Genomic DNA, 68,939 nt, shown 5'->3' on the forward strand with positions numbered 1-68,939 from the left:
AAGAAAGCTGAAGATTAGGCCGTTTTTGAAGGTTCAGTTTGTAGGATTTTATGTAGGAATTAAATTTTGATTTGTGTATAATCACCTGAAACCGAAGAAATGTCGTGTTTGCATTACATTAGAACGAGCCCCTCATAATCTACATAGCGAGAAGGTCCTCTTCCACAGTCCGCCATGTCGCACCACCATGTTATTGGTGGGTATTAGCAAACGTATTAATGTGTTCCACAATGAATGTGCTGTTTGCTTTCTTGATTCACAAGGTCACATCAAGAAAAAACAGAAACAGAAAAATCCATATATAGATATCATTTTGCAGTGAAATATAAATTACATGTAGTCAGAATAGAAAAATAGCTCCGGACGTTGAATAGAACGGGCATTTCCGCGGTGTCTGTGCACTCACGGGACACAAGAGAGTAAGACTGTTAGACTGAGGCTACTGAAGCTGCGTTAAAACTGGAAAACCATAAATGCTGAAATTTGCTGTGGCAGCTTGCAGAAGCTGCGGGGCTCGCCCCACGCTAGACAACTACATGGAGGCAGAAGAGTTTAATCACCTGGCTGCAGTTTTGTCGCATTTTCCTCGGGAAACAAACGTGCACAGAGCACTGTGGATTCGGATGATGACTGCAGAGGTTTCATGCAACCCAACTCTCTGCACATACTCTCTCTCTCTCTCTCTCATGTACTCTGGAGGCTGCGCAGTTTATAATACCAGCTGACAGAGTGTCCAGTAGACTCAGAGAGAGAGACTGAGATACAGAATGTGGCAAGGGATCACATCCCCTATTTTTTGGTTTCAATAAAGAACACACGCTCCTATAGTATATACAATGGATTTTAAAGCAGCACCTCGCCCAGGTGAATAATGTGAAAAGATCCGGAGGAAGGAAAGGGTGTGAGAGGCAGTTGAAATATTTCTCAGGGCACTGAGGGCAGTCAGGTGCATCGGCTTTGTGCCAGCTTTCCTTGTGTGGCTTTTATTGTCCTTTCTAATGCATGATAATATGTTCGATTATTGTTTTATGGGAGGTGTAAAATTTGAAGTAGCTTCCTGAACCAAACGCCTGATATTTGAGGTTTACGTTCAAATCACAAGCAAGTACAGAGTGAAGTCAGAGGAAATGAATCGCAAGACTCAGCGTGACTCTTTGAGCCAACTAACCAGCTGCGGACAGCAAACTAGAAAGTAAGCTGAATGTCACCAAGCAAGTAATGTAATTTCACTGGAAATACAAATATGACCCCGGCGTATAACCGGTTGAGATTATAGCTATCACCAATATGAGCAAGCGGGACAAAACTAATCTCAGCCATTAGGGTCTGTGAAACATAGCAACACTGATGTTACCCATCTGTCAGTCAGACACAGAGCAACCTTTGCATCCACCGGGCCTTCCGACTCTTCGAGGCTTCGCCACCGTCGGCAAACCGGCCACAGGGCAAATCTGAGTGTGCTGGTGAGGCGTCACCACATCCACAAAGTTTTCTATCAGCCACAAACGTGATCATGAGTCACACACACTGCAGCCAGCACACGATCCTTCCACGCGTTTATGCCGGTCCCTCGTCTACAGTCCCAATAAATCCTGTTCAAAATTCCACACAGTCTGGCAGCTACTTAGAGGTGGACTGCTCCTTCTCCTTCCCCTGGCAACCCTCAAATCACTGTATACTATCCATTCGCATGTGCCGGATGTTGCCTTTCCCCTTATCTCCTTCTCCTCTTCTCATCTTTCCATTGTCCTGCGCATGAGCATAAACTCCCCGTTTTCATTTTTGCTGGAATAGTTTTGTGTGGCTTGGTCCCGGCCACTTTGTTCATTTCCAAGTCGGGCCTAACACCATATTCCCCTCCAATGCACACATTCACTGAATTTAGGTGAATGTGATTAGAAACGTTACCTTTAAAGGGTCTGCAATTGGCTTCTAGCTAATGAATAAATATCTATTGACATTAAAATAACAAGATAAAGAATAACAGCCATGCAAAACAGGTCTGTGAGGCTTTATTTACACGTAGTGGTGCATTTGGCTGAATGCTAGTCAGAATGCTGACATGCTCACAATGCTAACATGCTGGTGTCAAAGAGGTATAATTGTATTTAATTTCAGCATTAATTGCTTTATTATATGTGCTTACCAAATGGCCTGGAAAGATGAAATAAAAAAAGAAATCAGCTCACTGTGGCGCTTTTTAATTATATTTTGATTGTATACAATGACTTTGCAAAACAAAAATGACATTTATGTCTGGATAAGAATATGGAGAATAATAACAATAAATCGCTGCATTGAGCCTGAGCTTCTACTATTGTTAAAGTTAAACTTGTTTGATAACGGGCTTGGTGAAATGAGGTGCTTAAAAATTTGGTGCAACAGATTGAAAAATTATTTATTACATGATAAATGTTATTGTTGCAGCCCAGGCGTTGTGTTTTATAGCGGAGCAATTCCACTATAAAGAGCCTTTCACCCTGCGGGGTGACTGACACGTCAGCCCTCGGCTAGATAATGTAACACTGGCACTTTGTACAGCGAGCAACGCCTGGTTGCAGACGCTGGAGAGTCGGCCTGTTCTGACGTCTATACCGACTGGCTCGGGCTATCTGGCACGTCCCGATAGGAACTTGGGACGGCCCTTTGTTGTTTTGTGTGATAGAAAGTGTGGTGTTGTGAAATGACATTTCAACCCCTGTCTCACAACAACTGTAGAGGCTGCTATCCAGAGAGACAAAGAGACGAGAGAGATTTGGATCTGTTGTGGCAGAGCAGCAGGTAAAACGGAAAAAAAAATACCTTAAGTTCCCCCCCCCCCCCCCCCCCCCCCCCACACACACACACACACACACAAGCACACAGGCACACACACACACACACACACACATACACACACACACACACACACACATTGGTCACTCCTTGCTCTGGCATGCAACAGATTGTTAGAGTGGCATTTAATTAATCCTGTCAGAAAAGGTTAGGAAAAAGAAAAAGAAACAAAATTGAAGACATAAACACACAAACACAGAGAGAGAGAGAGAGAGAGAGAGAGAGAGAGAGAGAGAGAGAGGTTATTGCTCTATCTACCAAGTGAAAAACTATTAGTTTCACAGAAGCTATTCAGCCCAGCCTCACTCTGTAGACGCTGAATTCCAAGTAATCGGACAACGATTTGGTCAAATCTTTTGCACCTTTTTTTGCATATCAAAGATTTAAGGCTTGTTGCCTACTGTACATTAATTTGCAACCTTCCTACACCGGGCCTCTGCTTTACGGTGGATAAGTACATTTCTGCTTTTTGAATCCAGGTGGTGGTAAAAGTAAAAGTGAACCCCTTCCCTGTGTAGCTATACTGTCAAGTCCTCCAGCAATGTATTCAACCTCTGCAGAGAGGCACGGGATAGGACTTGTTTTATTTTATAGGTGGGATTGGATATGTAGCAAGATGTTCCAAGAAATAAAATGGTTCCTACCCAGTGAATAAATGAGGCTCAACTCGACATCCTCAATATGCATTCCTTTGCCTAGGATGCATTATCTGTGGGAACCTTTTTAGATGATTTTTTTCTCCACAGAGGCTCAGAAGAGTAATAGAAAAGGATTTTACTGCTCTATACCGCAAGATGACACCATATTTGCGGCGGCTGATATAAGGTTATTGATTACCACATCAGGGTCTGAGCTGTCCTGTCTTCTAAAAGCCATTGTCGGGAGGATCCTCACCTGCTGGAGTAAAACAAATCTCTGCATTTTCATCACACAACTGCTAGCGTGGAGCGGCATCGGAGGATATTTGAAGCTCGTTTGTCAAGACAAAGTTAATGACGTAGCAGCACAAACAGCATTGTTGTGACAGTAGTGTTTGCACGGTGATATATTGCTCCGTCTGATGGATTAGTCACCTCGAATATTCCTGTCTGTTGAGAAAATTAGACGTTTGGGCTGCCGTCATCAAAGGGATAGATGTGCTCGAGACAGCAGCGTTTGATGAGCACGGGATGACACAGGTCACGGCAGCTTAGAGGTGACCTTCACTGTGACTTGTGTTTGTGGCCGTCAGGAATCAGGGGGCAGCGGATGACACATTCGATACTGAGACAACAGTGATGTGTGGTTTCCGGAGGAACAAAGCGTCTCCGCCCTTTCTGACAACTGCTCAGGGCCGCTGGCGCGCGCACACACGCACATACACACACACACACACACACACTGTAGTCCCTATAAAAAAACATTACTACTACCATATTGACATCTCCTGGTCATCACTCTTCATGACCTCTGACCCCAGTGTTTCACATTCACTTACCAGTTTGTGGCTAAAAACTAATACTAGTCTAGTTACAGCAGCCTTGCAATTAACACTATCTCCATGGGAACATCCAGTTTTTTGTTGAAACCGGTTTGAAAGAGGTGTCGATTCAACTGTGTGGCAGCACAACATTATACAAACACATTTACACAATCGGTGAGCTTTTAATTGAACCGCGTGGTGCAGGATTTCACATTCATACTCACTTTCATTCACATTCATGCTCTCACAACGGCAGAAAGTAGACATAGTGTGATTTCATACGCAGCGTCTGTCTCTCTCTAGTGGAGGAACATCAGGAGTGCACTGTGGTGACGCAGACACAACCGATACCAGGATGAAGTCACAGCTTAACAACGGCAATGTGTTCACACCTACAGGGCTCAGCTGAACAGGATTTAAGACACTTACAATACATCAGGAACACCTGTATGCCTGCTTATTCATACAATTATCCAATCAGACAATCATATGGCGGCTGTGCAAGGCATACAAACCTGCAGATATAAGACAGGGGGGCTCATGAGCTCTTGTTTCTGGTCTTTTGTTTGATTCGTATTCCTTGTGTATCTGTTGTTGGTATCTTGGTGCCTTGTTGTTGTTTCCTGTTTTGTTTTGTGGTGACTTTCCTTGTCTAGGTCCCAGTTGAGTTATACCTATGTTATCCCCCGTGTTTGTGTGTGCTTGAGTTTCCTGTTTTATTCTGAAGTTTGCGCCACTTCCTTTCCAGTGTCTTATTTCTGGTGTCTTTCCTCTTCCTGTGTCTCCTGCCCCCTGTGATTGTCTGCACCTGCTCCTCATGTGTCTCACCTGTGTTCAGTTGGCCCCGCCCACCTGGTGTCTGTTTGGTCTCTGTGCTTCCTTTTGTCTCGGTCAGTTCGTCTGTGATTTATTTTTATAAATTTTTTGCCCCAACCTGTTTCCTGTCTCCTGTGCCTTGTTCCCTGGGTTGTTTTGTTTTTATTTCTCTTTAGTGATTTTTGTAATTCCTGAAAGACTGCATGGCTCTTTTGCATTTCTTTAATCAAATATTTTTTCTTTGCATTTTGGGTCCTGCTCCTTTTTCAAACCATAACATAATGTTCACTTCAGACATCAGAATGGGGTTAAAATGTGACCCCGCTGACTTTGAACGTAGCACAAATGTGACTGATGGTGGCAGAATCATAACCTCTATAGCGTGTCAATTCTGCAGATGGAAACACCTTGTGGTGAGCAGAAAACCATCTGCACAACACACTGAGGTGGATGAACTTAAACACCATGTCAGGTCCCCTTCCTGTTTGTCTCGTTGTTAAGGCTGACAGAGCGGTGTTCAGGTCTGTCTACTTGAGGAGTTCACTTGTAGTAAAAGAAACTCTAATATGAGTCTGGGGTCAACTGAAAAACATTTTTTCTTGGCCCATTTTTGCAAGTGTCCCTATCTTTTGTTGTTGTAATCATCATCACACAATCCCTGTGGGGGTTTTTTTTTTGTGTGACTTCAGCGGCTCCATTGCAACTGATCTGATTGAACCACAGAGGAGGAGAGACAAAGAGGAGAGAGAAGGACAAACATGTTTTCTATATGAAGGTATTTATAAAAAAAAAAGAAGAAGTCTACAATGAAATCAAATGAGATGATTAATGCCTGGTGGTCAACAGCCAGTTCAACGAGTGTGAGAAGAACCGTATATGGGTGTTAAACCTTTAAATCGTTTAAACCTCTCTACGAAAAAACTTCACAGATCATACAGAATTATCATAAAGTAGAGAATAGCATATTCTCTCTTTTTTTTTTGCTGTGCACCACCTATCTTGAACAATGGCTAAGGCACTTTCTGGAGAAACGATTCTCCCTCTTTCAACTTACTTCAAAGTGAAACGCTGGAAATATACGTAGCAGACAATTTACAGAGCAGTATTCTTTTCCCCCACTAACACAGACGGTGTAGCACATTCAGTGATACCACACGAATCCCCTGATCTACTGCACCGTATGCCAGTTTGCATCACCACATGACAAAACAATGAATGAAACATTCTCCGCATATCTGTAAATCATGATGTGAGGCTTTTTGATGACAAGAATACAAATAGCACAACACAGTCGTCCCATTCTTAGGGGGTCCCAAGAACATCATTGGCTTCTCACGACGAGGCCTGCACCATTGTAGTTCATTCATTGTTCATGTAAAAAAAAAATGACAATATTGTACAAGACAAATATTAACATTTGTGTCAAGAAGGTTAAGGTTGCTTTTGCATTGAAGCAGCCAGTGGAATACAACAATTCAACAGTATCGTACCACACATTAACTGTAGTGTTACGACGGCCTACACCAAGATGTTGACATGGACTATATTTTGAAACTCTTTTTGTATGCAAGAATTAAGTCAATTGCTCTTATTATCAATTATAACATGCCAGAAATGAAAAGCAGGACAGGGGTGTGGCTGTTTGAAGAGGATGCATTGTTTAATGTCGATGTAATCCAGTTGTTCAACGAGTATAGGGTACGAGGCTGTCCAGCAGAGGGAGCCCTCACTCCAGATGACTGCAACCATGACTGGGCCTTTGCATAGCTTATCTCTGCCCTTACATGATGTTCTTTATGAATTTAACAGTGCACGTGTGCAGCTGCAGGTTCACGAGTGCAGAACAGCATTCTGCATTCGAAGCACCTGGACGACTCCTCTGACGATACAGTGATGGTAGAAGGAACAGCATGTTGCACGTCAGTCACAGATGTGACTGTATCATATACAGTATGTATGTAAATGTCAGAACAAGAACGTAAAGATCAAGTAATATAGGCAAAAAGTCGGCACTGCAGTGAAAATGATAACCCCGATTTGAAAGATGTTGACTCGGGTCAACTTCAAGTACATAGCAGTTTGTGAAGGGACTGTATGAAAAAATTAGTGGGGAGAGACGGGGTCAAGCAGGGGGGATGGCCATGTATTTTTTCCTGGTTGCTGAAAGGCCTATTTGTTTAATTACTTTTTCTAATTGAGTCCATCCTTCATTTGGGGTATTTACTGTAAAGTTAATAAAAGTTATGCATTAAAAAAAAAGATCAACGTTGGCTTTGGTGTCAATATGAGTGCACTTTGCCATGTGCAGTAGACAACAGTCCTCTTTTTTTGATCAATTTTTTTCTCTCAACACATTCAGCCAGTTTTAAGAAGCGCCTATGTACATATGTATCTATGTGCGTAGCGATATATCACTTTATTTGGTTCACTTTTCTTCTTGCATAATGGGTAAAATTTCGACATCGTGAATGTGCATATGGAGTTTTTAAGTCTAAAAAAGGATAGCTGGATGTCTCCTCTACTTGGTTGTCACACGTCGGTGACCGTGCCATAACCGTACGGGATGACCCGCATTTCTTTCAACGTGCATAATGAAAACAGCCTGGTAGTGCAGGCCTTTTATTATTAATGCACAACTGTGTTGCACATGAAGTCCTGAAAAATCCATATCAATCATAAGTTACTCTTTTATTGTTGATTCACTAAGAAAGATTCAAAAATATATATTGTTGATTACCCAGTATAAATTTAACAAATGGGAGTCAAAGGGAAGAAGGAAATATGAATGTTGCTAGGTAAAGTTAACCCCCTAACCATACCCCAATAATTCAAATACTGAGCCTAAAGAAAGCATCTTTCTGTTTGCATTATATGCTTCTTTCAATGGAAGCTAATCACTCGTTTCCTTCAAAAGCTCCAGAAAAAGCAGGAGGAAAAGAATGTGTGCTACCAGTCGTGGACTATATTGCAACAGGGATGACAGTGATGCATTCATCAAAACATTGAAAAGCTTTCAATCAGCATTTCTCTAAAAACCAGCCGGTCAATGTTGTACTTTTAACTTTTAGCACCAGCATTAACATAGAATGATCTCTTATTCTTTTTTTATATATATATTTAAGAATATGGTTAGTTGGCCCGCTCTGTAAGTGGTGAATTTCAGCTGATGCATCACCTGTGGGTGTAACAGCTCTGGTCCATCGTGACCTGAAATAAACTAGTGTATGTGAGAGAGTGTGTGTGTGTGTGTGTGTGTGTGTGTGTGTGTGTGTGTGTGTGTTTGTGTGTGTGTGTGTGTGAGAGAGAGAGAGAGAGAGGAGGGAGAGAGAGAGGGGGGGGGGGGCACTGATAATGCTAACACCTGCACTCTCCTCTGCCCCAGTGCACTAATGCTCGTCACCGACAGCCAGCGAAAAGGCCACACGGTGGAGGAGAACACTTGACTCACATTGATCGCATGCCTCTCAACATGCAATCGCTGAATGACCCCCTGTGTGGAGCCTCGCTCCGTCCACTTCAGTGGGATTCAACCGGTCTAATACGTGTTTGAAACTCACTTAAAGGCTTTCACAGCAATATTTTTTCTCCAACTTTATTTTGCACGCTTTCGCAGATGTAAAGCTTGATATTAAGGACACATTTGGTGCTGATGGCTCATTAACCGAGGGAGGGAGAGAGAGAGAGAGAGTACAATCTTAAGATGGCAAGAGGAGAGGGGATCATATGCACACCAGCAGATCGTGCCCCTCCCCCCCACTAAGTGCTGCAGAGATGCAAGGGAATGAGTGTGTATATGTATGTGAGGATCTGTGCATAAGAGGAGGGGGTGGGGAGAAGAAAGTGTGTGTGTGTGTGTGTGTGTGTGTGTGTGTGTGTGTGTGTGTGTGTGTGTGTGTGTGCGTGTTTGTGTGCGAGTGCAAGCAGTTCCTACAGTTTGATGATGGTTGCAGATCAACCAGGGTAAGAGAGCGGACAGGACAGGAAATGGATCGGGCGTTGGTGGAGGTGTAAGCTCAGCTGGCCAGGTTACCGTCCACACCGGCACTCCATGCATCAGAAGCTGGAGAAAGTTTGCACGGGTGCGCGCGTTGCTAATGCTTAGTATGGCCAGATCTGGTATTTTTTCTTCTTTAACAAATAAAATCTACGCAAAGATTAAAGATATGTCAACATCAAATCCCCAGGGGATTTAGTCCTCCTCAGTAAGAAAGCTCCTCTTTACCAGGCCGAGGGGGAGGTGATGCTGTTAGAGCGCTCGCCCAGGGGGGAGATTTGGCAGCCTGGTGTAGTACAGTGGGGCAAGGGGCGTGGTTTCTCCAGGAGCATCCCAGGACAGGGCAAATGTGCTTCTCTTCACGTGTGTCATGCTTATGAGGTCCGACAGCGGCATGAACAATGCACTCCTCAGCTATGTGCTCCTCCACAAGCTCACATACATACAGAAAGACCTCTCTCTTATGCACACACTCACACACACGCACACACACGCACACACACGCACACACACAATCCCTCTCTCCTTTTCTAAGCTGGGACCAGCCAGCACCAACCATGGCTTTAGCTCTGAATCAAACATTGAGAGCACACGTTGCGTCCGTAGAAAAATAGAAGAATTTCCAGAGGCTGATAAAATGTCTTTGGCACTTCTGAAAACACATCACAAACACAGAGAAATCAACACTGAGTATAAAAAGGCCAAACTAGAAAGCTCTACTACCAGAAAAAAAAAAAGATTAACATAATCCAGGTTTCATCCACATATGAGTCTGGCCAGTCCCGGGTGGATTTGAGCCTGGACTGGCCCGTATTCCACCATCTCTCCGTCCACAGTGATCACGCCTTGCGGAGAGATGGGCTCCAGCCGCAGGGCCTTCACCTTCTCGTGCACCAGGTAGGGGCAGCCGCACGCCAAGTGGGCGCCCTTCTCCATGGCAAGGAAAAGGCGCAGGAGGGCGGGGCGCGAGATTCCCGCTGTCACGTAGAACAGATGAATCAGCCCGTCATCTGCCATCGCACCAGGGACCGTCCAGAGGTCCTCAGCAAGGTGCGACTGGTAAACAGCCAGCACCAAGACAAAGTCCTCCTCCTTGACTACAGTCCAGCTCTCTGGGACCGGCTGGTCCAGGCCAGGGAGAAGCGAGTCCACCAGGGTCATGGACTTGCCACCACCCTGGGTCTCGGGTCTCTTGGTGGTGGTGACGGGGTTGTTGGAAGAGTTAGTGACGGTGTTGTGGTTGCAGTTTGTCGTGATACGGTTGTGAGGAGAGTTCTGATTCGGAGAGGGGTCGGGGATGAGCTGACAGGGGAGGGAGGAGCAGAGCGAGGGGTGCTGAGGCGTGGAGGGAGGTTGGCTAGTCTTTACGCTCCCCTTTGGAGGTCTAGGGGGCTCCTCAACAGGCAGATACGCCAACTTGCCCTGATAGACTCGCAGGGAGGCCAGACGCACCAGGGTGCCCATCAGGAAGCGGATGGCGCCGACATGGCGGTACTTCTCACTCTCGATGTCCACATCCGCCACGAAGCCCCAGGCCAGGGAGAGGAACGAGAAGAGGCGCTGCCGAGAGGCCAAGTGGATCGACACCAGGTCCAAGGAGCCGACCAGACCTTTGCACAACATGAAGCCACAGCTCAACAGCAGCTCTTCGTTCCATGCTGGAGGCGACCTGAGGGATTGTTATAAAAATCAAGAGTCAGAATAAATAATGCTGTGCAACCAAAACAAGATTCAATTCATTTATTTAGTGTATTTGTGTGTGACTATTTAAGCCTATAAATTAGATCTAAACACAATACACTGTTTGGGTTACAAATGACATCACCTGGGGTGACAAATTAATGTTCGTTTTTCCTTTGCTGTTGTGCCATAAACCAAACAGCAGATGGAGATAATATCCTGTATCCCATAAATGTGCTGGCTCGACTGGTTCCACAGCCACGCTCAGGACCATAATCACTCATAATGTGCAAGTTTCTAAACCCATTACATCACTCCTTTGAGAGTTATCAACCTAAAATGACCCCCCTCTTACAGCGAAGCAGTTCCAGTTTGCTCCACTGTCTCTCTGCCCTCCTGAGGAATGATGTGCCCAGTCAGCCGTTGGCATAATTACAGCAGAAAGGAGATAAATCGTTCTATTTTTCAGGCTGAGGGCGGTTCTTCTCTGCTCTTCTTTTGCACTCCTTAGTCCACGCATTTAAATGACTCATTAATGGACCAACTCACTGTGAGTAGTGGTGGACAGAGGCCGCCAGGGCATTGCCCGAGCCACCTGGTAGAATACCCAGAGGGGTCTGGATGGCCTCTTGCCAGTCCTCTCGCTCCATCAGACCATTTATCACCTGAAAGAACAACAACAAATACAAAATCAGATCCGGAGCATGGTCCTTTATATAGGTGTGGTGTGTGTGTGTGTGTGTGTGTGTGTTTCACCCAAAGTTGTGATAAAATGTATTTCAAAGCTGTTCTGTGTCCAATAGGGCAAACCCTGAGAACCGGATACCACCCAGGCTCAAGATTTATATATTCATAACCCAGCAGCATCAACGCGACGGCTTTTTAGGAGCTAGATTTCAGATGCTGGAATCACAGCAACAGAGCTCTTTGTCGTGTGTAAATTCAAATTAAATTTTTACAGGGCCTCTTCTGAAGAGTGCTAACAATAGAAACAGGGGTGTGAGGGGTTTATATAATTTCCATCTGGGCATGGTTTACAATCGTGTCACTATGCGCAACAAAATATAGGTCGGGTAAAGTCAAGGCACCTCAAACAGCAGCCCGTCTCCGGACATGATAACCAGGGCGTCCCACTGTGACAGGTCTGCCTTCCGCACCAGCTCCCGCGCGTGGTTCTGGTGCTCTGAAGGGACACAGAGAATAAAACACAAGACAAGAGTTGAAAATGTGGCGAGTGTAGAGGAAACTGGTAAAGCTAAAAACAAGGGCAAGGGCAGACAAGAGACACGCTCCAGCCTCTGGGGAAGGATCGGGGAGATCAGGCAGAAAAGAGATTCAATTTCCCCCTTATCGGGACAGACATATCACATTAACCCTTCCGGGGGCTACTCAACGGCTCCGAGGCCGCTTAGCTGGCCTGCAAAACATCTGTGACCGACAAATATCTGGATGTGCGTGTGTGTGTGTGTGTGTGTGTGTGTGTGTGTGTATGTGTGTGTGTGCCCTCAGTGTTCAGCATGTGTGTGCGCCAGTGTTGTGTTAATGCGCTGGCTGGCAGAGGACTGAGCGAATTTGTTCAGCCTAGTTTTATTGCTGGCGTATTTCAGAGGGTCCCTCTGCAGGGGCTCTCTGCGGGGGCCTCATCCCGCCAGCGTTAACGTCTACAGTCCTATCAGCCGAGACTCCCCAGTGAGTGTGTGGAAAAGAGACAGCTTTAAAGAGAGGGAGAGAGAGAGAGAGAGAGAGAGAGAGAGAGAGAGAGAGAGAGAGAGAGAGAGAGAGAGAGAGAGAGAAGTTAGTGAGTATTGATGCACTGCCATCACGGAGGAAATATGCTTCCACTCCAGCCAAGGTATTGATCTGGGACAGAAGAGAAATAAAAACAACTCCCCTCCCCTTTTCCTTTTACTCTGCTCAACCTCTACCTCCTCTGCCCCGCGCCACACTCACTGTCCCGGGCCTCTCCCTGTGCTCCCCGTGCTGCTGCTGTTTGTGTGCCGAGGAGGCTGGCGGCGGTGATGCAGCGGCCTGTTGACAGACCGGGGGAGTCACTGCACCGCACACGGCTGACTCAGCACTTTGGACCAGGCTGATGCCATCCAGGCCACTTCCTTATTCAAGGGGTCACTGCCAAACGCAAACACGGACGTGAACCTAAACCCGAAGACAGCGGCAACTCGTGGGTTGTTGCGTTTCCCTCTCTGCGACTGCGAGCGTCTTGGGAAAATTTCCAGGTGTTCCACCAAGCGCATGCATTCTCCTCCTCGTGTCACACTCCACCGCCTCCGTCTGAGGTTAACCAGGGTAAAGATAAAGCTTGGTACACTGGATGCTTCATACAGTATGTAAAAGGTACATGCTGACACAAGAGGTGCCTCCAATTGGTGCTTGTCCTTCCTCTGGCAAAGGCTAATGTGATACATTCATCGTGGAGCTGTGCCCCCGGCCACTGTTGTGCCGGCTAATCCACTCACAGTCACATCTGCCTGGCTACCGTGTCCGAGCACTGAAGGCCCTCAGCGACAACCCCCCCCCCCCCCCCCCCCCCCCCCCCCGCCCCCGCTCCATTCTTCCTTGGCCTGGGTCGACAGCAGTAATTACTCTGTCTTTTTTCATCACCCTCCAGCTGCTGACTTTCCTCTAAGTCCCAGGAGTGGGCACCAGCACTCTTTCTCAAATAAACAGACACACACAAACATATTTTCCCTCCGTTTTTTGTCCTCCTCGCCCTCCCTGCTGTAATTCTCCATCTCACTTTTGGCTGACTCTGAGCTCAGCTGATGTACTATTGTACCAAGCCGTGGCTGAGAGAGACAGTTTGCGATTCCTGCCCGTCAAACCTCGGAGGGTCCATGATGCACTGTGCACCGAACCTTTGGCATTAAAGCCTCTTCCTGTTCCCCGGCAGCTCCCTCGGTATTCATAGATCTCTCTGGGATCTGAGCCTCTGACATTGGTTAAGGTCACAAAATGAATATGTATCAGTGTGCATGTGCTTGGGGGACTGGACCTTTGAATGGATTACAATAAAAAGAAATTTGTGTTGGAAAGTGAACGACTGCAAAGACACAAAAATGGACATCACTGAATCATTTTGTGTGTCTGGGAGTCTGAGAGTTCTTATTCTCCTGCAAACCAACTATAAACATATTGCATCTCTTATCGATCCGAAGGTCCTGGTCCTGTTTAAGAGGGTGGGGGCTCTTTGCATGTTAGTGTTCAGGCCCTGAGTCTCATTATCCATCCATGATCGTGCCATGACGGCGTTTGAAAGTTTAATCCCCTCCCTGCTGTTTCGTGGTCAGGGTGACCTTGAGAAGAGTGTTATCTAACGCACGAACAGCAAAGGACAGCGTGTGTGAGTGTTACCTGTTGTGACGAGTGTGTAGGGGACGGTGGCCTCGGTGAGCATGCCCTGCACGTGGCCGGTGAAGAGCTGCAGAGCCTGCCCGCGCCCGCTGTGAGGGTTCACGAGGATCATGACTCGACACGGCCGACGCACCTCCATGTACGTCACACCTGAGACAGACAGAGAGGGAAGGCGGGGGGGGGGGGGGGGGGGGGGGGGGTGAGAAGGAAACGGATAGAGATGAGGCAGGAACAGTTCCTCTTACGCATGGGCAAATATTCCAAAGAATGTATAAGGACAGTCTTGTCCCTATGGGTCTCTGTGGCACAGAGATGGAAAAAAAAGACAGCGTGACACAGTAAAGTCGTGAAGGCTTGAGACAGCATTCAGACTGACGAGGTTTAATTTTAATGTGATGTGCTAGTTTCTTCCAACAGAGCAGGGCCTTCAGATGCTCCTCATTTGGGATCGTACTGATTATTAATGGCAGCTCTGTGACACTGTATTCATGGCCACGAGGAGGTCCTCCTGTTGCTTGTGTTTGACCAATGAGGTGACTATACTTCATTTGAGCCTGGGAGGAATTCATCGCCATGCTAAAGGGCATTCTTGTTTGTTTACTTACCCCATTTCCAAATGCAGTAATGCAGATTATAAAGCTATACAAAGTAAACAATTAACTATTAGATGATACATTTGAAAGTATTAATTATAAAAATTGAAGGAGAGAAGAATTGAAAAGAGAAAAAAAGAAGTGTAAAACTGACTAATGTGTTCACAGTCCAGCGATTACCTTCAGTGAAACAAAGAAATTTACATCTTTACACTTTGAATTTTGCACTGACGTTACTGTTTGACAAAGCCAGGTTAGTTGTTTTACTTTGTTTCCGTTTTCTAGCTTAACTGAGCTAAGTTAACCAGCTACATGCCTGTGGCTTCATCCCTACTTTACTTTTTAAGAGAATGGTAACAATTTTCTCATCCAACTCTGCAAGAAAATTAATAAAATGTTGGCATTCTTTTGCTTCAAGGGAAAGAGGAAGAATATGAATGAGTGAAAAATTACAAATGGTCTGCAAAGTTCAATTGTAAAGGCGATATGTTGGGGAGATGGCATATGCTTGCGAAGGTGTAACCTGATAAATGGTGGTAATATAATAAGGAATGCTAAATGCTTCATTAGGATTTTAGCCTTTAGTTATTTGTTGTTTCTCGCCATAAAGCCCACATTCTTTTTTGTTCATATTTATGTGAGAGGATCAGGTTTAACTTCTTAACTGAAATATATACTTGCTGGTTGTCATTAAAAGGGGATTTTCATTTTTCTAGCTTTTGGAAGTGAATTCAGAGAAAAGCTGAGGCGGATTTTGCAGCAGATGCCCTTGACCTTTAAAGCAGACACAGACTCGCTCACCCGAGATCAAGTCCAATGAATCAGAATGGCCAAAAAAAGAAAGAACCCAACAACATTCCGTTCCGGGGTGTGGAGCGACAGAACCTATCAATTTCCAACATAACTGTTTGGTTGCAGTTTAAACTGACTTTTGGTACGGACTAAATGATGGTTAAATTCTACCACTTCCTGCTTGTGATGAATAAATCAAGAGGGATAGAGTGAGAGGCCGCGTTGTTTTTGATTCGCTAACTTATGTCGACTTCTGTCTGAGCTGTCTGGGTGATTTTCTCTTTTCTTCTTCTTTAACGTTTGGAGCGTTGTTTTCCAGCGTTGCACTGGTGCCCGTGATGAGCCGCAGCGGAGTTACAGGAATATCTCAGAGAAAGAGGTGTGAGCCCCCCAGGAAGAGTGAGGTGAGAGTGCAGTAACACACAGACGCATGCTCAACTCCGCCTCCATTCACCCACACAGGGTCCCCATTGTTTTCCCCTGGTAGTGGAGCACAATGTGGCTTTCCGACTCAAAGGCTCCTCTCTGCACTTCCAGAATACAGTGGAAAGTGTTTTTTGGACAGTGAAGGCGCTTTTACATTAGGGTTGGCACTCAAGTGTGCTGAGCTGAGAAGCACACCTTCAATAAACCCACAGATGTTTGACCTTGAAAGGGTGAGAAGCTGAAATCCTTCAAGAAATTCTCTGGCCACTTTGATACTGGAAGTCTTGACACCTAGGAGGAGGATGGAACACCAGCGCACTGTCTAAACTCAACTGGATCGCAGAAAAAATGAACAATGAAGCGACTGAGCAGCTCAGTCTGATTACTATGCAGCTAATCCAGAGCCTTGTAAGCTTTACTCTGTAACGTCGCACTGGAATCACACGTCATGCATGGTAGTACTTATTAATTTGACTGCAATAAATAACTTAGATGGTGGGAATTCTGTCAGATCCCATAACTCTTTTTTATGTACTCTAATTGAGAAATATATTAAAGTTTAAGACGTGATTTTAAATACAGTTAGCATTTTAAAAAAATGCAATGTGACCTAAGGAACCCGTCAAACATCATGCAACATCCATTCCAACTACATTTATGCTAATCAGCACTTGAATTATTAGATATATAACTGGACTTGCAAGCATAACTGGGCCCAAGCACCCGACCCAGCAAAGCCGCACAGTCTCGGAACAATCAGGAACGACGAGGTGAAGGAGATCATTAGATCAGACCTTAGGTGGAAAACTGCGTGGCAATCCATCCATCAGTTGTTTAGACGTTTCAATCAAAGCCATGCATTTTAATCCCCAGAGCTGACGTCAGGGGATCACTGGAGTCCTTTAAGATACGTCCTCTGGGAACAATGAATATCGCCACAACATTTCATGGCAATCTGTTTCAGCCTCTCAGAAATGATCAGTATAATCAGCAATAAAATCCCAACAGTGCCACAACTACATCAGCTCTCTAAAATGATAAACTAAAGATCAAAGGTGATTTAATGCAGAGCCATTTTAATTTGAGCTATGTATAACAAATAAATTGGCCAGTGAGTGTAATGATCACCTTCAGAATTAGATTTACCCATTTCACTCAAAGTTGATCATTCTTCAATGACTATTCATTTTGCACAGGACTGTGACTTCAGTCGCCGATGATGTTTCAGCGTCACTGGCATGTTTCACTTACTGTCACGATACTTCATATGGAGGTTATAAACTATCTACTTGTCTTTTCAACTTTCTAACCAAAAGAATTTGATGCGCTAAAATTGTAACTCCTGTTTGTGAAGACAGCTTTTTTCCTGGACATTCCTCATGGGCTGTGTGTCTGTGTGCAAATGTGTGTGTGTGTGTGTGTGTGCATGTGTGTGTCTGTGTGTGCGACAGCAGAACTGGTGTAGGGTGTGAAGGTACATGTGAAATCTGTCTGTGACGTGAAGTCAGATAACCTGCGGGCACAATGTGTCCATCACACCGGCAAGCAAACTTGTCACTGCAGCGTGTATTTCACAGTTGTGGGTAAACACACACACACACACACACACACACACACACACGCACACACACACACACACACTCACACACACACAGGCAGAGAGGCGTCAGGCAGACTGGATGTGACTATGTGTCAGTGCTAACAAGTTGCTGAGCTGACAGAGCAGAGTTATCGTCTCGACGCCACAAGTGTATCACTGTGCAGAAAAATGCCAAATAAAGACGTGCTGTGACTCCAGTATCACATACTGCGGCACAGGTTGGCTTCGCTGAAACAGAAAACCATTCAAGAAAAAACCCCTTGGAGCCGAGACAAATACGTGGGCGATTGTGTGAAAGCTGTCTGAGTGAAATTGACACTGAATCCAGACAGGACTGACGTGTCTGCAAACTAGCTGCTTTCTGGGGTTGGGTGAGTGTTTGCTGGAGGGGGGGGGGGGGGGGGGGGGGGGGGCAACATAGACGCGTGTCCCAAAGCAGGAGACAAAGGCTCCAGAGGGGACGGAGATGCCGGTCAGGGTGAGAGGTCGTCTGGTGACGCATTCAGGCTCTCGTCTCCTGAAACCCTTTGGCACACATTTGCAAAATTTTTGAACGTGTACTGGATCAGAATATAAACTGTGGAAAAATCCAACACAGCATATGGTGCTATCACTGCACGGATAGAATGGAAAGACCGTCAAGTTCCACGGTGTTAAATCTGTAAGTGGCCTCCTACCAGCTGTTTGAATAAGAGAAGGTACAGCCAGCAGCAACAGAAGCAGCCTCTGTCAAGGGAAAAAAAATCCTCTCATCGCTTCACATGCAAGTGTGGAGCTTTCCGAGTAGGGGAGATACAGAGCAGCAACATGAGCAGGACTTCATCACAGTGCAGTCACTTCATTATTCACGGCTCATTCATTCCAATGAACCTGCGGTGAGAACGAACACCTCTTTGTAAACTCACCCTTTAAATTTCATCTTTATTCACTTCAGTGAAAGTCCATCGCAGCGATAACTCCTAAATACCTAATCACCAGTCTTGCAGCGCATCTGCACTCTTAATCCGACCTTTCCATCTGCAGTGCCAGATGAGATGACACGCAATTAACTTAGGGGGTATGAGGGATTAGCAAGTCCCACTGAGTGCCATGCAACCTCGTGGCAGAAAGGCAGCAATTCTGCTGCGTTTTAACAACACAATACTCATTGGAAACACAAATCGTATTTTCTGCTAAATACTGTATCATTGGCTGGCCTGGATCTGGGGTGCTAAAACAAGCTCATGAATTAATGATACGATCGCATCATCTCTGGGTTCCAAAGAATGCGAGGAAGGCCTGAAATGAGAGATTATGAATTTGCGCGATGGCTGAGCTGGTTGATTAGTATGTGTGGTCTGCGTGGAGCTCTTTGATGAGTCCAGTGAGAGGACAAAGATGGGGTTGGGGGGGGGGGGGGGGGGGGCGACTGACCCGTTACCTCTTAGGTTACCATCTGCCTGCCTGCCCGCCTGCCTGGCATACAGAGCTGTCCATGCTGGCTGCGGACCAGGGGGAGGCTATGGATGTTCGTCATCACACGGAGCGTGGTCTGTCTCTGTGTTTGCAGTGTATACACCTGGCGGCTGCTACCAGGAGGAGGAGGAGGAGGAGGGCGACCTCCTCCCTCGTCCCGCGGCTGACACAGCCAACATTCCAAATTAGTCACTGCCCCAAGTCAAATACCCGCTTCCTCTTTGAACTGCTCTGGCTGGAGGTGAAGCTATATGGCCTGGTACGGTGGATAATAGACAGATGTATTTGGAAGCCCAAACAGCTTTGGTCCCACCATCAAAGTGTCTCCACTTCCTCCACAAAATGACTGATGGGTTTAATTTGCTGCATAACACTTCACATATCGTATCCATGTTAATTACTGTCTACCCAGGATGGGGCACAGAGAAGCTAATGAGACTGGAAGACAAAGGAACCTGGGGACAGTCTGCGTTTCAAACAGAGCGAGACATGATGAGACCTAATTAGATGTAGATGCTGCTGAGCATGGATGAGAAACAGCCTTTGTTTTCATACGATTTTTTTCCCGCCCATCAACTCTTCTGACAGGAGGATCAGTCGAAAATTGAACTATTTAGTCAGTTTTGCCCTTGTTCTTGCTCTGGAATCGTCTCTATAGCCTGGGCTGTGTGAATGGACGTGGCAGCGGTAAATTGCTGCTGGCAGGTATACATCACCTCTCGGAGCAGGTGGGGCAGGTAACGGACAGCAGATGGAACATCCTGCCAAACCTGTATTTGGCCAGAGGGACGGGTGTAGCATAGTCCAATTATCATGTGGAGCTTAAGTTAGGTCAGTCTACTATAGCCTACTTTCAATTCACCACTTGAATGGTCACTTTGCAAAACTTTTTTTTTTTGTTTGCATATAAGTGTGTGTGTGTGAATATGTCTACAGGCTGTATGGGATGTGTGTATGCTGAAATCTCTGTAATTTGTTCCTATTGAATTCATCATGTTGTCGTCAATAAAGCTCATGAAATACCCTGTTTTCTTTATTGCACATAGGCATGCTGTACTGTCCAATATAAAGTTGTTGAAGTTCAATTGAATTTCTCCGGCTCCCAGAGCCTGTGGCCCCCAGAGCCTGTGGCCCCCCGCTCACCGTCTCTCCGGGGCGCCTGCATCCCCGAAGCCTCTCTGATGGCACGAGCCCACCTCTCAGCCTCCTGGAGGTTGGCGAGCGGCTCCCGGGCCAGCGCGACCCGAAAGCCCTGCTCCACCCTCTGCCGGGCCACCCCGGCGGCCATCCAGCGCCTCTTGAAGGGGTAGAAGTAGGCTGTGAAGTAGGCGCCGACGTCCGCGCCGTCCGGCCCCCTGTGCGCCCGGCAGCCGACGCAGTCGGTCAAGTCAAAAACCACCTTCGTCCGGCCGGGCGACGAGGAGATCCTCCGGATGGTCAGGGCGCTCTCCGTCAGGCTCACGGAGAACCGGAGACTGTCGTCGAGCGTGTCGGTGAACTCCCCGTACAGCGTGCCCACGAACCCGTTGCGCTGGCGGGACGGGTCCGGCTCCGATGCGTCCTGCTCCATCCCGGGCGGAGAGTGCGACGCGTCCCGCGGGCCGATGTGTGGATGGCGCTGAGGTGTATATAAGACTCCGTTCCGGCCAGCCTGTAGTGGGACCCTGCTGTGTGTGTGTGTGTGTGTGTGTGTGTGTGTGTGTGTGTCAACAGCAGCTTTCCTAGGTCAGAGTCTCTCCCTAGTGAGTGAAAAGGGAATGGCAGTGATGGAGGCGAGCGCACTTGACTGTCTGGAATAAGAGGGAAACTTTTTTGCCCCCGCGCTATGTCCCATGGCCATGAACAATTCCATCTTTGCTTTCTGAATAAAAATGAAGGCGATAGGAACCAGGTGCAGCGTCGCCTCGACAGGATGTCTACTTGAAAATAACTGACATGAAGATTAATGCAATTCTGATCACATTCAGATTCTTATAGTTCTTTGAAAAATTGTTTGAGAAAACAAACCTCCATCAAGGGGCACTGCTCTGAAGTGAACAATATGTAAACTTTAACCAGCTGAAACATTATGCTGACACGGTGATTAATCTGTCATATAAATAACAATTATAAGAATTGAATTCATTAAATAGGCTGCATTTAATTCTAATAATTTATTGTTAAATTGTGAATGCAGGACCTTTACATATAAGGGAGTATTTTCACAGACAGTACAGTATTGCTACCCATATAAAGCTTAAGTAAATAATACTTGTATAAATAAAGAAGATATATTTTTCATTTTAGATACATTTTGTCGCCATTAGTTTTACTGCAAATTTGCACTATATAATAATGTGACTTTTTATTATATCACGTGTTTATCATTATAAGTATTTATTTTTTTACTATCTTAAAAAAAGGGAAGAAAATAAATGTGATTCACGCCACGCCCACTTGTGCATCACGTGGCATGTGACGTACATGACCTATAAAAGCGTTTTCACGCGAGATTTGCAGTCTTGCCGAACTTTTACATGACGGTGCGGGAGCAGGGGCGCTGTAGACTTATATCATGCAGTTTTCATATGTTGCCATACATTCGCGTGTCGGTGTTCAGCCTGTCAAACACGAGCCGCCGTGAGCAGGTAATGGTTTGATACTGGGGTTAGTGAGACTTCAGTGTGTGTGTGTGTGTAGGTCTGGAGCTGAGCTAGCCGGTTAGCTGTTAGCTTCGTCTTAGCCAGGCGAACACGTGCAAGGAGATTTGTGCTGCGGAAGTTATTATGCTATGTTACATAGTTTTTTTTTTAATGTGTGACATTTGCTAAAGCTAGAGTGTGCATTAAAATAACTTGCACGCGGAGTAGTAAGACTTAAATTTAAACTTTAATTTTGTGATCATGGTGCGTTCAAGTGACGGGCCAGGCACGTGCTCCCCCCTCCCAGTCTGATGTCCTGATGCCTGGTGATCGTCAGATATTCTGTGACTGAGCTCGTATTTTAATCCCACAGGTCGTTTTTGGGTGATGTGGAATGGGGCTCATGTTCCTGCCTGAACTAAATGAAAGGTAAAGCAGACCATGACTGGTGTGATGAAGGCTTCTCGTTCCCATCTCTTGCAGTACTTATGATGAGTTTGTTATCCCTGTCTGAAAAAACTAAATGTTGAAACCAATGGTATCTGACCTGCTGCAGGCAGATGTTTAAAAACGGCATACATCCAATGGATTGCCACTAATAAAATGTGTGGTTGCAGATACGTGGCGCCAATGTCCCACTCCGAGGATGATCGACTGGATGCAGGACGAAGCGCGGACAAAAGGTTCGTACTCCACTGATCAAGTGATCCAGGTTGACACTGACTCAGTGATGAAAACTACTGCATAGGAAGTGCCGTCTGATGCGACAACTGACGATGGCAATGAGCTGTTCTGAGAAATGTTGTCAAACCTTGTTTTTTTTTAATCTTTCTGGTGTTAAATGAGCACTTAATGATCCAGATGTTAAATGTCACCATGCAGATGTAGCAGCAGCAAACAGACGAAAAGACAAGTGGGTTCTGATGTGATGATCAGGTAAATGAGACTTTTACCTGATTAAAAGTCAAGCCGGTGATGAAAATAGTTATCCCTGTCTGAAATCATGTGTGGAGTCATGGTAACCTGAGGCTTGACTGGAAATATGGGATGTAAAAGGTGGATTTGTAGGAGTATGGTGCCAAAATTGTAATTCTTCTGCGCCTTTTCTCCTAGGTTGTAATCAATGAAGAAACATCAGCTTGGGGCTGATCCATGTCACCATGCTGATGTAACGGCAGCAAAGCAAACCGACGAGAAGACGAGTGGGTTCCTGAGATGATGTGAACCAGGTAAATGTCGCCAGATTTTACTTTGTTAAGTCAAGTCGGTGATGAAAATAGTTATCCCTGTCTGAAATCATGTGTGGAGTCATGGTAACCTGAGGCTTGACTGGAAATACGGGATGTAAAAGGTGGATTTGTACGAGTATGGTGCCAAAACTGTAATTCTTCTGCGCCTTTTCTCCTAGGTTGTAATCGATGAAGAAACATCAGCTTGGGGCTGATCCATGTCACCATGCTGATATAACGGCAGCAAAGCAAACCGACGAGTGGGTTCCTGAGACAATGTGAACCAGGTAAATGTCGCCAGATTTTACTTGATTAAAAGTCAAGCCGGTGATGAAAATAGTTATCCCTGTCTGAAATCATGTGTGGAGTCATGGTAACCTGAGGCTTGACTGGAGATCATATACAGGATTTAAACGTTTGATTTGTAAGAGTATGGTGCCAATATTGTAATTCCTCCGCGTCTTTTCAGTTTCTTTTTCCTCTAGGTTGTAATCGACGAAGAAACATCAGCTTGGGGCTAATCCAGAAGTGTTGACGCCACAGGAAATTACAAAATACTGTAGGATGGATTGAATGCAAATGTGAAACTGTTTGATTTTAAAAATAAGTTTAATAAATCTAAAACGTGTAAAATTCAAGCATAATGGCACATTCAAGTAACTGTATACTATAAGGAGCTCCCAGCATGCATTGGCCAATCTGTGTTGGGAGACGATCTGTAGGATTTCTTCTTTAGATTTTCTAGAAAGATCTGCTCCTCTTTGAGGTATTCACGGTCCTGTGGGAAGAAAATAAATTTGAAACTGTAAATGTTGGAAGATGGTGTTATAAATGTTCAGCAGTTGAATCCACTGGCTGTAGTGTGAAGTTTGTTAAATGTGTTTAAACAGTTAATCTGTTTATTTCAAAATAAAAGTTTTTGCAGTAACAGCCTGTCGACTTATCTTATATAAGAATCATCTGCTGTGCTCTGGTACACCAGAATAGTTGTCCAGATTATAATGATCATGTATCGATCACCACTTGCAGTTTTATAGCAAAACACTGAAAGTTAACAATCGTTAATTCCTAGATTATTAACCAATCGAACATGTTTGAACAGTTGCAAACCAGCACGGAATTGGTCACTAGGGGCTACAATGTGAGCTCTTACCTTTTCTGCGGTGTACTTCCACAGAGCCAGACTGGCCTGGAGCGCCGTTGACTGAGTGTTGCTAAATGAAGTGGAAGGAAGAACGTTCAGGGTCGACGCTGGCTCAGGGTTCGGCGACACTGTGTCTACAGATAAAATAAATTGCAAAAGCTTGTTACAGTCGCCAAACTAAATGACGCGTGCTCTAACTATGAGACTGAACAATTCAAAGCCACCTGGTATGGCTGGGATCATTTGTGGTAAAGTGGGAATGTGGCGCTCTTCCCTCGGCCTTTCAGTCTCCTGCAGATGATTAAACCGCATTCGCTCCTGTAACACAAACGGCACTTTAGACGGCAACAGTTACAGTATATACAGTCCGTGCTGTTTATTTTACAAAACACACGCACCTGAAGGATGCGTTGTTCCTGTTGCCTCAGCCGCTCTGTTTGGACATGGACATTTCTGAGCCTTGCCTCGTGCTCAGCCTCCAGACGTTGTGCCTCCTGCAGCGCTCGTTCTCCTTCTTCGTACTTGTCTGCGGCGAGCTGCGATGGAGATGGTGTGGTCAAATATAAAATATCTTTTACTCCACTGCTTGCAGAGGACTGGGTTGTTGTGAGTATACCTTGCTGAAGGCCTCCACCTCCTGCGCTCGTGTTTTCAGTCTCAGGCCTGTGCTGCTTATTCTTTCTTTCTCTCTGTCTAGTTCTTCCCTTTGTCTCTCCAAAGTCTCACGCTCCTGTGCCACGGCCATCTCCTTCTGTTTCACATCTGCAGTTCGAAGCTTGAGGTCAGCTTGTTCCTACAATAAAAATACATCAGAAATATATCGTTACACTCAGATAAACAGTTTAAATTAAGTATTTATCCACATTTCCACCTGTGTAATGGTTTTTAAATTATTAGCCTTTTCAAATAATAGAGACACAAGTAACACGTCACTCTCTTCACTGTGAGGCTCACCTGTGCAAGGCCGATGATGGAGCCCTCTCTCTTCTCCAAGAGACTGCCGACCTCTCGCTCGGCCCTCTCGTGCCTCTGCTTCTCCAGGGCGTGGAAGTGTGCCCACTCAGCTGCCAGCTTCCTCCTCTCCTCTGCACAATGCTGCATCACCGACTTCTGCTCCTCCAGCAGCGCGCTCTGGTGGAAAAGAAGCGACAGGGAGAAGAGGTCAGGTGGAGACGCATGGAATCAAGATGGATCCCTATCGATCTGGTATCTGGACTGATGTGAATGTTTGTCGGCCTCGCCTTGGCTCTCTCCAGCTCCTCTCTCTCCATGTTCATCTGCATGCTGAGGGCACGCCGCTCCTCTTCTAGGCCTCTTTGGGTGAACTCTGCCTTGGCCTGCTCTGCCGTCATCTTCCAGCGCTCCTGAGGCATACGAAGGAAAAGCAGCATTTCCAGTCTTTGAGGCGAAAGGCATCTGTATCATGCATTTTACATGCATGCACTTGTGCTACACTGACTGTTCAGTCAGTCTCTCTTAAATCCAACCTTCTCAAGTTGCCTCTGCTGCTCATTGAGCTGAGTGTCCATCCTGGAAATGATTTCTTTGAGGTATGTTCTCTCCTCCGCCATGGTTTTCTGCTGCTGAGCCAGCCGGTCCTGCATTACTGAAAAGTACATTTCGAGAATGACCTTAACCCACTTGTACTTAGATACAAACATGCCCTTAGACAACTTGTGTCTTTACCCATTTTTTTTTACAGTGTGTATGTTTGTGCATGTGTGTGTGTCGGGTACATCTAAGCTGCTCGTCTCTGTGCCGTGCCCCCTGCTCCAGGCCGTGCGCCGTGTGTTCATGTGTGCTCTCCACCCGAGAAGAGAGCTCTCCCAGCCGAGAGGAGAACTGCTCCATCTGCTCAATCACCACAGTGAGAGACCTGGACGAAATCGGCGGAAAATCATGATTAGATTCATTTATTTATTCTGAAATCCTGTCCAAGATTGGCTGGTCAATAGTAAAAAATCGTTTGTGCACGGAAAGTTAGCAATTAGAATAAAGCCAGGCTCACATCAGATCAGCACTGAAACTAGAATTTCAAAGAAAATCATACATGCTAAATACAGAATTGTAATTGGGAGTTGCTTTCACACATGAACTCTGGAATATTGGGCTCAGGCGAGGGGTGGTGCCTAGGTAGAGCGCCCATTGCTCGCCGTGAGTCTTCCAGAGACTTTACATCTGCATTCTCACATGGGCTTGCTCTGACATTTCCCGAAATTTTACTAGGGGGCTGGCTGGAAGAATACCAAAAAAGGTTTGGACTTCAGTGTTTTCATGTTTGAAAGCAGCTTTATTGTCCTTCGCTTTGACTTACCTGGTCTGAGATGTTGCGCTTGTAACTGCATCAATCTCCTCGTCTTTTAACTTCTTCAGTCTCTGGACCTGGTCCTCGTGGTCTTTCTTCATCTCTGAAATAGATTTCCTTGTCGGACACATAGAACAAAGATATATGTATATAAAATATGGCAAAAATTTGGGTCGATTTATTTGATCATTCTGGGAAATCAAATCAGTTTTAGATTTGAGGGGGGATTCTGGGAATTGCTCAGCTAGGATATCCAGATAATTCAGTAACCCCTCTTGAATCAGACCCCTGATGTTTGGAAGCTAACATATTTTGTTTCATCTCATCTTTTATTCCTTTAAATGTATTTAACTTCAATTGTGACAGTAAAGGATTATGCTCTAATGCTTTTGCTATAGAAAAAGTGTCCCAAGTTAACCTCTGGAGGTCTCGGAGTCTCTCCACCTCGCGGTCTCTCTCCTGCTGGGCCTGGGCCAGTTTGCGCTGGTACTGAGCCTGCAGCTCTGAGCGTTCCTGCTCAGCAGACTGTGTCACTGTGGCCAGGCGCTCCATGAGGCCTTCGTAGTCCTGCCGCGCTCGCATCTCCCTCTGGGCAGCTGATTCCTCGAGCAGCTTCACACGAGCCCTGGATGTGCACAGGAATACTTAATGTATATATACTGTATATATATGTATGCGTTTGTATTTGGAAGGTTAGAAATAAACCCACTTGTTTGTGTTCTCCATGAGCTCCATATCCTGTTTATGCTGCTGCTGGATACTCTCTAGCATCATTTGGTTCTGGTCTCGCTCCAGCTGCAGGGTCTTCACCTGGACAATAAAATATGTAAAGCGTTTTTTTAGAAATGACATGTGGAAAAGTTGTTGCCGTCCATAAAAAAGGCAAACGCAGCAGGAGATTGTTTAAGTTAGGCATATTCACACCAACAGGAAAATCTCTAGAACATTCTGTGGCGTCTGGGCAGAGCATGCAGGAGGCAGGACATAGTGATAATTCAGTTTTTGTTTACAGTCATCAACACGCCCACCCACTCGCTGTGAACTTTTTCGGAGAGTTTCCTTCTGAATTCTCACATGGGCTCACTCAGGCATTTTCAGGAAAAGGGGGGGGGGGGTTCAGCTATGTTTGTCCCGTCATCAGCGCATTCACATACCTGTCCCTCCAGCTGGATGACGTGAACCTGCAGAGCTTGATAATCCCCAGGTTGGTGCTCTTTGTCGCTGAGTCTGTGCCTTAGCCCAGCATCCCCAACACCCAGCAACTGAGACTGCATCATCTTTAGGAGGAGAGTAACTAGTCAATAACAATTGTCATACCATTGAATACATTTTCCAAGTATGTAAGGAGCATAGTGGTTTCTTGCCTGCTGTTGTAGCAGCAGCTGCTGCAGACTGTCTGCTGAAAATTTCACCTATTCGGAAGATACAGAAGAAGACACCAAAGTTAAGAGGTCTTAAAAAAATCAAGTCCTGAATAATGACCATCTTATTACAGAAAAGCATCAATACCTGCTGCTGGGCATTAGTAGATGTGTTCTGCATTTTGTTCTGCTGTGGAACTGCTGAAGAGAGGAAAAAAAACAGGAACACGCATGCTAATTCACTCATTGGTTGGTATAGAAAGTGAAAGCGTCTAAAACTGCTTCCTCGAAACTGCTTCCATTAAATTAATTTCCCTAAAATCACCTACACTCATATGTGCCAGGCACAGTAGCAGACGAAGGGAGGAGCAACGGCAGCTGTTGCAGGGTTTCATCTGAAGCCTTGTTGGGCCCTCGCAGCATCTGGGATCCCTTACTGGACTGGGTCTGGATAATGCCAGGAGCAGAGACTGACAGGGGACCAGTCATCTGAGGCTGATACTCTGAGGGATGACAAAAACTAAACTGAGAGTTTGTCCAGAGTCTACTTTAGCGTGGAAATTGGTTGGTGAGGAGGACGTCAATCGCCCAGTCTATATTTAAATAGCACTTTATACAAAAAAATGCACACAAAAAAATTGTAATTTCATACTAAAAAATGTAATTGCGAGGTAGTTCCTTGTGTGAATCGCTGTGCAACTGTGTGACTACCTTGCTCGGTCCTCTCCTCTCTGACAGGCGTGGAGTGAGCAGCAGGGCTGGGTTCTCCAAGAAAAGTGTTACTACACAAAAAAAGGAGAATCAATAAAAAAAGCTATACTGTATAGTCACTTGTGTGGATTCAATTAATCATAAAAACATTACCTGGTTTCTTTGACGGATGCAGTAGGGTCCTCTCTGCCCCTGGGAGCCTGTGAGGTGACTGGTTTCCTAAAAACAAGAACAGGTTGTCGTTCAGTGCCGAGAAACAAGTTTCTTCTGTCTCTGCGTTGTATTGTTTGGCTTCCGCCGTACCTAACAAATGACTCCAGGTCTGGTTCTTCTCCCAGGTCTAAAGAATCTTCCTGTTTAGACTTTTTTGCCTCAGAGTTTGAAGCTGACAGAGCCTTCCTCCTGCTCAGTGCTCCTGCTAACCAGTCATCCTCCTCCTCTTCTTCTTCTTCTTCTTCTTCCTTCTGGATTGCGGAAACCACTGGCTTAGTCTGTTTCGCAGGGGCCAGGGTCTCCGCTGGCATTCTTGCATCAGATGTGACATGACTACCAGTAAGGGAGGGCTTTCTCTCCAATACGGGAGAAGAGGGAGCCTTTGGAGACTCTGCTGTAGTCTCTTTGGTCTCATCCTGTAGAAAAGTATTATCGCCGTTTGTCTTGAGGCCTAACCAGTCGGCTGAGTTGCTGCGTCGAGCCGTGGTGGCAGTGATGGGTTTTGGTTTCTTCTCTGGGGTGGAGACACTGACATCCTCAGTGGAAAATCTGTTGATAAGAAGAAGAAGTTAAAGATGTATAGTGTCGAATCATGTACCTATTTCTTTGGCAGGCAAAAAGCCTACTGTAAAACAACTAGATTGGACACCTCACACACTCACCTGACAGACTGTCTGCGGGACTGACGTCCTTCAGCCGTGGATCCCAAAGTGGGATGATAGGACCCAAATGTGAGATCATCCTCTAAAAGTGGTTCTGATAAATATGAACAAAATCAGCTTGAATTGTTTCATGCTTTTAAAACGGTGCTTGCTCACGGCTCATGGAGCTATACTACCTTTGACACCGGTGGTCTTCTCCTGCTGCTGCTGCTGCTGCTGCTTCTCCTGAGACGGAGGCTGGTCCTTCCTCTCTCCTGTGGGTGGTCGCTCCAGGTGACGAGTTGAAGGAATACTCTCCAGAATCTCGTCCAGTCGAGTGCGAGCTCTCTGAGGGGGCTCACTCCTGACATTAAACACCCAGAAAAAGGAGGAGAGTCATTAGATATGCTGTGTTTAATGATATAAAGCAAGGCATTGGAGCCATCTTTGCAAAACCCAGTAACATGGAGGCCAAGCAAAGATGTTTTGTCAAAAGCATAATCATATCAGAGAGAACAGGACCATTTTTATCCAAGTTATAATTTGAGCAGTATAAGGACAATAAAAAGAGTGAGACAGTAAAAGTGAAAAACAGAGCAATAACCTTTCCTTGTTGGCCCAAAGCGAAGTCTCTTTTTTCTTGGGACTGTTTTTGTCACTGTCAAAACCGAGTGCATCCATCAGGTCATCCTTACTATCATCAAATGTGAGATCACCTGGTGTCTTTGCTGCTTTTGCATGAGATGAATAAGGAACAACACACACAAATTCAGTGTTTAATGATTACACAGACCGATTAAAAGAATAGAATTTTGGAAATTGTAAGGCTCACATGTTCTACTCTTCAAGGGCGGCGTCTGCACAGATTGTTCAGGTTTGGGCGGCTGCGTGCTAGATTTAGATTTTGGCTTTGTTTCATCAGGAAGCAAGTCATCAAGGTCAGCCAGGGGGTCATCTAGATCTGCAAAGGAAATTAGATTCCTTATTGTTTTTAAAGTGTTTATGGATATATAACAATAGAAAGACATGTTAATAAACAGCTGTGAGCTCAACAAGGGCTGTTATACCATTAACTGTGAATAACTCAGTTAATGGTATATGGTCATACATCATAAGGACAGTTATTTTTGGATGTTCTCTTGTTCATACTGAAACTACCCACTGATAAAACTCATTTTAACAGCCTAAACACGTATCTTGTACCTTTAACGTGTGGTGTCTGACCAAGACCTTCATCATCACCACCACTGTCTGAATGAATGCAGCAGTTTCGGAAAAACAAAACAAATCTCTCAGTGAAACAGAACTTTTGCTATCTGAGTTTTCAATGTCACCCGGTCTCCGAGATGGGACGCGAGACAGATGGTCACTCACTCACCGGAGAAGCTGAACTTCCTGTAGTTGCGTGCGGCTCTAGAAGGTGCAGAGTTTGGCTTCTTCCCTCCGGTGCCGGGTTCATCTGAGTGAAGTGGGCGAAACACAGCTCTTCTCTGATTGCTGCTATTGATGTCAAACTCCAAAGCTGGTGATAATGTGAGGCTAATGATGAGAAAATAATGAATACGAGAACACTCTGCTCTGAATTACCTTCTCCTCCTCCTGGTTTTGCATTATGTTTTAATGCAGTAGAGTCTTTCTTTGGCGCCTCAATACCAAGTGGCTTTGTTTGTGCAGGAACTGAGCTTGGCTTTTTCTTTAATGCAAAAAGGTCAGCATCCATATCGTCCATGTCCTTTATGAGGTCAGACAGAGATATAGTGTGGGGTCCTGTGACCATGTGCAGACAAACAAGAAAACTAAAGTTAGTCTCTGCCTCATTTGTAATGACCTACCTTCATGTTCTTCAGTATGTCATTGGGATCTGCTGCTGAGACGTCCGAGTCCTAGGACGAAAATGAAAGTAAGAACAAAGGGCAATATAATAATGCTCAGGTTCTGCTGGAGGTTTCTTACTATGACCTTACTATGTAAAGTGCCTTGAGGTAATATATGTTTTGAGATAGGTAGATAGATAGATTGATAAATAGAGGGGAATATGAATATGGTGGTAAACAAATGAAATTTAATTGAATATAATACCTCAGAGCCCCCACCATCCGTCTTTACCTCTTCCGCCAACATGCTGAAGATATTATCATTGGCAGGGGCGCTGGAGAAGAAAAAGTATTGTAACCTGCCGAATAAACACTTACGATCAGCATTATGTTACTGATTCTGACCCCCACTTACCGATTCATGGCTCCACCACGAGTCGCTCTCCCCCTTACTGAAGGTTCTGTTGTCAAGAGGGAAAATATGATAAAAACTGGGAGCTTTCACAATGATAACATCACTGCGGCAATGTTAACACTGTGCGGTTTATAACTGCAGCACTGTGCTCACTTACTTTGATCCTCAAATAAGCTGTCAAACAGATCGTTGTCTCCAAATGAACCTTGGGGAAACAGTACAGGAATACACTTCGACGTGAGCTTGGAACTTTTAAATGTACCTTGTTTCATGGACAAATAAGTATTTTACTGGTAATGCTAAGAGCTCTGAAGTGTTTTTTCTGTTATTCTGTATTACTTGTACTTTGTGGCATTGCGTTTATCTAGTTATTAGTTGTAGAATGTATTTCTGTTTCTCTGCGGCGACATCTTTCTGCATCCTTGTCGGAGGATCCTCCAGACAGCATGCGATACCCTATGTGACTCAAAGGTGCAATTTGAGGCTACACTAAAAAACAGCAACAACTTGATTTGATCTAAAAGTTAATTCGTGTAGTAGAGGAAACATAATGCAGGAAGTAAAGCTGAGGGTGACTTACTTTTGAATGGCTTGCCTGTCGTCTTTTTAGCCTGCAGATTACAGCGACATATAGTTATTATACATGTGAAAGGGATTAACTTGATGCAACCCCTGTGTGATCAAAACAAACAGCCACTCGACTGTATTGTAATTGAAGACTTTCATACAGCTTTAATAATCACTCAAACTCCTGATGAATCAGGACAACGTGGACACGGACTCACCATGTTGAATCCCCGCTGGTGACAGTAAACGTGAGAGTAGCTAGCTAGCTGACGCTAGCTAAATCTGATTAGGCGTCTCCCGTGTCCATTGGTTACCACTCCGCTCCACCGGCGAGCCTTCACGAGAGGGACGCGACACACGACTGGAGGTAATGTGGCTACAAGTGGCGTCGTTTCATGCTTTCAAGTGGTCGTTGCTTTTTTTCTTCTTCTTTCTTTGCGTTGGCCGCGATGTTTGGCTCTTTTGACCAGCTGACTTAGAGTAAATGACTCACAACGCCACAACGCACCAACATTAATTTAAGGTTTCACGTTCGCCATATTGCATACTATGAGCTAATTCATTTTTTTTTGTAACAAGAACCACACGACTAGCATGAAATTCAGCGACACGTAACAGAAAATAGTAAACCGCTAGTTCCTGAGCGATTTACTGCAGCAACACGATAATCGAATCAGCCGCTGAAACGTTCGCTTCCTGTTTACATTCCGCGGTGCATTGTGGGTAGAGGAGTTTTTGTGCTTGGCCTCGAAATTAACGTTTCAGAAAAAAATAAAGGAGGAAATGCGCGACACATGGTGCGCCCTCGTGTGTTTGTTTGAGTGTATTGCGTTGTGTTGATGTGTGTGTTGTATTGCGAAAGTTATGGGGCTGCAGTACATTGCGGAGGCCTGTTCTACAGAGCAGGATTTGAAGCTGGTTCTCTTCTCACTGGGGTAAATAAATCACTATGGTAACTTTAGCTGCTCTGAGCAGTTGAAGTTCGAGATAAGAGATCAAAGCCAGTCACCAGTCCAACTACACGACCATTCAGATCAAATCCTTATATACAGTTTTAAGCCAGGAACCAAGGAACCACGAGATGATTGTGACCATAGTGTGACCATAGTGTGACCATAGTGTTCCGCTCGGTGTTTAAATGCCAAGAGGCCCGAACATTGTAAGCGCTGAGGGGTCCTCGGGCCCTAGTGGTCAGCTCATTTTTTAAACAGCACGGAGTCCGGCGGCCCTCAAATAGTAAGCGCAGAGGGGTCTGGGGGCCCCTAGTGTTTCGCTCACCACTTATGCACACAGGGACCTGGTGGTCAGCTTGCCCTGTGCACACTAAGGGCCCCGGCGTTCAAAATTCTTGGACCAAGGTCCTTGCACGGTCTGAGGCCCGGAGGCCCCCTTGCAGTCTGAGGCCCCGGGGCACTGGCCCCACTGTCCCACCTTGGTTCTAGACCTATTTGTTTAGAAGCAGGAACATTGTCAAAATCTGTACGCTTTGATTTTAAAAGCTTTAAGTAATGAACCATGTTTCGATACACTTGTGTTAAAAGCTTCGCCGGTTTCGTGAAGCTTTACTTTGCCATCACTAGAAGAAAAAAAAGGTGTTTTGGTGTTTTGGACTATGTGAAAATGATGAGATTGATTTGGACACCCTTTGCTATTATGTCTGTCGTTACTTTGTGAAACCCATCTAACTTTGTTTGCCACCAGGTGGCGTCAGAGCTTAGAAACAATAGTTAAACGAAATCAGTTGCAACAAGCTGAATAATTTATCCACTGTAGGCCATGTTTAATTCAATGAGGTCTTGGCCAGATGTTGCACTGTTAATTAGCATAATGATAACTACGCAAGTCAGCCCCCAGTATGCATAGTGCTCAATTTGAGCAATATAGCACTTTTCCTTAGGTTTCTGCTTTCCTGAGCTCGTCGGCATGGCCACTAAAGAGCTGTACTGTGTTATACACATGCCAGCATCACATGTTTTTTTTTACTCCCCAGTCATCATTGTGTAAAAACAGAGGTTTTGTCCATGTCTTCGGTGAAGTGGGTAACATCCATTTCAAACTTTTGGCCTGAACTTGCAAGAATATTTTGTTTCAGTGTCCTTGAATTGGTGAGAAGCAGGTGAGCTGTTATCCAACCTCTATAATGATGGATTTGTGCAGAAAGCATTTCTTCTGTGTGGTTTTCTTGATTGATTAAAAAAAACCCAGAATAAATGAATGTCTCTGAACTATATCTGATTCTGCTGAGTAAACATTCATGCAAGTGATGAGTCATAGTAATTCACTGAAAAGGAACCTGAGTGTGCATACATGTCTCATCTTGTAATATTTGTCATTGGATTATGTTTTTCCTTTTTTTAGATAGTTGAGGTGCCATATACTTGATTTTAGATGAAAAGGCAGAAAAAAAGCCTTTTGTGTTTTATTTCCTCAGAAATAAAAAAAAATTCTTGTATCAACAGAAATCAGTAGACTAACCAAACGTTCAGAATCCAGGAAAATCTTTACTTTGACAGAGTTCTTCATTTACTGTATTGTGAACTGGCATGTTAAATGCAATTTACATTGAACATTTCAAATATCAGCCATCTGTGGAGGAAAAGGGAAATAAACGGTTGGCTGATGTAATTGTAAGAAGAGTGTTCACCTTTTTCTGTGGATAATCAGGGAATTTATATCACAAATGTGGGACAATATTGAATGGTATCAAGAGGCACGCAAATACATTTCACAGTTTCATTGAGTCCGTGAGTTTTTCTTGTGAGAACAACATACACCTTTACAGGATCCACAGGATAGCCATGGCTGCCGTGTAGAGTGCAATGTCTTCAAACCTTATTTCAGAAGAAATCTGGTCACTTGTAAGATCATAAGACACGCTACTCTTTAAGTTACATCCAGTCAAAGCCCATCCTGTCATCAAGCATACAGTTAAAACAAATTTGTCAAAGCAAGAAAAACATAAGATCAAAGAAACCGCTGTGGTTGCTTTTTTAATGCGGAGGCACAGAACATGTTTTACCACTTTAAACCCCAATCAGGCAGTATATGGAACTTTGAAGTCTCAAAGAGTTTAAAATTTAAGTCATAAAGTAAACTGTCTGTTGTAATGATGATTATACAGCATTTGTCAGGTTCCATCTTCCAAGCTGGAATCTATACCCCAAGTTCAGTTGCTGTTTATTGTCCCAGTCGAGAAATCATCTGCAGGGCCTCTTTGTTTTTTTAGCCCCACATTTTTTGAAAGTCCTGGTTTGGAGACTCATGGCATGTTAAGCTGTTAAGTGCAGATGAATCAGAATCAGATGAATCAGATAAATGAGAACAAGACAACAAAATATGGGGTTTTTTTGTCGAAAACCTCTACATCTTTCAGGATCAGATACAATTTCCATGACAGATGTTTCTCCTGATAGTGCCTGGGAGGAATTCTGTTTCATAACAGCTTTGGCTCTGATACAAAAGAACACATTAGTTTGTGGAAGATAATATCCGTGGTCTTTTTTATCAACAAATCTACAACCAAACAACAATGAAACCTCTGTCACTCAACAATGAATCAGAATCAGATGAATCAGATAAATGAGAACAAGACAACAAAATATTAAGGGAAATATCTCCTATCGTATCCAGGGGAGTCATTCTTGAAAGCAGGGGCCACTGAAAGGAAAAGAAGACATATCAAGTCAGGATTTATTTTTAAAGTAAGCAATGAATACATATTTATTTTCTGGTTCATTCTAGGTAAAATGTAGCAACTGACTAACTTCACCTGATGCTCACGGCCAGACTTGGGACGATGGCATGGTCATAGTTCACATCTACAAGCGGGGGGGTTATGAGAACAAAGTTTATGACGTATATAATAAAACAGTAATTAATTAAATCACCTTCACTCAGCTGAATACACGCAAAGGTGAAGTGACAAATAAGACATCAACGGCCTGTTGTGACCTGAATCAAATCTCCTTGTAGTGCCTGGGAACGACAGTCAGTTCAGTACAAGGAGTACAAAGTTTATGACAGATTTGTTTATGACAAAGTTTATGACAGAAAAATGTCCCCGCGAAAAAAGTAAATAAATAAATAACCTTCATAAATACCCGTGACTCAGCTGAATACACTCCACACCATAAAGGCCATTCAGGTATTCAGGTGATAAGTGACAGATAAGACATCACTGGCCCGTTGTGACCTGCTTGAAATCTCCTTGTAGTGGCTGGGAACGACGGTCGGTCCAGTGCTCGATGTTAAGATCGTTCACAAATGTGCGACACAGTGCGGGTGTAGGGAGGTAATAATGTATTTATATTAACCCCCCAAAGAAATGATGGATTGTTTTTCTGCCTCTGAATCATTTAGTTTTAACAGTGAAGCAGGGAGTACTTAAGAGCTAAATGTGGGGCAGGCATCTTTGCTCTTTTATGCATCTGTGAGTCTGTAACATGCTCCACTGCGCCATTCTCTCCCCTTGTCTGGAGCCCCTTCTGTAACCCCCCCCAACACACACACACACACACACACACACACTGGACTTCCACGCATAACTGTCAATTGTCACTCTGGATGATTTCCCCTCTCCCTTTCACCACTGTGTCTCTGTACTATATATATGCAGTATTTTATTTTGAATTCACAAATTGATGGAAAAGTTCAATTTTGCATGTTGCTTTTCAATAATCTTAAAGAGGCACTCCACAGATTTTGCATATGAACCCCCACGACAAGCTCACTACCCAGCCTGTGGAAACTGTTGCAGAGGACCCTTGTCAATCAAACATACGGGTTATCTCCCCGCAGCCCAGCATCCACATCCATCATTGGCAGGTGTCAGTGTTATCTCAGCTTGGGCTTGGTGATTACAAAACAACGCTTTTTCACTGTGTCTAATTTCCTGATGACTCCCATGGAAGTTTTTGTTGGGGGGTCAGAGAGAAATACAGAGATACAAATACAGAGAAAATACAAATAAAGCCAAAGGTTTGAGTTGAATTAGTTTGAGTTCATAAACAGTTGTTCATTTCCAGAAGGACTTTCTTTGATTACTTAATAATTAAAAACCAGGAGGTCTCTTACAAGACTCCTGTGAAGTTTGTAAGACACTTGTGTTTATCAGGCAGGGTAATAGTATTTGCACCAATAGAATATCACAATTATTGGAGCTCGATATATAGGCACAAAACTTAAAATCTCTGGAATATCCCTTTAAGGCCTCTGTGGTGAATTGCATAATGTATTCTCATTGACTTGATTTGTCTGTGTTTCCTTACCCTGTGATGCAGATTGTTGTCATTTTTAGGTTCCGTTGCCCTTCATGTATGGCACATCTGTCTCAATAGCCTCTTTCTGCCTGTGAGGGGGGATATAGAACATCATACTGAATATTAAATCCTACATATTTATAATCATCGCACCCTTTTGGTTATCGATTGAGGGTCGCGGGGGGGGGGGGGGGTCTGGGGCCAATCCCAGCCGACATTGGCCGAGAGGCGGGGCACACCATGGACAAACGTATCGCAGGGCCAACATACATAGACAAACAATGGTTCACTCTCACATTCACATCTACGGTCACTTTAGAGTCTCCAATTAACCTAACCCCAATCTGCATGTCTTTCGACTGTGGGAGGAAGAGAACCGGGGAAAAAACATGCAAACTCCACACAGAAAGGCCCTGGTTGGTTCGATTTGGGACGCAAACCCAGAACCTTCATGCTGTGAGGGGACAGCCCCGCAGACTACACCGCCCCAATAAAACACAGCCCTCTTGTTGCCATGCTCCGTGGTGCTGTAGCCATGTGGCACTGTTTGCCATTGCTGTGTGAGTGGCAATGCAGGGCTGACAAGATTGCACTTTGAGTCAATTAGCAGCCTTGGAATCTATGGGAGCGCTGATGCTTTCGCCTTCCCTCATCTCTCCATTAAAAACAAAAAAAAGCTGGAATACTCTGTTGTTATGTAGCTCGCCCCTTAATCCGCACACTGTTGCTCAAGGCAAATCTTAAAATAATCACAGGAGTGATTTCAAATCAATGATGCAGATTAGTTTCTCCCTGCCTCCCTCGCTCTCCCACACGTGAAGCCAACATGCAGTGACTGTGTTTGTACAAATGTGTGTGTGTGCCTGTGTTTAGATAGAGTGAAAGTAATATATACGGTAGATGTAATGTTCAAGCATTAGGCTGTTGAATTCTTTGTCGTGCCTTGTAAAATGCAGTCCAAACTTAAACATGCTAAACATCAGAAGACAGTGCACGATCGTACTCACGGTCGGATTTTGTTGGAGAACCTCTGCCGCAGGATGAGAGCGATGGTGGTGAGGACCACCATTGTGGTGCACATGGTGCTGCCCCAGGGAACTCCTGCCTTGGGACTGCTGCCGGTTCAGAGCACGCAGACTTCCCCTCCCATTGGAAGGCTTGAATCGTGAATTGCGGTGTAGCAATCTGACTATTCCCGTCTTTCGTCTTGGCTCTCACTTATGATTGAGGAGATTAGCTCAGAGGATTAGATAGGATCAAGGAGGGGGGGGGCTAGATCTCGCAAGCAGGACCAGGAGGTAAACAAAGCATGCTGTGTGTTTCTCTCCTGAAAATAACCCTTATTTTTCTAACACAACACACCAAATCAACCTGGACATTGTCTTTATTGCTGAGGAAAAGTGGATCATTTTGGATAGAGGGCCCTTTTTTGAGTCATAATTTTGGCATCTTCTCTGCGTGCGTTTACAGTAAGGATAAACACCTACCAATCAAATGACTGTATCTCTGGATAATACTATTTCACTGTTATTGTGCGCTAACTTACCTTAGGAAATGCTGAATTGTTGTCGTAGCTATCACGAGACTGCTTCTAAATATACCGGGCCCTCTAATGACATCCCTGCAGGCCAAGTGCAGTGCTCCGACAATATCATATGAAAAGAGAGAGCATGGTGGGATAAATGGGGGTATAAATACAGACTTTCAGCTGAGCCACTTACACTTATCACTGCTGACTCAAGCAGAGAATAAGGGAGCAATAGGGAAAAGGAAGGTCTAATTTTTTTAACATGTCCGTGAGTAGACATGCAGGGGAATCAGATTAAAGCAGGTACAGGTGTAAAAGGCTTTGCGGTATCGCCGTGACGTCACATGATTTTCTTTGTATAGTTTTATTTTTAAAATGTTGTTGAATACAGATACAAAGTTGAGTCATAATGGTGGGGAAAAGTACAATCGTCACAATTAACTGTTAAAAATGTAAAAATGTCTCGGTCTTATTCATATCTTACAAGGTGGACACAAGTGCAGACTCATGAAAAGGAAACATCAGGGAAAAACAACACGATATTTGAAAATAATGGTATTTACAGCACATGGCAGTTTTCTAGATTGACACATTCAGTAGAAGGCACATCCAAGTCAAATGTGACCTTTGAATCAACCTTTTTTCGTTTGCATTTTCTTCCACTTTGCTCCCTCCTTTAAATGGTTTGGTCCTTTACAAGAGTAAAAAGTAAGGGGTATGTTCCAAAGCCCGTTATTGTCTTAGATTACATCAAACTGCATTCCCAGATTACATTGACTTGACTCCCCTATTTAATTAGGCTCTGGCCAACTTAAAGAAAAAAAATAATAATAGAAGTCTCTCTGTGCGCATGGTCCAATAAAACCAGACTAAATGCTTCACCCGGTTGAAGTTGAGAGCTTATTCCAGCCCACTTCCTCATAGATGGCTGTGATACCACAGCAGATCGTAGCCAAGAGTTTGGTCCACGCCGCAGCAACCTCTGGTGTCATGACCTCTGGGAACGCCTCTCCCAGAACTTCCAGTATCACACCACTCAGGATCTGGACAAGACACAAACAAAATTCACCAGTTAATTACAAGGCCAGGGAAGTTCCATCTGGCAAACATGCTTATTTGTTTTCTTGCCATTCATTTCTTAGATGAGAAGTGTATTGGAAAAATGGATGCAGTTGAATCAGAAAGACGGGGACCGTGGATGTCTTAAGCAGAATTATATATCACAAGAGCTCAATATTGAGGAGATTTCCCAAAAATTGCTCGAGTGCGTGATGTCCCCAAAAACCTCCCTATCTCACTCACTGTGGGCGTATTTTGCTCTCAGAATAATGTCGTCATTAAACAGACAGAATGGCTACATAGTATCTGAGACTATGACGCTCAGAGACAGCAGATCCAGGGCAAAGGGCGACCCGACCTCGCTGAAGACTAAACATTCTAACAGTCAGCACAGATTTTTCCCCGACAAGAAGGCTGACTCGTGTCCGTACCAGTGACTGCATGTCAAGCAGGACTTACGTGTCTACACTTCCTCCTGCCATATTACGCTGACGACATCATTTGGAGTCTGCACAGTAGTTAGTGATCGTGAAGAGTGTTGAGGTCCGAGAGTCAATGTCAGCTGTCGATCATGATGTCTAACCCCTTGTTTTATCATTATCAGCAAATAGAAGACCTGAATGCACAGTACGTCATCAATGATAATATACAGTCTGTAAATATCACAAGGAGTTATTATTATTATTATTATACTTTATCATAGGAAATGGGAATAGATTTTCTTTCCCTCTCATCAAGACCTCTAGGTTATTATACATTCTGCAGTTTTGCAGTTCTGCCTATTCATAAGCCAACGGTCTGAATAGCATATTGTTCCTCGACTATTATGTGTTTTGGCAGCCAATTAGAGAATCATGATTTCTTTAATATGAAATGATGGCTTGAAAAGTGCTATGACTTGCAGCATTAATACTTGTCTGACAGATGTTACAGCTTCGAGGCTGTGGTGCTTCCCTCTCTTCCACCCAAAATTATTATACCAAAATATATCTTGTAATATTAGAGTGTAACCTTTAGAGCTAATGTGCAAGTGGGTGTGTTTGTGTGTGTGTTTGTGTGCGCGCATATGTGTCACTTCTGTCTTTAATTCTCACACTCTTTACCTTGAAGTACACAGGCTCCACCTTGTGTCGGAGTGCGTGGGCCTTGCCCACCAGCTTCAGCACTGAAGCCACCTTGTCGGAGTTGTCCAGACTCTCCACCAGTGTGTTGATGGCATCCATGACTCTGCGAGCGTGCTTCCGGAGCTGGGCGCTCCGCTGCAGCTCCTCCGCCTCCTCGATGTGCTTGAACTGGCTGAAATACTGCTTGGACGAGGGGAAGTTCACAAACAGCCTGTGAAGGAGGACAGTTTCTGTCAAATGAGAGATACGAGTGTGAGCAGCTGCTGTGAAGCTCCGCTAATCTCAACGCCCTTCAGCCTGCCTGCACCAGCTCCATCCTGCGAACCAATGTTCTTCTTTTTTTTTTTTCAGCTGGCAAAATACCATAAGTAAACACCAGCAGCACTAACATGAGAGAGCTGCATTTCCCTATATATATTTGCTTTGTATGGTGTGTATTCTATATATATATATATATATATACATATATATATATATATATATATATATATATATATATATATATATATATATATACACATACACATATATATATATATGTATATATGCATATATATATATATGAACAACTGTTTCAGATTTCTCTCCCACTGTGATATCACAGTTGGACTCTTTTGGGGTCTGAAATCGGACAATCTCCCCTTCTCTGGTGAAGGGGCGTGATATTTCCTACAGACTGGGGTTTATAAAATAAATCCAGGCGTTTTAGACAGAGGGTGAAAAGAGGAGCTGCAGGAATGGGCAGTATGAGAACACTGATGCCTTTTCTGAACATTAGAGCATGTAAACCTTTTCAAGTGGTCACCCAAATTAAAAGTATGAACCTGAATATGAGCATAATATGTCACCTTTAAACAAATTTGGAAAGTGAACATCCAGCTGCAAAGAAGACACCATGCAAAATGACAGAATAAGTACATGCCTTAGATCTAAAAGAGTAGGTAGATCATCCAGTAACAGGAACAATCATGTTAACAACTTTGCTGATTTGCTGAGCTCTTATTTGTATGGGGTTTTTTTTGTCGAAAACCTCTACATCTTTCAGGATCAGATACAATTTCCATGACAGATGTTTCACCTGATAGTGCCTGGGAGGAATTCTGTTTCATAACAGCTTTGGCTCTGATACAAAAGAACACATTAGTTTGTGCAAGATAATATCCGTTGTCTTTTTTCTACAACCAAACAACAATGAAACCTTTTGTCACTCAACACTCGTCCTTCCACAGAAAAGAAACCATGATCCTGCATGATTTCACAATTTCTAACAAAAGGTGAAATGTTCTACTTAGAGAGGGCGTGATAAAAAACAGCAAAGATTGACACTGCCTACTCAGGCTACCACGAGCTCACCTTTCCCTTTGCTTTGTGGTTCAGGTTACAATTATTATTACTGCAAAGACAGCTAATGTTTCACGTTTTGGTTCTTTCAAGTTTTTGTTCGATTTTCGGGTCTAGATTTGGACATTTCCTCGCACATCTCTCTCCGTGCTCCCTCTGAAATCAAATGATGAGTTCAAAAGACGTTTTCTTTAAATATTTGACCCTCAGAGGTATCGTGGAGAATTAGCAAAGAGGAACCTAACAACTCACCCCCTCCCACGGTCTGGGAAGAGGGCCAATGCATCTGGTTGCTGGCTATCTAATCTTGATGTCCCATCTCCCTCTGTCTCTGCAACAACTAACACAAACAAGGAAGCATGTGTTTTCTGTTAGGTGTGAAGTTAAAGGTCTAAAAAAGTGCATGGTGGATGGAAGGTTATGCCTTTACCTCCCAGCACCTGGTGGATGGCCTCTGCAAGTGCTAAAGCAAAGTATTCCTAGTTTCACTGCAAACTAACGAGGAATGGCGCCGTTTAATCTTTCTCTCTTGTAACTGCATGACCTGTGGTTGCATATAAATAGCCTCATTATTATTTCATATGATCACTGGATTCTTAATCCTCCCTTATCTGTTCTTAAAGAGTAACCGAAGAGCCGGACTCAAAGAAAGTTTTTAATTTCATAGACAGCCTGCTATAATTTGCTACACTTGGATCTTATCAGTTTCCCCAAAGACAGGGGATTTCAAGTACAAGCTGCGGTTTAGCGAATGACAGGACCGGCTCTTACTGACAAAATGGAAATTTAACATGGTTATGCTTTATCGATCAGTCTCCATTCCTGACATTCTTCAAGGTCATTGGGTCTTTGTGAAGGAATGTGGTGATAGAAAGTAAGGGGGGATTCAGTAAAATAATTATTTAAGAAGGAAAGATGAGCGATACAATGCTTTTATGTGCAGCCTAAATCCTTATATTCAGTTCTCTATGAAAAAAATAAATAAAACAATTTACCGATGGTGATTCTAAATGTAGATAACGATTTGCGTTTTTTGGCAACCTCCTTCTCAACTTTCCCCCCTGCAATCACAAAGGATTAAGGAGACTTGGTCTGACATGCAGTGAGTGTCGTCACACATGAAAGATCGTCAAAGCCTTCACACCAACATTTGCTGAATCCCTGCAGGTGGTTGAATTGCAGCAGTTTCAGATTTTTGGATTTCAATGGAAACATTAAAGAGCCGATGACAACAGCGACGATAACCAGTGTAGGAATCCGCAAACGAGATTCTCATAATAATTAGATGCAAGAGACAAATGAAAATGTAAAAAAAAAAATCACATACCATTATAACGGTGATGCAAAACAATGTGATAGAAGTCGTTCTAAGGGATGTTCTAAATATATGATTGATGGTGATGGAGTCATGCTGCCGTGAGGTTAAAGGCATTCAAAACATTGCCTTCCTGGTAAGGGAGGGCGCCTCTTCAGGGCCAAAGATGCCTGATGGATGGATTGTGATGTTTATTCTTTGCCTCTCCTCTTTGAGGAGTAGGATTGAGAAAAAAGAATGAGAGGCAATATAACTGACTGAGCATATCTGAAACTAGTAAAGTCAACAAGATCGTTAAAGTTTAGCACTGACTGCGTTCGGAGTATAATGCCATAGTCTGAACTCTGGCATCGGTTGATTCGAATGAATATATCTTTGTAAGGCCAATGGGAAAAGTAGGTTGTGAGTGACAGAAAAGCATCAGTAGGCCTTCTGGCTCTAGCAGGTGCAATTATATTAGTGAGGAGAAAGTGTGAGAAAAAAGGGAAAATGCTAATTTGACCTTATCGTGCGTGAACCCATTAAAGTTGCAGGGAAAATGAGAACAGAGATGAAAAGTCCTTAAAAAGGAATTAGTTACTATGCATGCCGTTTCCTGTGACATGCAACTGCTCTTCAGCAGATGAAGCAAAAACAAGCCGCAGTTAATTAGATACACAAACAAGATAAAAAGGTGGCGAATGTGAAACAAAATGTGTTTTCCACCTCTCGACCTTTACCTTTTCTGCTCCACTATTACGAATATCCTCCCAGCAAAACAAAAACAAAACAATTCAAAGGAGATTCACAGGAGAGTGAAACTACAGAAAGATGATACCTGACGAGTATGGTCACTCCAGTGTCGTCACAGTTCTGGTAGACTTTCGTCCAGGACTCCTGGATGACCACCTTCTCCCTGTCAGTCAGTGGGCTCGGTTGCGCCAGGTGATCCACCTCTCCCTCTCCCTGCATCTTCTCCATCTGAGAACACAGTTGGGCAGAGCTGAGCACGTGCAGAGTGCAGGGCCGAGGAGAGTAACTCTTTCCCCCAAATCAAACACTATATTTACACCCCCCCCCCCCCCCGCTTCCCGATGAGAGAGAAAGAGGAATCGGTTTCCCTTTTCCGCCACTTGCCAGTGAGAATCTTTGCTCTCCACCACTGGATCTCTGCTGAGCGAGATCGTGAGTGAAGAACAGGCTGAAAAAAAAACACAAGAAATTCAGTCAGCGAATGAGGAGGAGCCTCTGAGTCTTTTTTACACACTCCCCACTCCACCTCTCTCTCTCTCTCTCTCTCTCTCTCTCTCTTTCTTTCCCCCTCTTCCCACCTCACCTCCGTAAGTGGTGTTTGATGAAAGCATGATGAGATAGGAAACAAATCCTTCATGAGAGAGTCAGATATGTGACACATGCACATGTGTGAGCATGGATGCAATGTAAGATTATGATGTTAAAATAAGATAAAGGAGCACACTCCAGTTTATCTAGGAGATTAACCTGTAATGACATTGAATTTCTCACAAAGCCCTGCTGATGTAAATGTTACACACACACATTTTCGTCTGACTGAAAATCATGAAGCATGACGTCAGTCACGCAAGTAGGACAGGTGTCTATTCATTTTTGGTGTGTCAGATTATACAGATTATATCAGTGTGTTTTCAATCCAACTTCCATTACTTTACCCTTTTCCTCACATGCACACATGCGCACCTGAAGAAACCCGCTCACTCTTTCAAACATACATTTTCCACCTTGGTTGTGCCGGAGTCATCACCGGGTTATTTGTCACTCCTTCTTATTCTTCTGGTTCTTGTTCAAGTTTCATAAAGGGCCCGGCGAAGAGGGCCAATTATCCAGGGAGGTGTGAGTGAACTGTGAAAGGCAAGCACACACAAGAAAAGCAGTGAAAAGACGCCTGATATCGAAAACAAAAGCGACAACTGAGGTGATATTTTACTGCCTTACTGTGGAGGTGCAATGTACAGTACAGGTGCCAGCGACGAAAGCACCCATGTTAAACATTGACAGAGACCTTAAGAGAATTCCTTTGACAATAAAGTTGGTGATAGAAAAATCTGTGCTTAAGATGGACATGTCTAGTATTTCTCAGATTTAAAGAAAACAACCACCCCAGACATAGCGAAACAAAATAGAAATAACAGCAAAATAAACCTCTCAAGCAGCCGTATTACTTTCCCAGCAGCAGTATAGCAGAGTTATAGCCAGTGATTATACCAATTCATCACATTGCAAATATTTTAATTCGGTGAAAGGTTGAATATCATTCACGTTCATCTCAGGCTCTGCCAACAAAACAATCAGATCAGAGTCCACGTATTAAACTTCCCCAAACTACAGGTTTGTGAAAGATCAAACCAGCTGGTTGTCGCTGTAGGTTGTTGTGGATCGGACAATCGAGACGACTTGGTCAATGAATGTAGATCAACATGCTCTGCTCTTGCTGGTTGTGTGCTTCTACGGAAGAACCCAGATACATTTTTAAAATACCTCATGATTATTTCTGCTGTCCACACCCACACTGAGAGTCTGGTACATATGAACAATGTTACACCTTTAACCCACTCTCCCCAGAAGGAAAACAGATCTCATGATCTCATTGCTCCCAAAGACATAAATCTACTCCATAGATAAAGGGCTAATGAGTGATGACATCTAGTGGACGGTTGGAGTGACATTGCTTCTCAGGCGCTCGCAATAAAGGTCACGGTCCTCAGACACGTAGTTCTCTCCTTTGTACTGAGAGACTGGCAGTTGACTGTGTACCAACTGTGAATCACAGCGGCCACGCCCTCTGCAGATTGCGCTGTATTGTCTATTTTACTCTAAATGGGAACAAAATTTACAACATTAACATCACGCTGTATTGAACGAGACTTGCAGCTGGCGATTGAGACCACAAGCTCAATAAATCAAATTTCTCACTAGTCATCTTCTCAGAGTTCAATGTAAACAACCAATGGTGTCACCTCATGCTTTCCCTTTTTTTGTATATAAAAATTAGCAAGAAACACTTGATTAATGTCCAGCAATCTCTTTCTGATCAAATAGCACGGACCAAGAGACAGTGTGTGTGTGTGTGTGTGTGTGTGCTCAAGTCAAATCAGAAATTTTAAAACTGACCACGGAGCAAAGCAACTCGTCTGAATGTCAATGGAGGGTGTGGTATCATGTACAGTTTCATTTGCTGATGTATGCATTCGATTATGTCTGATGAACAATACCTTAAGTTCAACCAATGAATCCTGTTTTCTTTTTCTGACTTGGCACGGCCCAATTCAACCCCTGAATGCAGAACTTGTAGGCCCACATGCAACAACAGTTCTAAACTCTCACACAACGACTAAAAGTTCTACGCACTTTCATCATCACCGAATAATTCCTAATAAAAATAAAAGAACACAGGCTCATTTTGACTGTCAAAATAAACAGGTGTCCGCAAAAGTTTCTAAGTTTGACCCAGAGGTGCTACCGTAGCTATAAGTGGAGACAGTTGTAGGTTGCAGGCTACCTGAGTGAAAGGTGTTGTATGACCCACACACTAAGAAGTGATATGTTAAAAATGACACAACATGTGTTGAATTTCAACACATCTACTGAGTGTGCTCAGGGACAACACATGTTGTGTTGAAGTCAACACAGCAAATGTGTAAACCATTTTACACAACAGCTGTGTTACGCAGCTTAACACATAATTGTGTAAGTTTTACACATTATGTGTAAAACATGTGTAAACCAGATAAACACTTAAAAGTGTTAATTGTGTGTAAATTAATTTGTAATGTTTTCTTTAATTTAAAAATAATGAAAACCAAGAATATATTCATCAGTCATTTATTTAAGATTTCATATTAAACCCTTTTAAAAAGCATTTTTTTCAAAACTTCACATGCAATAAATTAATTTGTAATACAATATATATAACACAAGTACAAAAATTCATGTTATTGAATTCTGAACATGACATCAATAACCATCGACAGAAGCACACCTACAAAATCTTATACCTCAGATTGAGATAGAGTTCTTCAGTGCTGAAATTTGACATTATGCAAAGAGGTCTAACATCTGCAACATCATCTAAATTGATCATTTCAAAGTCTTTAGTCTTTTGCACAACATATGCATAGAAATGCTCATCAAAGTACTTAACTTCAAGTACTCTAATAAGAAAGAGGAATGCCTCACCCTGGGGTAGAACATGAATGATCTCTCCAAATAAGTGCTCCCCTTGATGCTGTGTCAGCACAGATTCAGTATGTCTGGCCATTTACAGTCAGCGAATGTGTAACATAAATGATGCTACTCATTGTGAAATCTGTGTAGGGCTGACTTTAGTCCCTCAAGTATAACGACAGCTTTCTTTAAAGCACCAATGTTCATAGGAAAGGCATTGTCGACATTGTATTTTTTACAAAACGGGTCACCAAGCTTGAAATTGTACATTTGTTGAACCTGATGTTTATAAGCAAGAGTTTTGGCAATATTTTTGAAATTGCATACCACATGTGCTTGCCTTTTCATTGGATTATGCTTTGCCTCAAATCTCATACACCACAACTGAGAAAGAGGTCGAAACAAACAAAGCATTCTTGGATAATGTACCATAAAATGGTGCTTCGGAATTAGATTTCGGCAAAACAACCTCTTGTAAAGCGTATGGTGATCTATGATAAGCTGCTTAAGAAACACAGCAAGCCCAACACTGACAACAGGTGCAAAAATGATGCTGCAGATTTCCCTCAACAAAATGAACAGATTCCAAAGCTGGTCTTCCCTATTAATGAAATCTCCCACTAAAAAGGGTAAAACTTGCAAGAGACACCACATTTGGGAGGCAGTTTGCCTCACAGCATTTTCAGAAGATCTCAAATTGATAATGGCACTTGGTTTATTTTTGTCATTCATGTAACCATAGTCAAAACCAGCAATTCTGTCATTTAGTTGCTCTAACGTGAAAAGCTTCTCTTCATAAATGAAGTGACGCAACAGCAGCTTCACTTCCAAAGGAGCCATGCCTTCCAGTACATCGTGCATTATGTCCACACATGTATTTTCTGTTACATGGAAATATTGCAGACTGTTCAAACAAGAGTTTCCTTTAACACCAGGTGAGCTTGGATTGCAAAACCTAACATGTTGCTCATAGTTCCCCTGTTGCGTTTTACAACATTGTCTTCATCAAACAGCGACTGAATTTCTTGCTTATCGATCAAACAAAACTGGCAAAATTTGTTTGCAGAAAAGCTTTCAACATAGCCGCACAGTGAATGTATTGCCAAATTATCTGCTGTCAAAATTGAAAGAGTTCCACGCAGCTTTTGAGTTTGCAGAAACCAGTGGTGTAGTGGTCCCTGGAGACCCTCTTAAATTATTTTTAAAGCCTTCCCTCCAGCAAGGACAAACACTCTCTTTCAAATAGTGACCTCTAAGACGACTCTTGCATTTTTAAAAAGGGCCAGTAATATTTGCACGTGGTCAATTCATTTCTAATGCAGATGCAGATTGGTGTCTGGTGCCTCGAAGCCTTTGGCACTTTGCTCCTCTTCGCCATCTGGTGGTCAATAAAAAACTCTACACCAACTGCGTCATCCAGATGTTTTCTACATTGCCATATCTTTTTAAGATTTATTTGTAGATATTGTATTATGTTTTTCCACTTTATCCTCATCAAACTTGTATGTCTTCTTCACCTCCTAAATAAAACTTGCATATCGTCATCACTCCAAAAAATTATTAGTTGTTTTATGTATTTCTGATATTCAAGTGTTTCCATTGTAAAACGAAATGGGGTAGAACAAAAAAAAACCTGAACTCTAAAAGGGGTGACCTTTTAGGCATTAAAATGACATTGTCACTCTTCAGCGAAGATTGATTGGGAGGAGGCTGCGCTTGCGTTTAAACAACGCTTCGTTTGTTAGTTATTGATCCGGAAAGTGTGAATCTGTGAATATCTTTCCAACTTAGTACTGCAGTAGCCCCGTGCACCTGATCAAAATCCCTCTTAGACTGAAAAAAGATTATTACTCACCAACTTAAGAAAATGACTTCAGTTGGTAACACAAATGAATTATATGTGTTTCCAATGTCCTTCATGAAGTGCAGGTTCACGTTATATTGTGAAAACTGATGCGTTTTAAATTTTTCTGCATCAATGCCATCTTATTGCACTTATTCACTTATTATCAGTAAGGTTACTGATCTTGACTGGCACTGCGTGTGTTGGTGCATCGTTCGAAAGCTCTCTTGTCCCAGTCGGGGATCCTGTAAGAACGATGATGACTGTGGTTTTCAATTGATCTTATAATGGCCAGTGGTCGGACTGGTGACCGCAGGCTTTGATCTCTCATCTCGAACTCAACCTGCTCGGGAGCAGATCATCCGTCCAGCATCAGTTGCCATGGTGATTTACCCCCCGGCAAGAAGAAGAAGAAGAACATGCTGCGTTTAAAAAAACTGAAGTTACCCCGCGCGACAGCCGCAGAGAAGGGGTGGAGTCCACAGACAGCGTGATTTTGTGGACCGCGCCTTGTGTCTTTAAACCTGCGTGACGCGGCGGCGAGGAAACGACGCGTCATTTCCGCAGGTCACGTGACAGCGCCACTTCCAGGCCAGGCTCCGGACGGGGCACTGCTACGAAGCACCGGCGGGCCACGAACTCGAGACGCGCGACCACACTCGGTGCCGCCCCGACCCAGTCGTAGTGGAAGTGTCTGCCCGGCAGTCGAGGTCGTGTCGGCACACTCCAGGTCCTGTCGTGTCCAATCAGCTCAAAAAGGAGAAGAAAAAAACCGAACCCAGGGCTAGCTTCGCGGCGGGCTGTGCTAGCTTGGGCTAGCTAGCGACGACGACGTCGCACGCGGAGCGCGGGGCTACGGACGTGGCGGTCGGTGGCCGGCAGGTGCAGAAGCCGCAGTCGCAGTCGGTGGCCGTCGCGCCGGGAGCGCCGCGATGAACGTGGCCAAGAGCGGCTACCGTGTCTTCTCGGCCAACTCGTCCGCGGCGTGCACGGAACTGGCCAAGCAGATAACGGAGTAAGCTTCTCGTTGTGCTGATCACTATGGTGACTGCTTCGTTAATGTGAACCGAGTCGTCCCCCCGCACAGGGCCGAGCGTTGCTTGCATGTGAACTTGTGAATGACACCTGGCTAGTGTGTGTGTGTGTGTGTGTGTGTGTCAAAGACTATTTAAAGAGCGGCGCCTCGCTCCCAATGCGATGTAGCGCCGATCACTGCAGCGGACAGTGGCCTGTGATTGGTGTATTGTGATTGTGTGTCATTATGCGACTGCTACTGTCGCTGAGGAGAAACCTGTTGGCTGTAATTCTGCTCCCTTGTTTCTCAGGCGACTGGGAGTCGAGCTGGGCAAGTCTGTGGTCTTTCAGGAATCTAACAGAGGTCAGGAGAATATTGTGGCATGACAGAATGAATGAATGGATGGATGGATGAATAACTGACATGTTCCTATAGCTAGACCTGGGACGCTTCAACCTGAATGAACCTGCAGATCTGATCAGCATCTAGTTGTGACCCATACCCGATTGGCTTAATGTGTACGCTTGAGTTGAAGTTGCATCCCTGGGTTGGTTAATGAGTGTTTGAGTATGGACATAATCAGAATTGATGGTTGTTGCAAATTCAATGTGAGGCGTCAAGAAATTTGCAAACTTAAAAGTGAGCGCATGGAATTATTGACATTTTTTTAAATGAAATTAATCAATTTTTTTCTCCCACTGTACAGAGACGAGAGTGGACGTAAAAGAGTCTGTTCGTGGACAAACTATCTTCATCATCCAGACAATACCACGGTGAGTGTTAGAAAGAGGCGGCGTTCGCACTGCAACGGGATGTTTGAAAGGTTCCTACCGTCGATCGTCAATGTGTTTCTGTTCTCGCCCATGTCTCTGCCACATGCAGAGATGTCAACACGGCCATCATGGAGCTGCTGGTTATGGCCTACGCCCTGAAGACGTCCTGCGCAAAGAACATCATCGGAGTCATTCCCTACTTCCCCTACAGCAAGCAGTGCAAGATGAGAAAGAGGGGCTCGATCGTGAGCAAGTTGTTGGCGTCAATGTTGGCTAAAGCAGGTAAATGCAGCGATTTCATGTCCATAGATAAAAGACAGTAAAACGCCTGTGTTGATTATGAGACAAACCATGTTGAGCGGTTCGTCTGTTTTCTACCCCAAAGGGTTAACACACATCATCACCATGGACTTGCATCAGAAGGAGATCCAAGGCTTCTTCAGCTTTCCAGTGGACAACCTGCGTGCCTCCCCGTTTTTGATTCAGTACATCCAAGAGGAGGTGATAATCCTACCGAAATGTCTATTGCATGTGTTTGAGTATAGGTGTCGGCAGCCCCACATACACACTAAATCAATCAATCAATCAATCAATCTGTTTTCCTTCACCCTGTCAGATTCCCGATTACCGAAATGCCATCATTGTGGCAAAGTCCCCAGCAGCTGCGAAAAGGTAACTGATGGAAAAAAACAACAACACAGATTGTGTCTAATTATATTAAGGCAGAACTGTTCAACCATGCACATTTTTACGTAGATAATAAGGTTGTTGAAGCTCTATGTAATGTAATAAGAGGAGACATAGTCCTGGTGTCCACCTTTCATCCCCCACGTTTGTTTTCTCCTTCCAGGGCTCAGTCCTACGCAGAGCGCCTGCGTTTGGGTCTGGCTGTGATTCACGGCGAGGCGCAGTGTTCCGAGTCCGACATGGCCGACGGAAGACACTCGCCACCGTGCGTACGCAACACCACTGGTCACACCGGACTGGAGCTACCTTGTAAGCGCGCCCGTCTTAATTTCTAAATATATAGAACTACTGCCTAATGATAGCTTTCTGCCTGTAACAAATGTTGCTAGTTTAATTCTTCGGTGCTTTTTCGTGTATTATCTCTATGCTTCAGTGCATCCACACAATACATTCTGCGCTACAGCTTAACACAGGTCTTACATTGTGCAATCCTGTTTAGAGCCGATTCTGCCGTTTCTCTCTCATACCATCAACCATACTCCAAGAAACAGATTTTTGTGTTACTGCATGTTTTAATTCCACAGATAAACTACTTCTACTCATGCTGCATCTTCAGCAAGCTGCAACTCATAACTTACAAAGAGTGACGTGCTCAATAATAATAGATCCATATTCCCTTGCCTGTTTCTTGGCACATCCCTTGATTCAAAAAAAGTGTTGTGTTTTTTTGGTTTTTTAATACTAACATACCTCTGGCGTATAGTTTTCCACAGTGTTAATTTCTGGTAAGGCCATGTACAGTAAATGATTCAGTTGGAGAAAATATCAAATGACTGTGTCATTGGCAAATGACTCCACAGTATTTGCGTTCAGTGTTCACTTTATTATTTGGTCAAAAGTAATTCTATTCTTACTTGTGTTTTATTGTTACCCTCGGCTTAAAAAATCCTCCTTTGGAACAAGAACTCTCAAAATGCTTCAACCATAAACGACTTTGTTTTAAATGTTAACACAAGTCTGATCTGTCAATGTGACTTTTTAAAATTTCTTTGTTGCCATCACAAGAGGATTTTCCAAGTCTTGGCGTCATGTGTTTGTCATGTCAAATACTTGTGCATTTGTGTTAACGTGGTGTTTATTTGTTGGTAATAGCAGGCAAACAACAAGCCCCGTTCCCTGGCATAGAGCTCCCAAGTACGGCCATAAACTTAACTTACATCTGACTACAAAATGATTCCTCCTCTAATGGTTCCTCAGTTCATGCATGTCTAGATAAAGGGTGCTGCATCTTGTGAAAATACAGTCTGGATTCAGGAGGGGTCGTTTGTAAAAAAATAAATTGCACCAACTGATTATTATTGACACAAAAACATTTCCAGGCCAACCAGCCACAGTGTGCTTCATACCCAGTGCTATTTGCATGGCATGTTTGATTTGAAATAAGCAACGCTCACGTTCACCGCACCTTTCTAAGATTCCAGACAGCTAGTTCTACAAGATGGCCAAAACCCTCTTTGTTGTGTTCTGATTTTATTTTGAAATCCATAAATCAAACCAAAACCATGCCAAACCCTTTTTTGTTTTTGGTTTGAATCATTTTTCCCACTTGTATATCTGGACTCATCTTGCCAATCAACACATGGTGCATCCATATTGAACCTGCACCTGATTAACATTTGGTCATAACTGCATGTGATGATAACAACGAAGCATGCTTTTGAAACGTAACATTTAATGAAGGGAAGCAGCAATGTTATGAATGGAAGGGTTGGTGTGTAGTATAGAAGTCACACAGGACAAATATAAGAGATAGTTTTCTACCTCAGTGGTAAAACAGAACTTATTCTATCGTCAATGATATTTCGTGCAGTAATACACTTTGTATTTATATAGCATTAGCTCCTGGAATGCACTCTCAACCTGATTGAGTTTTCCAATGAATCCATTAATATATCAAATTCATTTTGTTTTCCTGGACAAATTGAAGAAATCTTACATAACTTTTAAAGATCTTTGACCAGACATTTCTCAGGCAGCTTGTTGTTCCAGTATCTCATCAAGATGCAAAGACGACACAACGCTGTGAAGCGTGAACAGCGTGGCTTCTGTTGTTTTAGACGTCTGAATGTGACACTGACAGGTTTTCTGATACCGTGGGAATCACGGTATTCAGCAAAGTGTTCTGCAAGGCATGCGCCTCCTTTCTCCATGTCTTTATACTTTCCCCTTCCTGATCGGCATTGCTGGCTGATTGTTCACCAGACGTTTGTTTCCTTATCCCGTTTTGAATTGCCACATTTACATGCACACCAATACTCAAAATGCAGCCATTAAACTGGGTTATTTAGTAAAAATTGTCATCATATCCCAGGTTTATTTTGATGCCTCAATTAACACGGTTTGTAGTGCAATTTATCTTAAAAGAGAAATTGTGAAGCTGCCCTGTTTTTTAATGACCCATTCATATATTCTTTGTCGTGTGCAGCAGTTGCGTCTCATGTGATTGGCATGCGAGATGTCATCCGATTATTGTGTGCATGTAAAAGTAGCTGCTGGCAGCAGTGATGTTCGACTGAGGACTGACCCCAGAACATTGGCAACTGTGTATGAAGAGAGCGCCATCAGCGCTTGTCGGCCTCTGTTGTCCCGTGTGAAATAACACTGTCTGGTGCTTATTGGTTCATATGCAGACTGCTGCCACGTGCCTGCTGCGGCCCAGGCCTGAGGTTGTGTGTGTCCAGGCAGTTATACTGATTGGGTATCCTGGGCAGAAAACCCCATCATTAGAATTTCTTTTCTTTTTTTTTGCATGGCATGTGCTGTACTATTAAGCATTTCTGTTTAATCTTCTTTGGGTAGGTGGGGTAGAATGGGGGGAAATATGCTGTCTTTTGATTTCGCTTTGGAAATTTAATCAAGCATTGTGTTGCTTCTTACCAAATTTCTACAAATTAATTATGTCAGTTTCAGTAACAGCCCTATCATTTTGGGGTGTCAATTTGCCTAAATTGCAAAACATTTTCTCAACCCATTTTACCCAATCTACTGAGATTCCTTTTTTCATCAGAGGACATGTGGTAAACATAACCTCCGTCGTGTGGCCTCACAGGTAACCATTTGTGCTTTCCTTTTCAGTGATGATGGCCAAGGAGAAACCTCCCATCACTGTAGTCGGAGACGTGGGAGGCAGAATTGCCATCATTGTGGTAAGAGGCTGCAAACACATTGCTGAAGAATTGTGTATGCGCTTTCGTTGTTTTCAAGCCGTCAGTTACAGCTGTTCTAACAACCTCGTAATTACGGAAAACTGATTTTGTAATTATAATTCTTTCACAGTACAAAAATTTTAAATAGTTAATTAAAGTGTTAAAACTCTCTCATCTGCCAAAACTTTAAATGCCCTATGTGAGGTATAGTATAAGTTACAAGTGTATACTTAGATATTATTTTTTTTTAAATGCATTTTCATTCCATAAAAATGTATTATTTGAAATGGTTAAGAACAGTTTCTTTCTCTCACACATAAAAAGTTAAATTCATAAGCAGGATAGTTTGCTGTTTAAAAGCCTTCATTGAATGGGTCCAATAACTTGATAACACTGTTTTTTGGTACATGTGGCCTCAGTGATTTAATGTTATATAATTACATTGTTGTTGATGGGATCCTCCCATGATCAAACAAAACTTGACCTCCCTTTACCTCCCATTTATGTTTGTTTTTGTTTTTTTTATCTTTCCAGGATGACATTATAGACGATGTAGGAGACTTTGTTGCCGCTGCGGAGATCCTGAAAGAGAGAGGAGCCTATAAAATATATATCATGGCCACACATGGTTTATTGTCTGCTGATGCTCCACGCCTCATAGAGGAATCTGCCATCGATGAGGTGAGCATAGCTAAACTTGTTGTTTCCAACCACATGTATCCCTTCTAGGATTAAAGTCCGATTGACATATGACTCACGGTCCCAGTTTGTCCGACTTCCTGTGTTGACATGGCTTTGCTCAATTTAGCTCAAATGTTTCACGTGTAAATTTTCATTCCCTATCAAATTCTTCCCCTTCTTCTGCTGTTGGTAGTTACGTCTTTATAAAAATCCACCTGATGAGAAACTGCGGCGCTCTACTGCTCTTCAATAGAAACTGCCTCACTAAGTCTGAGAACATGTCTGTGTTTGCCGGGTCCTCAGGTGGTGGTGACCAACACCGTACCTCATGAAGTGCAGAAGCTCCAGTGTCCCAAAATCAAGACTGTGGACGTCAGCATGATTCTGGCCGAGGCCATCCGCCGCATCCACAATGGCGAGTCCATGGCCTACCTGTTCCGCAACATCACTGTGGACGACTAGAGGGTCTCAGAGGGTGGGGGCTGAGGTGGGTCTGATGGGGACTGAGGGCCGGTGCACTATTTGCCAGTCCCATAAAAACACGATAAGGATCACACATTGTCCTTATTACTTACAAGAAATTGAAATGTAAAACTTACCCAAAGTTATTTATCTTGGCAAAAAGCTGTAAAAAATGTATTTCTTCTGTAAAGTTAAGAAATGCTTCTTGTCCTTATTTCGTTAAGGATGATTTAAAAAAAAAAAAGCAAACAAGTGACGTTGAGCTTTGATGCATTCAGTCATATTTTTGAAGTCTTATTTCTGCTGCTCTTATTGACCCCCCCAACACGAACAAACGATGCTTTGTATTTAAGAAGATGTTTTGTCATAAAATGCGGTACCTCTATTTAACGATTGAGTTTCAACGAAAGTATTTTTCAAAAGCTCCTGCTAGTCGTCATGATCAGAGCTGCTCAGCATGTTTGTTATCACAATGCAAATGGTGGGGTGCGTTGTTTCAGACCACATAGATGAGGCTGCACTACTCCTGCTCGTCGATGCCCAAACTACTGAACATTTGTATGCACCTGTCTTTGTGGGAAAGTTTGGTCAAATGTGGCATGACAAGTTTTTCATCATCCAGTTTACACTGTATTACTTACATGGTCTGTTGAACTTAATTATAAGAATAATAGCCAGCCAAGAATACGGTTTAGGTTTTATTTGCTGCTATATTAAGAAGTCTAACTTTGACATTCCTGCTGTTACCCCAGTGCAATTATCGGTGAATGGGACTCAGAGCCTCAGTTCTCTTGGTTTTCAGTTCAAAGATTTGAAAAGTATATTTTTACAAGAGCACAAGAGCCAAAGCTGAAGCGAGCCCCCACTTATATGCTGTTTCACCTTAAAACTTGCATTCCCATCTGGCCTAAATATTTTTAAATGTCATTAATTTGTGATGATATGACTAAGGTTTGACTCAAAAGGTCGACAGTGGTGAATCTTCAAAAATAGATTTCCTGGAGTTCATGCAAATACATCTATATAACTCTTTGACTAATCCTGCAAACTTCTGGCGGAGGTGATAGAACTGCCATGTAAACAGTGAGGGCTGTGGAAATAAAATTGAATTCACATGCATTGTACTGTGGTGGCAGCAGAACTCTTACGGTGGATGGCTACATATTACAGGCACTTAAACGGAAAGTAAGTTTTTCTTGTGATTTGGGTGAATTGACCCTTTAATGTGCTACGGTTATATAGAAATTGACTGAACATACATCGTAAGACACTGTGCTTGTTTCAATTGGCTGAAAGTAACTGTTATTTGACAATGATATGCACGAACCTGCTTTGGTTCAATGAAGTTATTGTTTTGATCACAGTTGCAGTGTCTGGTAGGTGCTACCTGCTGATGTGATTTGAAATGTCTTCTGGGTAATGGTCGGGTGGTATGTGCGGCCTACTTTCCGGAGGCTACGTTAACACAATTGTATTACTTGGAAGACTATGGTCATATGTTTTAAAATGCAAGCCGGAGCCATGTGTGGTGTCTGCAGTTGCTTACCTAGAATTTCAAAAGTTCCTAGTTGGACTCTCAAATCTACCACACGAGTAGACTTTGTATTGATCCATGCTTCGAGATGTAGTACCTTGCACTATTAAAATGAAAAGAAACCAATACCTGCCTGGAAGATATGTGCACAACAAAACTACAGCAAAAAATGTCAGCAGCAGTTTATAGTAAATTGGCCTCCTTTTTTTTTAACTTATGGCTGAGCAATGTTAAAAGTGCTTTATAAATAGAACATGTGATTGATGTAACTGAAACATGTGAACAGCAGGATGGTCTTAGTGTAGGAATGACTGTGGTATCTCCCCGTAAGAACCTGCACTTTTGAAGCTCTGAGTGAAGCTCAAGGGGAGTTTGATATGTACCTATGCTAATAGACCCTTTTGCTCAGGGAAATATGCTTTACAAGCTAATGCACACTTATTTGTTTTTCCATTCTTGTTGATTTAAAAAAAAAAAAAATGTTGTGTGCCGCCCATTTGCTTTTTACCATTTGTTTTGTTTAGTTATGGATACTAAATCCTTCTGATGTGCTAATGGTTTGGTATTTGACCCCTGTATCTAATCCTGAAGCTGCCAGCTCATGTAAGCACTCCGTTATGATCTCTTCTGTTTATGTTCTCTTCTCCCGACTTGTCTGCGATGTCAATGTTATACACTTCAGGCTCTAACCCTCCTCTGTCTGCCTCCATAGCGTTTGTCAATGTCTATGAAAATAAAACGGTTTCTTCTTGTGCATCGTCTCTACCGGACAAGGACAAATATTTGCCTTCCATGCACAATATGTCACTTTATTACAGGAAAGTCAAGTTTTTTGGTTGTCAAATTATTTTCAAAGGTGTCTCTCTGTATAGTCTATATTAGTTTGGAAATATTTTACAGTAAGTTGAAAGCAATTTTTATATAATTAATCTGATTTATATCTGTTAAATTCCTTACACACTTACACCCATAAAAAAGAAACAAAAGTACAAATAATACCTTATTATAAATAATAGGTCAATCTTTCATTTCAGTGCAGAATCAAATAAAGACAAAAGTGAAAAAAAGATGTAGTAATTAAAATACATTTATTATACGGTCAGAAATATTTAGGCCTTATTTAAGATTTGTGTTTTAACATCATGCTACATTTCCCTTCAGTTTGATTACACAGATTTAACATAAACAAACTAATAAGCTTAATGCGATGCAAGTATGTTAGTCAAACAAATGAAACGGATAAGACATTTATGTAATGGTTCTAATAAACCCAATGTGATTTAAATACACAACCAGATTTATATATTTATAATCAATAAATGCAATGTCAAATTCAGAAGATGCACATTGATAAAGACTGATAAAGCATATTTATTTGAAATCACATTTAGTTTTTATTAGTTGCCATGCCAGTTATTTTTCAACTGCTTAACTCGAACCGTTGATGTAGAGACGGTCAGAGATCCTCTACCTGCTCAAAACTTCTCAGGCATCTTTCCAACTCTGAGTAGCTTTGACCAAGTTTGGGAGCAGAGACAAACACTTTTCAAAATGATGAGATTTAAGATTAACCTAATCTCACATCAACATTTCTATGCTCACTGAAAAAAGTATATCACCTACCAACTTGAGAAAAGGACTTCAGTTGGTAACACAGATGAACTAAGTTAGTTCAAATCAATGAAATTGCCTTAACTTGTTATCTTTAAGTTGAACAAATTTTTAATAACTTGTGTGTTGCCAATTTTCTTTATGAAGTGCACAGTGTGCATACAAAATTACTATATATATATATATATATATATATATATAAAGTCTAAAACTGTATAACTGCTCAGTACATCCTGAATGAAATGTTTGGCTCGCACCTGAGTTTCAAACGGGACCGTCTGCCTCCGTGTCTCTGTCCATGTGCCGTGCACCAGCCGAGGAAAGCAGCGAGGTGAAACAGGAAACAAAGAGGAACCAGAGGTTTGATTATCGCAGGTCACTTCCTCATCTGATTCCGTAGAAGACGATGCACCTACTCTCTGAATGTTATTTGGAAAGAGGAAGTGTAACCTTTTCTCTCCCTTTCCGGAGCCTGTCATTATCGTGTGCACGGTGTAGCAGGTGGGAAGTATATTTGTAATTGTTGGAGTAGTTTACATGACAACTTTATGGTGCTACTGAAGTCTCAACATTTTAGGAATGGACGAGAGGGCCAACCCTTTTTAGCATCATCGTGATTTATTTTTTTTAGTCTTGGTTGAAATGAAAACCTGCAGCCTCTCTTTCGACATGGCATATAATATACAGTATGTGTCAAAATGCATTGATAATTTTACTCTACAGAGAAATAAGTTGATGAAGTTTTGTTTTTTAATTTTTTTCGAGTCAAATTTTTGTTCATGCTCTGAAATATTGTTTAAAAAGATGTACTTCCTGATATTGACCTACAGAGAGCATTCCTTTCAGTTGCTGCAATATTGGTACATAATGACCACCAGGGGGCAATACAACACAGAGTAGCCAGCCCATGGAATTGAATTTGCTTGCGTTAGACCAATGTTAGTCCATTGTTCCCTTTATTTCACCTTGATACTTCACTCAGAGGTCTTGGTTTCTGATACCTAAGAGTCAGCATTTACAACTTTAAATAACAGACAGTTCAGTCTAGTGATGCAGCAGTTATTATTTTTCACTCTGTGAAAAGAAAACTTTGTTTCTAGAGCATCGCCAATCAAGAGAAGGAAGGAAACTCAACACAGTGGAACGACATTGATTCGATGTAATATTCCTTTTTTTTATTTGTTTAAAAAATGCTCCTTATCCAACAACAGAATTATTGACAGTTAGAGACGGCTCATGCATTTAAAACTTTTGACCGCAAAATTAGTCAAAGCTCTCCATATACATACCAGCTGTGCAGAAAGTGTAACCACATCAAGTGTCCACTCTAATATAGTAATAATAATACTGTACTGATGTACTCATCACTGACACTGAAAAATATAGTGAATATCTTTGCCTTCATCCACTCACACAACTTTTCTGTCACATAAAGAAAAATACCAGTATTGAAAATAACTAATTGAATTATAGAATGTTTGATTTATCTTAATGGAGCAGTAAAACAAACATCACTGTGGTGAATTGTCGACTAAAAGACACTTCAACATTTTAATTTTGGAAAGAAAAAAAAAGCGGGCGAAAAGAGACTTTCTACCATAACCAAAATAAACTATCAGTCATCTGAGAAGGAAAAACTCCCAATAAAACAAGAATTTATCACACAAGCAGCATTTTAAATGCTGCAGGGCAAACTACACAAGATTTCACGACATGCATTGCTGTCAAAAATATATACATATTCCAGGTTAACTTCTTCTTCTCTTGTTCACTTGATTCATAAAACATATCATACCAAGACGCAAACCGACTTTTGCATAAATACGCATGACTTCACAGTTATTACACCAGTAAAACATCACACGAACATACAGATAGTTGAGTGGAAAACTGAGCCTGTGATACATAATGATGCTTCTACGCTGTCACCGTTTGTTACCGCATCATTTTTTGACATTCACAGTAAGTAGTGTCTGCACGGGAATTTTTTTATTTCGCAGTCTGGCCACATTCTCTCAGGTCTTCGAGGATTTTCATCATTGCATGTTCGTCCTCATCGTAGCATCTTCTTGTCGTGATGGGACAGTTTATAAACTCGGTGTCTCGTTAGAGTCTTAAAACATTCAACCTTCTCCGTTTGATTTGTTTCTGTCCATTCGGCTCCTCGTCAGTGGAGCTCTTTGATTTTCTCTTTCCTCCCGGAATCTCTCTTTTCCTGTTGTTGCTTCACACCGCTATGAGGTGAGGCAGCTGTTGGTCTTTTTCATGGGAGGTCGCTTGTTGCTCTCCTTCGGGAAGGTCTCCCGTCTCCGGCACAGTGCCGGGCTGAGCCAGCTGGGCAGGTTGGCCTGCAGCAGCAGCTCCTTGAACGCCTCCAGCACGTTGATGTTGTCTTTGGCCGAGGACTCCAGGAAGCTGTGGTTCCAGTCCAGCTCCACCGTGGACAGCACGTCCTTGCTGGACACCTGGCGATCACCGTGACGGTCAATCTTGTTGCCTATTACCACAATGGGCGTGTACTTGTCCTCTTTGACCTCCAGGATCTCCTCTCGCAGACTCTTGACCGCCTCCAGGGACTCTGGGTCATCCACGGCGTAGACCAGGGCGAAGGCGTCGCTGTGCTGGATGGACAGCTTGCGCATGGCCGGGAAGGAGTAGCTGCCACTGGTGTCCATGATGTTGATGGAGACTTTGATGCCGCCCACCACATACTCCTTCCTGTGGAGCTCCTCCACCGTGCGCCGGTGTTTGGGTTCAAAGGTGTCTTTGAGGAAGCGTTGGATGATGGCTGTCTTACCCACTCCAGCTGCTCCAAGAAACACCAGGCGCACCTCTGTCTTTTCCTTCACTTTGAACGACATGGTGGTCGCCAGTTGTGTTTCCAAGCTCAAAAGAAGCTCCTCTGCCGTCTTATCTTAATCCCCCTCCTCTTTACCCGCTGAGCCTTGTCTGTACGTGGTTTTGAAGGGAGTGATGGAGCTGTACCGAAGAGGAGTATGATAGCAGAAGCATGTGAGTGTGCCTATCAGGCTGCACTCTGTATTTATGTTCACAGACGGCCCCCACCCACCGTCTGATCTCAGCCAATGAGGAGAGGGCAGTATCAACCTCTCTCTAACGTACAGCAGCAAATCAGAGACACTGATGCAAATTAAGTAGAGTAAGAAAACAAAAGAGGCGAAGGTAGCAGTGCTGCATTTCAGGTGTGACTGCGGCCGCCAAACAGACGAAGAAGTCAGAAGAGATCGGAGCCACAAATCTTCAAAAGTGGAATTGAATGTATCATAATAGTGTTGGAATTGCTCATAGGTTTCTGTGATAAAACTAGAAGGCTCAAAGCTAATTATTGGCCTCATAGGAAGCAGGTGGACATCTGGTCAAAAGCTCCTACAGACATGGTGAGATTGTTATGTGAAACAATGTGAAATATTTTCACTGGCACTTTTGCAGGTTAAGTTTGCAGACTCATTTCTTGATGGCAGTTTTGGTTAATTATAATCGAAGTTTAGAGAATCAAAAGTTGTAGGGTACATTGTTAGGGTATTTGAGCAAATGAACAGCTAAACCTTTCTGCTCAGAGCACTCACAAGCGAGGTCAGTCAGTTTAGGTGGAGTGACAGAAATGCTCTCGCCGTCATTTTGGTTGCCATCATTGAAAGGTCGTGATGTAGAGCAGTTCTCGGGGGGACCGCCTCAGACACGAACCATATGCCAGCAAATTGACGCTAATGTCCAAGAGGAAATGTCATTTGATCCCAGCAACACGGTTTTGTTGAATATAAAATATGTCACTTTCCACTAGGGGAGACGTGAAAGCACGATTCTTCATGCTTATGATAAACTACAATTTGAAAATGTATAAAATCCAAAAATGTGTTTTGATTCATTTGCCATTTTATCTCACACGTGATGTGAGCCGAAAAAGTGTGTTCAGTATCTTTGCTGTTGAAATTCAAATGTCAACTGTGCGGGCGACCGAATGGTCTGCGTTCAGTTCAGACCATTTAGAAAAATAATATAACATTAAGAGTTATTATCACTTTCAGATTGTGCACATGCTCCTCCGGCACAGGCTTTGTCACCTGTTGCTACGTTACCACAGGATCGTTACCCGAGAGCTGAAAGGGATTTCTGGAAAGAAATGTGGTCATAGTTAGTGTACCCCATCCACATTATTTGAAAATTGGATTGTAGAAATCTACACCTGGGTTCTTCTTTAGAATTTGCACCACGTCTGTGCCAGAGTTGTACATGTTCATTTTAATTGACTCCCTGTGCGTTGTGTCTGCTATCTATTTTTTGCCCCAAAAAATCCCCACTAAAGTAGATATTCTGATGATGTGTACTGCATTTTCAAGGGACTTGGGGACGTGAACTCTGACCTCTATCTCACCCAGGCCTGCGTCGCCCCTGCATCCTCCCCACGAGACAAAACTGTCCTGAAACTGAAGCTCCGGGCCCCCGGAGCCATTCAAGTCCATCGCTCAGGTTCTTCGCTTCATTAAACACAAGAGCAACACAGCAACGGCAAGACAACATATATATTTAATTTTCTCTTGAGCCGTCCATTGTTATTGGTGATGTTTCCTTACAGTTCAGGGCATTCTATAAGGCTATTTTATTATAAAAAGAAACACAGTTGAAAAGGGCAAAAAATACATATGTTTACATCAACTCTGAGGAATGAAAACACAAAGAGGGGTGGAGCCTCAGTGTAAAAGAATTTTTAAAATGGCTACAATTTGATTGATTGATTGGATGGATGTGAAAATGATCCGTCTTGTCTGTTTATTAAGTTGTTATTGCAAACGTGTTCTCAAACAATTGCCTGTTTTAACATTTAGCCTAGAGCAATATTAGAATTAAAATTGCAGTTGTGTTTCTGTCCATGAAGTCCAATTGCCAGCAATTTCACATTAAGATATCGGTCTATTTGGCTGATGAATGCTAAAATACCATCACCAACTGGCCATTAATGTGTCTGTCCTATTTGAAAAAAATGATATATATATATATATATACATATTATGAAAACACTGAGGGGAAACCTCATTTTTTAGAGCCTGAATCATTTTTCTTATCATTCAAACATCATCCATTACTTTGTGATTTACACTTGTATCTGTTGTTGCAGCGTTGCAGGTCCGCTCCATGAAAATCTGCATTATAATTTTAGCTGTTGGAAGGTTTTATTCCAGCCGCTGGGTTTTTAATCTGGGCTGTGGTGCAGCACTGAGCTGCTGGCTGCTCTCACTGGCTCCGGTGACCGTGCTCACGAGAAGAACGGCCTGTTCTCGGTCCGTTCACAGTCTTTTATTTGCTCACCGGGAAAAGGACACTCTCTGAGGACCCGCTGCTCTCACGAATAGTTATGATTTCTCTGCACGGCTCACCTGTGTCTCAAAAAAGAAACTTTCTGAAAGGAGACAGGGATGTGTATTCTGTATACACGTGGTGTGTCTGCCTTAAGTCATAAGAAAAGGACCAAGACAGAGGGAGGATCCAGTTTCGGGAGATGACATTTACACAAAAGTGTTGATGAGCCAGCTCAGGGACGCCATTAGAGTCGGTGTACTTTGAGAATGCAGATATTGGCATGCTACCTGGATAAAAGAGTCACGTGTGAATACATTTAGAGTTTTTTTTTAAAAATGTCTCTGTGTGTTTAATCAGCTGTGTGGGCTTGTTTGAGATGCAGCCCGGCCCGAGTGTCAGTCATGTCTTGTTTCATTGTTTCGGGAGGCAGAGGAGACAACCTGGCCTTGTCACACAGTTGGTTTAATCCCGCCAATATGTACTCAGGTAAAAAAAAAACAAGATCAACAGTTTATATTTGGAATAACAAAGGTTTGCATGCAACGGTGCAAAACAAACAGCTTCTAATAATTACCAATAAGGGAGTGTGAGTCACACATGGCTCATTGTCTCCTTCTGCCTGTTTAATATGATAAACGAGTTGTTGGAGAGGTTGACCCGGAAACCTTCATCTTAAAATAAGGTGAGTGAAGAATTTAAGGAATCTGCTTTCCGGTGGAGGGTTTTTAAAAGTCAGAGCAGACACGGGATCTGCACACTTTGTTTGCCCATGAAATAAATGTGCAGAATATGTGTGCAAATTATTCACACAGAAACAGTAGAATCTCATTGGCCGATTAGTGCATGACATATACAGTATACATCAGTGTTTCCTTCTCCAGCTACAGGTGGGTTTCAGGTCGAATTAGCATGACTTTGATGGACTATCTCATTATTTTTGCGAATGAAAGGTAACGGTGACGCTGGCCGACATAGACGTGACACCGAGGTCTGATGCCGCAGACGGCTCCACAATCCATCTCACATGAGAAACGGCGTGACGTGTGCATGATGGCCTGGGCCAGGGAACCATTCTTCCCCGGGGAGACTGTCGCTGTGGGATTCATATAAACATGAATGGCCAGTTCCATTCAAGTTCCACAACCAGCTGCTGCATCACATTCCTGTGCAAAGGTTCTAGGATTTGGGCCTTGAGCCGTAACATTGTACAGCACACTTGTGATTAGACAGTTATTTCTTTGTCCTGCATTTGTCTGAGTCTGTCCACAAAGAAATAAGTGCAAATTGTGAAGATGGTGCCAATAAATAAGATCTATTCTCTTCATTTCTTACATTGTTCTCAATATATCTTAATCAAACACACCCCATCATCCTGCAGATACCGCCCTTACATGTCAATAAGAAGTACGGAGCAGAACACTCACAGAAACCCACTAACACCGGCCCACTAATGTCTGATTGTTTGTCTTAATCCATCCTTTTCAGTCGCCTGGCTTTGTGACTTTAGACATGCAGTGTGTAGTCGAACGTCCACCCTCCTGAGGTCGGTGGCAACAGGTCAACACACTGATGTTGTCCTTTGCCTCGGGAACATCATGCCCTGGATAAGGAGAGGTGTGGTGTGGTGTGGTGGAAGGGGCGGGTACAACTGCGGTTAGCCAGCGATGACTGGTCCCATTACATCGTACTGCACTGCCGGGTGTTCTCTATGTATGAAAAAGCATTATCATGAGTTAAAAAAGGCTCTGCCTGTGTGAGCTGACAGCTCTAATCTAAATCTTAAAAAAAAAAAAAATGCAAATGAAAAACTGTATATTTATTTGTTCTGTGATTTGAACCTGGAGAGATCAGTGGGGGCCGAGACGACACTAGCAGCCTCTTTTCTGTCAGTTTTAGTGCTGTCTTTCTCGTCTTTGTGTTCACCAGGCGTCTGCAGGGCGGACTGGGCCATTAGAGACGCCCAATGAGGTGGGAGACACTCATGCATTCATACACTGGGGGTGCGTATGTGTTTTGCACGTATTCAACACATTAAGAACATCCTGTGATGAAACTAAAAAAGGATTTTGGACTGTGTATACAAGGACTTGTGTTATGCAACCTGCACTGTACCACTGAAGGGGGGGGGGGGGGGGGGGGGGGGGTTGTATGATGTACGGAATCCCTTTCTCCAATTGACATATGTAATAGAGAGTGGGAAAATGTAATAAGAGATTATACTAAAAGATAAATGAATCCAAGAGGTGAAAGCAATAGAAAACAATGCAAATCAAATATCCTCTGAATTAGTAAACTTGCAATCCCTGTCAGTTCTGATATTTAAGCAATTTTCGCTGATGATTTTACTGAATGGAGCTTCATTTGATTCTTTTATGCATCATCTGTTATGATTCGTTTACACAAAGGGAGCACTGGCATGACAGTGTTGCATCTTGTGCTCCCACTTTCTAATAGGGAACCTTTTTATAAAGAATTTAAAGTTTAAAAATGTCAAAGTTGTAACTAATTTACCATCTGTTAATGAGATTTATCCTTTCTTATTAATACTCTTCCAGTGTGACAGTGCTTGATTCATTGTGGATTAAACCGTTAATTAATAGAGTGGCTGAGCATCTGGACAAAAAAAATTTGTTGATTCAAGTTGATGAATATTGTAACAACACTTGGCTCCTTATGGCTCGTTAATTAATTCAGAATTGCAGATGATTCTCACATTTTTGCTTGAGGATTAGAGAATATGTTTTTCTCATGACCTGACAACCTCAAAGTTCCTCTATTAATGGATTTTAACTGATCCCGAAAGTATTTGTAAAAAACATTAACGAAGCCACAAATTAAAAGAATCTTAGATTTGGTTCGCTCCTTTTTCTTTGTGTAGCTTAGAAACAATTTCTCCAGAGACACTTAACTTGTCATGAGCTAATAGCCACTTTGTGAGTGTTTTGTTTAAGAAGTTGAAGAATTGAGTCTCAGTCCATACAGGAACACTTAATCAACCATTCTGTTTGAATGCAAAATCACTTTTCCAGTGTTTGTGCATATAGATCTGGGTATGTGTGGAGCCTGCTGGCTGTCAAAAAAGATGTAATTAAAATGCAGTTTGTTGGAACACATCCAGTGAATGGTTTGAAAGCTTAGAATGAATAAGATTTGAATGGACCATGAACGGTCAAAGTGCGAAAATTGCGAGAAGCTACATGGAACCACGATGCGCTAAAATACCTTTATACCGACAGATCACCATTACTGGACGTTGACTGAATAGTTGCCATTATTAGTTGAAGATGTTAAATTATGCACAGATTTGACTTAAGTTAGTACACAAACGGAAAGAACACACACACTCCAATTTTTTAGGAATTGATTGTTTCCTTGTTTGGTCCAGTTGCGTGAGTCAGTTGTTTCACAGTGAGGACATTGGGCTATTCCACTTCGTTGTTCATCTGTGAACGAGCGAACGATGCACGTTGATCAAGGAAACTAATTGAGAAATAATTTTAAGTAAATCTGGAAAACCTCTGTCTGTTTTCCTTCTCCCTGAGTGTTCGAAAAAAATAATTACTTTGGGACTCGTGCATTTATTATTAGTTGTGGGAATTGCCATTTTAGGTTTTGGTTATGGTTGTTTGTAATTATTTGATTGCACATATTGTGAGTATGAATCAGAGGTTTGAATGTCGTAAATAGAATGTATCAGTTTATTGTCGAACAGATACCTATGTGAAGGTGTAGGTGGGTCTGTGTTTGACTGGGAAGATGTTGGATGGATCTCTTGTGCACAGTGCAAATGAGAATTATAATGATTAAAAAATGGCATGCTACCGTTTACAGTTTAGCCGATTAATGCACAGTTTAATCAACTTCTTAGAAAACTGCTCCCCATATCTCAAATCTGCACCACCAGTAACCTTCATAGTACGAAAGCAGAGGCACTTAGAAAACTGCCATGATGCCTTCTTGTGAT

At 43.1% G+C, this 68,939-nt stretch overlaps 5 protein-coding genes, 2 long non-coding RNA genes and 5 other non-coding genes across 23 annotated transcripts; 7 read left to right on the forward strand and 5 right to left on the reverse strand.

The window, feature by feature from the left end:
• Window positions 1-5,872: 5,872 nt before the first annotated feature.
• LOC118289402 (sphingosine kinase 1) lies at window positions 5,873-20,704 on the reverse strand. Its single transcript, XM_035616373.2, has 5 exons — window positions 20,166-20,704; window positions 14,157-14,306; window positions 11,876-11,970; window positions 11,337-11,452; window positions 5,873-10,776 (listed from the first exon to the last, which is right to left on the reverse strand). The coding sequence occupies exons 1-5, from the start codon at window positions 20,590-20,592 to the stop codon at window positions 9,864-9,866; spliced, it is 1,701 nt and encodes a 566-aa protein (XP_035472266.1). The 5' UTR covers window positions 20,593-20,704; the 3' UTR covers window positions 5,873-9,863.
• Window positions 20,705-21,507: 803 nt separating this feature from the next.
• Window positions 21,508-23,802, forward strand: LOC118289225. Its single transcript, XR_004786032.2, has 7 exons — window positions 21,508-21,649; window positions 22,017-22,072; window positions 22,261-22,326; window positions 22,526-22,579; window positions 22,757-22,872; window positions 23,052-23,159; window positions 23,342-23,802. It is a non-coding gene; the product is annotated as an uncharacterized LOC118289225 (long non-coding RNA).
• On the forward strand, window positions 22,124-22,196 carry LOC118289621. The gene has a single exon (XR_004786174.1). It is a non-coding gene; the product is annotated as a small nucleolar RNA R38 (small nucleolar RNA).
• Window positions 22,367-22,441, forward strand: LOC118289622. The gene has a single exon (XR_004786175.2). It is a non-coding gene; the product is annotated as a small nucleolar RNA SNORD49 (small nucleolar RNA).
• LOC118289618 lies at window positions 22,608-22,677 on the forward strand. Its single transcript, XR_004786171.1, has one exon. It is a non-coding gene; the product is annotated as a small nucleolar RNA R38 (small nucleolar RNA).
• LOC118289620 lies at window positions 22,903-22,972 on the forward strand. The gene has a single exon (XR_004786173.1). It is a non-coding gene; the product is annotated as a small nucleolar RNA R38 (small nucleolar RNA).
• Window positions 23,192-23,261, forward strand: LOC118289619. Its single transcript, XR_004786172.1, has one exon. It is a non-coding gene; the product is annotated as a small nucleolar RNA R38 (small nucleolar RNA).
• Window positions 23,463-32,758, reverse strand: LOC118289224 (fas-binding factor 1 homolog). 9 transcript variants are annotated; one of them, XM_035616042.2, is made up of 33 exons: window positions 32,262-32,758; window positions 32,057-32,087; window positions 31,822-31,940; window positions 31,634-31,681; window positions 31,477-31,522; window positions 31,327-31,396; window positions 31,080-31,130; window positions 30,835-30,979; window positions 30,626-30,706; window positions 30,451-30,498; window positions 30,080-30,208; window positions 29,852-29,978; window positions 29,445-29,611; window positions 29,269-29,362; window positions 28,697-29,155; window positions 28,547-28,612; window positions 28,394-28,464; window positions 28,012-28,185; window positions 27,831-27,883; window positions 27,686-27,733; window positions 27,476-27,598; window positions 27,031-27,131; window positions 26,740-26,946; window positions 26,331-26,438; window positions 25,753-25,892; window positions 25,504-25,622; window positions 25,258-25,380; window positions 24,971-25,147; window positions 24,633-24,809; window positions 24,415-24,552; window positions 24,241-24,334; window positions 24,026-24,150; window positions 23,463-23,650 (listed from the first exon to the last, which is right to left on the reverse strand). In XM_035616042.2, exons 3-33 carry the CDS (start codon window positions 31,829-31,831, stop codon window positions 23,540-23,542), a joined length of 3,630 nt encoding a protein of 1,209 aa, XP_035471935.2. In that variant the 5' UTR covers window positions 31,832-31,940; window positions 32,057-32,087; window positions 32,262-32,758; the 3' UTR covers window positions 23,463-23,539. The 9 variants fall into 9 exon arrangements, with proteins under 9 accessions (XP_035471935.2, XP_035471931.2, XP_035471926.2 ...); XM_035616038.2 differs by lacking the exon at window positions 31,822-31,940; XM_035616033.2 differs by having other exon boundaries at window positions 31,634-31,940.
• A 2,764-nt stretch (window positions 32,759-35,522) lies between these two features.
• Window positions 35,523-35,862, reverse strand: LOC124849444. The gene is made up of 2 exons (XR_007029874.1): window positions 35,808-35,862; window positions 35,523-35,700 (listed from the first exon to the last, which is right to left on the reverse strand). It is a non-coding gene; the product is annotated as an uncharacterized LOC124849444 (long non-coding RNA).
• A 3,312-nt stretch (window positions 35,863-39,174) lies between these two features.
• Window positions 39,175-49,717, reverse strand: LOC118288693 (cytoglobin-1). Of its 2 annotated transcripts, XM_035615060.1 has the most exons (6): window positions 49,703-49,717; window positions 45,396-45,525; window positions 44,785-44,848; window positions 44,486-44,628; window positions 40,992-41,223; window positions 39,175-39,872 (listed from the first exon to the last, which is right to left on the reverse strand). In XM_035615060.1, exons 2-6 carry the CDS (start codon window positions 45,422-45,424, stop codon window positions 39,708-39,710), a joined length of 633 nt encoding a protein of 210 aa, XP_035470953.1. In that variant the 5' UTR covers window positions 45,425-45,525; window positions 49,703-49,717; the 3' UTR covers window positions 39,175-39,707. The 2 variants fall into 2 exon arrangements, with proteins under 2 accessions (XP_035470953.1, XP_035470954.1); XM_035615061.2 differs by lacking the exon at window positions 49,703-49,717 and having other exon boundaries at window positions 45,405-45,559.
• A 506-nt stretch (window positions 49,718-50,223) lies between these two features.
• prpsap1 (phosphoribosyl pyrophosphate synthetase-associated protein 1) lies at window positions 50,224-58,802 on the forward strand. 3 transcript variants are annotated; one of them, XM_035615056.2, is made up of 11 exons: window positions 50,228-50,705; window positions 51,016-51,068; window positions 51,412-51,478; window positions 51,588-51,760; window positions 51,864-51,979; window positions 52,095-52,150; window positions 52,329-52,474; window positions 53,318-53,359; window positions 55,301-55,371; window positions 55,906-56,052; window positions 56,356-58,802. In XM_035615056.2, exons 1-11 carry the CDS (start codon window positions 50,623-50,625, stop codon window positions 56,512-56,514), a joined length of 1,113 nt encoding a protein of 370 aa, XP_035470949.1. In that variant the 5' UTR covers window positions 50,228-50,622; the 3' UTR covers window positions 56,515-58,802. The 3 variants fall into 3 exon arrangements, with proteins under 3 accessions (XP_035470951.1, XP_035470949.1, XP_035470950.1); XM_035615058.2 differs by lacking the exon at window positions 51,016-51,068 and having other exon boundaries at window positions 50,224-50,705; XM_035615057.2 differs by lacking the exon at window positions 53,318-53,359 and having other exon boundaries at window positions 50,237-50,705.
• A 2,006-nt stretch (window positions 58,803-60,808) lies between these two features.
• On the reverse strand, window positions 60,809-62,689 carry rasd4 (rasd family member 4). Its single transcript, XM_035616467.2, has one exon. It carries the CDS (start codon window positions 62,518-62,520, stop codon window positions 61,894-61,896), a length of 627 nt encoding a protein of 208 aa, XP_035472360.1. The 5' UTR covers window positions 62,521-62,689; the 3' UTR covers window positions 60,809-61,893.
• Between the last annotated feature and the right edge of the window lie 6,250 nt (window positions 62,690-68,939).

This window comes from Scophthalmus maximus, chromosome 17 (assembly GCF_022379125.1).
Source record: "Scophthalmus maximus strain ysfricsl-2021 chromosome 17, ASM2237912v1, whole genome shotgun sequence".
NCBI classification, from domain to species: domain Eukaryota; kingdom Metazoa; phylum Chordata; class Actinopteri; order Pleuronectiformes; family Scophthalmidae; genus Scophthalmus; species Scophthalmus maximus.

Excerpts from the sequence above, each read along its gene's own strand:
- LOC118289402 (XM_035616373.2), bottom strand. The coding sequence starts at position 20,592 with ATGGAGCAGGACGCATCGGAGCCGGACCCGTCCCGCCAGCGCAACGGG. Across the intron at positions 14,307-20,165 it reads GCAGGCGCCCCGGAGAGACG|GTGTGACGTACATGGAGGTG; the intron begins GTGAGCGGGGGG and ends TGTCTGTCTCAG. Across the intron at positions 11,453-11,875 it reads GAGACGGGCTGCTGTTTGAG|GTGATAAATGGTCTGATGGA; the intron begins GTGCCTTGACTT and ends TTGTTCTTTCAG.
- LOC118288693 (XM_035615060.1), bottom strand. The coding sequence starts at position 45,424 with ATGACTCCGGCACAACCAAGGTGGAAAAT. Across the intron at positions 44,849-45,395 it reads GCACAACCAAGGTGGAAAAT|CCTGTTCTTCACTCACGATC; the intron begins GTATGTTTGAAA and ends TTTTTTTTTCAG. Across the intron at positions 39,873-40,991 it reads TGGAGCCTGTGTACTTCAAG|ATCCTGAGTGGTGTGATACT; the intron begins GTAAAGAGTGTG and ends TGTCTTGTCCAG.
- prpsap1 (XM_035615056.2), top strand. The coding sequence starts at position 50,623 with ATGAACGTGGCCAAGAGCGGCTACCGTGTCTTCTCGGCCAACTCGTCC. Across the intron at positions 51,069-51,411 it reads CTTTCAGGAATCTAACAGAG|AGACGAGAGTGGACGTAAAA; the intron begins GTCAGGAGAATA and ends CCCACTGTACAG. Across the intron at positions 51,761-51,863 it reads GTCAATGTTGGCTAAAGCAG|GGTTAACACACATCATCACC; the intron begins GTAAATGCAGCG and ends TCTACCCCAAAG.
- LOC118289224 (XM_035616033.2), bottom strand. The coding sequence starts at position 31,748 with ATGAAACAAGGTACATTTAAAAGTTCCAAGCTCACGTCGAAGTGTATT. Across the intron at positions 24,151-24,240 it reads AATGATCCCAGCCATACCAG|ACACAGTGTCGCCGAACCCT; the intron begins GTGGCTTTGAAT and ends TTTTATCTGTAG. Across the intron at positions 23,651-24,025 it reads GGAAGTACACCGCAGAAAAG|GACCGTGAATACCTCAAAGA; the intron begins GTAAGAGCTCAC and ends TTCTTCCCACAG.
- rasd4 (XM_035616467.2), bottom strand. The coding sequence starts at position 62,520 with ATGTCGTTCAAAGTGAAGGAAAAGACAGAGGTGCGCCTGGTGTTTCTT.